Source organism: Corvus kubaryi, unplaced genomic scaffold (assembly GCF_017639235.1).
Source record: "Corvus kubaryi isolate FWS band 111438036 unplaced genomic scaffold, C.kubaryi_AGA036_p1.0 split1-37355, whole genome shotgun sequence".
Classification (NCBI taxonomy): domain Eukaryota; kingdom Metazoa; phylum Chordata; class Aves; order Passeriformes; family Corvidae; genus Corvus; species Corvus kubaryi.
Window position 1 is genome coordinate 664,396 of NW_024582078.1, and position 68,467 is coordinate 732,862.

At 55.7% G+C, this 68,467-nt stretch overlaps 2 protein-coding genes and 2 long non-coding RNA genes across 6 annotated transcripts; 2 read left to right on the plus strand and 2 right to left on the minus strand.

Annotated features, from left to right (window-relative positions):
* Window positions 1-855: 855 nt before the first annotated feature.
* On the minus strand, window positions 856-18,654 carry LOC121657512. The gene is made up of 2 exons (XR_006013656.1): window positions 7,202-18,654; window positions 856-2,871 (listed from the first exon to the last, which is right to left on the minus strand). It is a non-coding gene; the product is annotated as an uncharacterized LOC121657512 (long non-coding RNA).
* A 2,027-nt stretch (window positions 18,655-20,681) lies between these two features.
* Window positions 20,682-25,377, plus strand: LOC121657511. 2 transcript variants are annotated; one of them, XR_006013655.1, is made up of 3 exons: window positions 20,702-21,323; window positions 21,863-22,984; window positions 23,591-25,377. It is a non-coding gene; the product is annotated as an uncharacterized LOC121657511 (long non-coding RNA). The 2 variants fall into 2 exon arrangements; XR_006013654.1 differs by lacking the exon at window positions 21,863-22,984 and having other exon boundaries at window positions 20,682-21,323.
* MTCH1 (mitochondrial carrier 1) lies at window positions 25,329-37,232 on the minus strand. The gene is made up of 12 exons (XM_042013298.1): window positions 37,053-37,232; window positions 35,900-35,984; window positions 34,426-34,532; window positions 33,947-34,024; window positions 33,613-33,670; window positions 32,852-32,903; window positions 31,988-32,047; window positions 28,858-28,951; window positions 28,453-28,500; window positions 28,192-28,259; window positions 27,411-27,486; window positions 25,329-26,981 (listed from the first exon to the last, which is right to left on the minus strand). The coding sequence occupies exons 1-12, from the start codon at window positions 37,212-37,214 to the stop codon at window positions 26,907-26,909; spliced, it is 963 nt and encodes a 320-aa protein (XP_041869232.1). The 5' UTR covers window positions 37,215-37,232; the 3' UTR covers window positions 25,329-26,906.
* A 452-nt stretch (window positions 37,233-37,684) lies between these two features.
* FGD2 (FYVE, RhoGEF and PH domain containing 2) lies at window positions 37,685-46,173 on the plus strand. Of its 2 annotated transcripts, none has more exons than XM_042013560.1 (16): window positions 37,685-38,491; window positions 40,382-40,628; window positions 40,723-40,803; window positions 41,111-41,259; window positions 41,650-41,806; window positions 41,929-42,067; window positions 42,586-42,644; window positions 42,988-43,134; window positions 43,522-43,614; window positions 43,901-43,980; window positions 44,057-44,087; window positions 44,192-44,284; window positions 44,453-44,578; window positions 44,777-44,923; window positions 45,318-45,461; window positions 45,546-46,173. In XM_042013560.1, the coding sequence occupies exons 1-16, from the start codon at window positions 38,427-38,429 to the stop codon at window positions 45,780-45,782; spliced, it is 1,995 nt and encodes a 664-aa protein (XP_041869494.1). In that variant the 5' UTR covers window positions 37,685-38,426; the 3' UTR covers window positions 45,783-46,173. The 2 variants fall into 2 exon arrangements, with proteins under 2 accessions (XP_041869494.1, XP_041869495.1); XM_042013561.1 differs by having other exon boundaries at window positions 37,686-38,491; window positions 40,472-40,628.
* Window positions 46,174-68,467: the final 22,294 nt, after the last annotated feature.

A 68,467-nucleotide genomic window follows, 5' to 3' on the forward strand; every position in this document is an offset into this window, starting at 1 on the left:
GGTTGAGCGAGAGGAGGTTCCTTTGCTTCAGCTCCTCAATCTCCTGTGAATGCAGTGGGTCAGAAAGGATGGGGTGAGCACATACACCCTCCTGGGGGATTTGCTTCTGGGGGACTTGCGTTTGGGGTTATGCTGCTGGCAGGTCCATCCAGCTTCCAAGTATTCCCTCAAGAGTGTTGGGGCTGAAAGTGCTCTCCTTCCACAATGTCCTGTGGGGGCCTGGGAGGACCCACCTTTCTTGATCTTGCTTCCTGGCTGCTTTTTACTAAAAGAAGGTGCCCGTCCCTCCCTGCCATTGTGGTCAGGAATGATGTGGCTGCCCCAGAGCCGTGTGCTGTGGGATCCTGGCCAGTGAGTCAGGTGGGTGTCCATGGGTATAAGCTCAGCCTGCTCACCCTCCTCCTGGGCAAAGCTGCCCTTTCCTTTGTGCCAGGAAGCACTGGAGTAATTAAGTATTACCTGCCCTGGTTTCTTAGCCCTTGATGGGATTTATTTGGGTTAGCAGACCCTGGAAGTCCCTGTGTTCTCTTGCTGGTATCACCATTACAAACATGTTTATAGCAAGGACTATCCAGGGCAGAGGGAAGCCCCACCTGCAGCCCTTGAAGCTGATTGAGGGTGAGGAAGCAGGTTGGGCTTCATGTAGAATTTGTGGTGAAAATTTGTGTCAGGAAAGCACCTGCTGACAGCCAAAACAGATGGTCTCAGCTGCTTGGCCAACTCAGTCTGCCCCACATCCTCATCCTGTGGCTTCCCTCTCACGCCCAGGATCTTGGTCAGTCAGGAACAGTGGCCACCCCTCTCAAGGTTCCAGTTCACCAGCCAAGATCACTCCAGGGCAATAAAAAGACTCTGTTTTGAAAAAGTCAAATCAAGTTTATTTTCACAAGAGAATATCTCCAGTCATATTTTATTCATGGTTTCCAGCTCACACAGCTCCACTGCTTGAGATTCTCTGCAGGAGTATTGGTGCCATGCAGGGGGACTGAATGGATTCCATCTGGGACACATGGGATTAGCTCTTTTCCAGGGGACACCTCTCCAGATGAAGTGGATGTGCCGCCCTGTTCCCATGCTTGTGGTGCTATTTTGGTACCTTCCAAGCAATCTGCGGGTGGGAGCCCTGCCCCTGAGCAAGCAGCTGGAGGATGATAATGCAGCTCAGAGGACCAAGCTGTAGTTTTGCACAGCAAGTCGCCAGGACTGCTGAAAAGCCAGATTTATGGAGAGAGGGCTGCATTCCTTCGCTGCTTGGAACTGCAGCATCCCCACCCACCAGCTGTGTCCCAGCCTCGCTGCAGCTACGCCCTGTCCCAGCAGAGGAGCCTGAAATGAGCTGCTTCCTTCTGGGGACTCCCACGGCCCAAGCAGCCAGGTCTGGCTCTCCCTGTGCCTTTGCTCAGGGTGAAATTTGAGGGCTCCAATTTCTCTTTGCTCTCTCCCTCCTACTTCATCTGAGAAGGTGTCCTCTGCTTGCCCTCGCTCCCTGGTGTCTCGGATCTCACGTGTCTCCCCGGCAGTGAGATGGTCACGATAATGGCCTGAAATGTCCTTCCTGCTGCAGCCCTGATCATGTTACAGCTCCACTCGTGGTCTTGATCCTACTTACTTTGGAAAATGGCAGAGGGATAGCCCCATCTGCTCCCAAGAAAGAGAAGAATTAACAATTCCCTGTCCCTTGCCAAGGGCCAGAGCTCTGAAGCGTGACGACTTCTCGCATGTCTGTTGTCAGGTGACGGTGCCTGGGAGAACCCAGAAGGATTAGAACTTGTTCCCTTTTGGCTCATGGCTCTTCCCTACCTGTCTCCACTTTAGGACAAGCTTTCAGTCTGAATCATTGGCTCATCCTATGTAAATACCCAGGAGCCTTAAACTTCCCCGCCTGGGTTTGCATGTGAGGGAGTTCAGTTGATAGGGATTATCAGATTAGAAAGAACCACCCTCTAACTCTGTTCCATGGGACAGGCTGGGAACTTATCCAAAACAAAATGTGCTTCCTGAGCAGGGGCCAACCAGCCAAATCTGATCAGCTCCCAGGGCTCTGGGTCCACAGGCTAAGCTTGCCCTTGGGTCTGGTTCTGAACCCAAACTTCAGAACTGGGCACAAGAAAATCAAATCATGAGCTCAGATCTGTCCCATTTATACAAAAGTATCTGCTCCCCTCCAGACCTGAGGACAGACCAGAAAAGATCAACACACTTAAAACACTTTACAGCTTGAGCCCATCTCCTGCAAAAAAACCCCAGGATTGAACACTGGGAGCTGCTGTGCAGACTCATTTCCCTGGTTCTCTCGCACCTTAAAGAGAGGTGGGTTCTCTGGAAGCAGGTGGCTCCATGCTCCAGTGCCTGAGGCATGAAGCAATTCCTGGAAGAATGCAATTCTGGATGCTGTAAGAGAAACACCCACTGAGTTGTTTAACAATGCCTCGCTGCGTTTTTGGATCCTCAACAAAGGAAGCGATGCCTCGGGAGCTCCTCCGGTGGTTTTGCTGCTCTTTAAGGAAGGCAATAGACTGTATAGTTATCACCTGAAATGGGATCAAATCCCTCCCACCAAACTATACAACCTACTACCTCACCTCCACAGAGCACAACAGACGGATCACAGGCATGGATTTGCTTTACTTGCACCCCCTGCCCCCACACCTGGTGTAGAAGTGGATGAGGAGACCTGAAGACCTGACTGTCTCCTTAGGAAAGACAGTAGATTGTATAGTTAGCTCAGAGGGAGGACTGGACTCCACAACTATTCAATCTACTACCTCAGCCTCAAGGACAGCTTGGGACCATGGCAGCCTAAGGCACTGAGATGATCCTTATCCAGGCACTGGGATGAGCCTTATCCCAGCATCGGCTGCTCCACAGGTCCTGTGAAGAGAAATGCATGAAAAATCATCAGAATTCGTGATGTCAGGGGAGAGGAGTCATATCCAACCTTGTCCCGCAGCTCTTTCTCCTTCTTCAAACCTCCTTCAGTCCATTTGGACTATACCTTGTGCTTGGCAATCACACTGGCTGCAGACTTCATGCACCCAAGGGTGCAGAGAAGCAGCAGCCCTGCTCTTGGAACCTCGGGCTACACATGGAGATAGCAGAGCTCTCGGGAAGCTGCAGCAGTGCCAAGCACACCCAGCCAGGTTGACCTCACCTCCTGAACACACAGCGTATCTAGAACAAACCTGCCAGACCAGATAAGAGAATCCATCAATTTAGCTGCTGTGCACTCCAGGGAATTGAGCAGATTAGAAATAACTGAGTACAAGGAAGCTTTTAGGCTGCAAATGTAATGGTATCGAGTACATCAAGGCAGATCTTATTTCCTAAACAAATGAGTGCAACATGCAGCCGTGCTGTCCCTCTAATGCTCCAGCCCAGCCAGGCAGTATTAGCATGGATCCAAGACAGACTGGCTTCCCCCCAAGCCCTTGGCTCACCTTCTGAGGCTTCTTCATTCTCTGTACACCCAAATACAGAGGCGAGGTATTAATCTGCTAGTTTGAAAGAAATGTGTGAGGTTCTTTTGCAAGGAGAAAGAATTCCCCTTGGAGATTAAAGGAAGCCCTAACGACGAGGGAGCCACGCCAAGCAGGCTGCATGTGCAGCCCAGCACAGACCCAAAGGACAACTTCCCATGGGAGCTCAGCAGGAGATGTTCCCAACCTCTGCAAGCGTCTGCCGAGTGCTGTGGTGGGAGAGGAGGGGGCTCAGGCAGAAATCTCCAAAGGAATAAAAGCTGCCTAATGCTTTGTGCTTCTGCAGCTACCAGGCAACAGCCTAAATATTCCCAAAGCTTTGGTGAACTGCTGTAGTGGAATCCTTGTGAGAGTTTAGGATGGCCTCGGGTACAAGAGTATCTTTGCAGCAAGGTTTGGGAAGTGCCCTTTTCCAGAGCTCTCCACAGGCTCTCCTCACTGGCATTCAACACAGTCCAGGTAATTCTCTTAATTTCCTTTGACAAACTGATCCTTCACAGGGAATGACCCACTGTGCTGGACCATCTGGCCCAGGCCTCTCCTGGTGTGACAGGGTATGAACAACGTCAAAAACCCAACGTGGTGGGACTGGTTCCTACAGCATTGAAGTGCCCGGCCTATCCCCGGTGCCAAGTGCATCCCAAACAGCCTCCTGATGGGAAATGCCATTTTTATCAGCTTAGAAAGAGATGCACAGGGGTTGCACATCCCTTCTCAGCACATGCAACACCAGCCAGAGCTTCAGTGAGGTTACAGCCAGGCCCAAGGGTCCATCAGGTCTGTCACTGCTCAGCTCCTTGGGGACAGAAGGGTTAGTTTAGACTAAAGTGTTTCAGCTTCCCAAAAATTAAGCTGCTGCCACAAGCATCGAGCAGGAGGGTGGCAAGAAAGCCAGTGGATGCTGCACTAGTCAGGGACTGGGAGGGTGGTCCAGGTGATTCCTGAGTGATGCATAGAGGCAGAGGATGCTCATCTTCTCCAAAGAGACTTTTAGCAACTGACCTGGAGGAACAATTTTTCCTGATTCCCTATCTGGTGGCTTATATTACTTTAAGCACATAAACCAGATGTATCAGGCAGGCATGCAAAAGGTCACTTTTGATACCATTGCAGACAACAGGCATTTGGGCCAATCTCAAACTGTTGGTGGGAAATTACATTAAATAACTCTGAGTTCACATAGATGTAATTATACATGGAGAGAGAGAAAAAAAATCCCCTCTGACTTCTATAAGTAAACCTGAAAACAGAAGACTTAATTATAATAATTGTCTTAATGAGTAAAGGTATTGGGAATACCCAGCTGCTGACTCTGGAATCCTGATTTTAGCAGGATCTGTGAAGAAAGGAGTCAAACAGGAGGATTTATGGATCAAACAGGGTTTTTTTTTATGCCCAGTAAGGATGACTAAGAGCATCCTATCCTTAGTATCGCTGTCACACTTGTTTGTCCTACACAAATTGCAATGACAGGAATTCCCTCTCCTCATGGCCCGAGCTCTAAACCATCAAGATAAAAGATGAGGAAGGAAGGACATGTGCCCAAATTTGCCTGGATGTGATGTAGCTATGCAAAATTCTGGATAAAATATCCAACAGGGTCTGTAGGAGTCAGAGGCCCACACCCAAAGCCTCTCACTGCCTTCTGAGATTAAACCCAGTTTTGGAAGATTTTTGGATATTTGATTGCCAAGAACGGGACCTCTTCGAAAAACAGCATTTTCTGTGCAGGCCTTAAGGCAGTGGCCCTGTAATTTTCACTGTCCAGATTCATATGGATTCCCTCAAAATTGGTCAGATTTGATTTTTACAAAAACACTTGATTGGTTTCTGCAAGCACGAAGGTCCCTGTGCAGAGTGTGTCACTACATGGTCCCATTGTCTACAGGTGCTTGGAGGTGTGGGGAAAATTGGCAGATACAGAGTATGTTTTTTCACAGCAAGATCCTCCAGGCTGGAATAAAAATGGCATTTCCAGTCCAGCTTTCAGACTTGTTTTTGGGATCAAGAGGTGACCTAAACTGCTCCTCATTTAACAGGGCTCCGGGTGGCTTGTGATGACCCCAGCAGAAAACCCAAGATGATGCCCCCCAAATTTTGAAGCATCTTCACGCCAGAGATTCCTGAGCACAGCCAAGTATCTGCGTTTAAAAGGAGCCCACCTCGGAGAGGAGCTGGAAAGGCTCTGAAGCTTTGAGGAGCTGATCTGGTTTATTAAGGAGCACTGAATGAAATGGAGGAGGGGGGAGGAGGAAACCATAAAACAACAAAGTCTCTGCTTTAAAAGCAGACACCGCTTTCAGCCTTTGTGAAGCCGCGGTCCCGTGTCAGTGCCAAAACATGCCGGGGACATGGAGGGCTTCTCAATGGGAAATCAGGACCCTGAATCTCCAAGAGGATTTTCAGCCTCCTGGAGCTGGGGCAGAACCGGCCCCGACTCCCTGGAACAGCGGCACTGGCACAAAATGGCCGAGTGTGGCCATTTTGTTCCCTTGGCTTCATGTCCTCCCAACCTGGCAGGGATGGCAAAATAAAAACCAAACAGACCCAAAAAAATTGAAAAATCAAACCCAAAATAAGCCAAAAGAAGCGTGGAAGGTTTTCAATAATTCCCCAACATTGTGGGGACCCACAGCGCCGATTGGAGCTGCTTATCCTGGCAGCAGTGAGGAACCCGCTCACAAGAAAAGCAGAAAACAGACCAAAAACCCATCTTGGACACACCCTGTGCCATGGGAAAGCAATAAAAAATGACATTTGCCAAACTAGCCATGAAGACAAGTTGTTTGTAACTTCTCCCAGGCCAGGCAAACCTCTCAGCAAAGCAAGGCCAACCATCTTCCCAAACACCCCATCCTAAAGTCAATATTAAATAGCACACTTTGAAATAGTTAATCAAAGGTACCGTGAAGAGGGAAAGAGAAATGGAAGTAAAAATATTTACAGTTCAATCCTGCAACCGCCCCTGTCTCTCAGCAATGCTTTTACTCCACACACTTTTAATGACATAGGGAGCATTTCACATCAACTTTGTCATCACATTTATCATTAAACAATTAGCAGGTATCTTTATAAATAGCTGCTCATCACTTCGGGGTTGAGTCCTATCAGATGTTTCTAAACATCTGGATCATTATTAATGAATCTGATCCTGTCATCTACAGTGCAGGCATCTGTAACCTGCTTGTTATATCTTTTATTAACCCTTCCTAAACGCATTATTAGAGGTGGCCATAAAGGTCACGGTTTTTCTAAACGTTTGTGTATTTTCCTTATAAATTTGTATATAATTTACTGTCTCCTGAAGCAAAATTTTTTTCATAAAAGACAGGCGCTACTGATATTTCACAGTGCAATTTCACTAAATACTAAAAATAAGAGGTAAAAAATATCCTTCAGGCTTATTTTTACCTGTTCTGTACTCAATTCTATAGGTTAACTCAAAAATCTAAAGAAAGAAGATTTCTTTTTCTGTAACACTCTATAAAACTGTTCTATTAATACTGTTTTCCCTCTCAATGTTCAGTTCATAAGCTGCTCATGAAAGGTGTGCAGGTAATGTCTACCTCTAACATAGATTTTGACCAAATAATTAAATTTGCACCGTGAAGCACCCGCCCAGCGCCCGCCTGAGCAGCCCCGGCTCCGGGACCACCGTGGCCCTGCCACTCTCTCTATTGTCTGTTTGCAAACAAGCCAAGGGGATATGGAGGCAAATCAAATACCTTTCTGTGCAAGAAAAGCCATTTCACCTCTTTCTGCTCTCCTTCCCAGCTCCGCTCTGGAAGGGTCTGCTTCTCTCCACATGTCTGGAAAGCCACTCAAGGAACGGCAGGACGATCATTCCAACACCTTATCAGAGCCTGATCCTCCCCGTGCCACAGGGCAGGGATCTGCTCCTCAGAGTGTCCACGAACAAAGCGACGTGGCTACTAATGCCAAGACATCCAGGCTACTGAAGGAAACGCAGAATCACTTAAAAAAAAAAAAAAATCACTTTTATTTGGCGCATGTTCTGGTGTTTTTGCCCCGCTTCTGCGCAGAATTTTATGGTAACGCCACCAAGTTCCTTTAAACTTTCAAGGCGTGTTCCTGTTGATGGTGTTTCTGTTGTGTATCACACCTTAACGTGTGCAGGATACACACAGAGTGCAGTAAACAGCTTGTGAGCACAGCACAGCTCCAGCCTTGGGAGAAAAGCAAGGGCTTAAAAAGCCAAGAACAGCTATTGCTTTAAATATTTAAATTAAGATGTTTTTATTCCTGAGATGAAAACTTTCAAGGCAAGAAGGCAATAAACAAAAAATCCCTAAAAAAATATCCTCCGGATTACATCAGCTAAATCCAGGCAGTGCCAGCTCAGTGGAAAGGTCAGATCCCATATGCACCAAAAACAAGAGGACACACAACAGGTTAAAATGATACCGTCCGGCAACGACCGGCTCTGGTCATACCAAGCCGATGTGTAAAACCATCCGCCCGTCCGAAAACAAATTAAGACAACAGTGCTCTCTGGTACTTTATAAATCCAGAAGAAAGGAGGGCTGTTTTATTGAATATAGCGAACAAACCTTTCCATCCGGCTATTCCGTGCAGCCCCGCGGCTCTGCGTGCACCGAGTAGCCCTTACGCTGCTCATACAAAAGCTCAGTTTGGCAATTCCAGGCATTTTCAGTGCTCAACATACGCCAAAACTACCCACTCTCTGCCTCTGCCTTTGGTCTCGTTCCAAAATGTCCTTTTTTTTTTTTTTTTTTCTCTTTTTTTTCCCCTTTCTCTCTCTTGCTACAGCTGGTGCCACGTAGAGACGGGAGAGTTGGGCTCGGACATGGCCGCAGCCTCCAAAAAAGAGCCAAGTCCCAGCGTCCCGGCTTCCCCCTTCCAGACGGGAAACAAAATGGCCATGGAGCAGCCATTTTGTTTGCTGCGGGATGGGAGGGAGAAGGGAAGGGAGGGGAGACGCAGGCCAGGCGGGAAGGATGAGGGGGGAGAAGGGAGGGCGTCAATTCGGCAGGAGCCCAAAAGCTCTGCAGCCATGCCCGGGCGTGTCCTCTTTCCTCCTGCCGGCCCCGTCCAGTCCCACGGCAGGACTGAGCCGGAGGGATGAACACAGGGTTGGTTTTCCAGCCCTCCCAAGTCGGTCGAGCCTGAGTTGTCTGGCCTGACACGGGTTACACTTCCCTTCCTGGGCCTGGCTGGCACCTCCATCCCGCCCAGAGGGTCCGGCCCGGCTGCTGCCGGGCTCTGCGAGAGCTCCTGAAGGGAGCCGGGCAGGAGAGCGGAAACCAACCCAGTAACGTCAAACTCCTGAACTTCCCTGGGCAGGAAATGGTGTAAATAACACCCGCAGGGAGGGGGAGAGGAACCCGGCCTTGGGGACAGCGTGGCCTCTACAACACGGATCCCAACGGCACCCGCGGGAACAGTGGTGCGAGCTTTCCTTGCTCGCTCCCGTCAGGATGAGCCTGCCTCAGAAACAGGGGCTCTCTCCAGCAGGACCTTGTGCCCACAAAAAGCCTCGTGAGCTCCAAGACTTTTACCTTCCTGCCCTTCCACAGAGCAGCACCACAGCTGCCCATCCGAGCAACACACCCATGGCTTGAGGAATCGGAGATGCCTCTCACTGGACCCTCTTCTCCCAAAAGCACAGGGCTGAAGTCTCAGTTAGCATCCAACAAGACACAAAGATGAATCCCACCCTCCACCACAGATGTTATGTTCCTCCAAATCCTGACCAAAACCAATGAGAGGTTTTTAGAGCAAGGCAAACACCTGACAAACCTGTTTGGGAGTACCTGGCATGGGAAGACACTTAGGAGAACACAAATCAAACACCCCTGGGCTTTCTGCTTCTGTAGGTGGGACAAGCCATGAAAATCAGGAGTATTCCCAGGATTTAGGACTGGTAAGATCTCCCCATTACAAGTCCTATCCCTTAAGGATACAGGGAACTGGAAATGCCAAAAGGCAGCACAGCTTTGAAGCTGTTACAGGACCTGTAGGAAAATCCTGTAAGGAAGGTTGTCAATAGATGAGGCACTTTGTGCTGTATTCACATGGGATAAATTTAAGTACAGGCAGCTGGACCTGCTCAGCTTTCTCGAGTCAGTGGGGAGGGTAATTTCTCTGCAGAATAATTCAGAGCAGAATCATAATGGCAACACCTTGAATTATCCTGTGAAAAAGGTTAAATCTTTAAGATTTTTTTAACAACCCCTATTCCTCCCTACCTGATCCTCACCAATTTCTGGTAAAGTAACCTAAGATCTTCAGGTGAAAATGGTTATGGATTTATTAGTAATTTGCTGTGATTGATTAGGCTTATTAAAATGTCCCTGAAAATAAGCATCACCTGTAACAAACTCCACTGAGAGCCTGCTCAGGGTATCCTGATTTCTGGTATGGGTTTTATGTGGAGCCATGTGAGCCCACAGGTAGGTTTGTGCACTTTGATTTAAACTTAAAGCCTGGGAAATTTGAAGGTATTTGAGAGATCCAAGTCTGGTTTATTTTACTAGGCTTTGGGAAGACAAGGCTTGCTTGAAAATGTCTTTGCATGGAGAGAATAGTGACTTTCTTGTGTAATATTCTCCCAGGAAAACCAGCAAGACAGGTTGGAGAATGATGACCAAAGGGCTCTGGATGTATATAGGAACAGATCAGGAATGGCCACATGCAGCATGTCAGGCTGAAGCTAAAATTGAAACCAAATTTCAGCTGCTCTGGCACCAATAATCTCTTCTAGAAACCCCCTGACAACCTGGGGAACTCTCTTTTGACCCTTATTCCGAGTGAAAGTGAACACAGCAGGACAAGACACATTTACAAAACACATTTACAAGACACGCTTACAAAATGGGGTGTTTTGCCTTCCCCAGTAACAGGGCCCCTTGCATCAGCAGCACCTTCCTGGTGGTCCTGAGATGGAGAAATATGGAACTGGGGATATGCACAGGGCTGGGATTGCTGAATCTACCAGTAGCACACCCAAAATTGCACGTAGCACCTCGGCTCTAGCTGGTTATTCCATAAATCTTAGTCAAATGGGGGTGCATGGGGGAAAGATGGGAATACAGAGAATAAGCAAAGGGGGATGTTTGGGAAGCTTAGAGAGGGGAGGGTGTCTGACGTGTAAGCATGGGAATGAGACCAGGAATGCACAGGTTTTGTGGACCTGGGAGGGAGCTGAGATGGTTTGTGTCAGGAGAGGGAGGTGTGAACATGATTAAAATGCTGGAGCTTCACAAAGGACAAGGGAGGATTTGCTGAACAGGGATATTTTTGTAGCCTCCAATCTGGGCTGCTGTGGGCTCAGTAAACTGGTGGTAGATTAAACTGTGGTCGTGAAAGGAGTCCCTTCTACAGGACAGGCCACTTGCTTTGGTGCCTTCTGCTTCTGTGACCTCACCAGGTCCCTCATTCAAGGCTCTCCCTTGACATTCCAGTGTTGAGGAGGGCTGTGGCTGCCTGGGCTGGTTGGAAGCCAGCAGACTGATCAGGCACGTGGCCCCATAATTAAACCCCGTGAGATTCTCCTCCCCAGGGATGTATCCCTGCATGCAGGAGTTGGTTCTCATTCCTCTGCACACACATCCTTGCTGCTGAGAATTCTCATTTGAGAGTAGGTAGAGCATGGAACGCCTTCAGGTCAGAGCTGGGTGCAGAGAATAAGCCTCCCCTTTCTATTGGGGATCAGGGCTCGTGAGAAAGGGTCTGTGGTGCTGTCATGGGTCTTGCAAGCCAAAGAACTCTACCCTTGTGCTTCAGCTCAGGGTTTTTTCCAACCACGTAGCAAAGCTGTGGAAATCAGCTGCTCATCATCATGTGTTGGAGTTGAACAACTTCCTCAGCATCAGCGTTTCCCCTCTGGCTGTTCGTTTGAATCTCTTCAGGCCTTATCCTTCTGCTCTGATCACACCCCAGCGAGCCTGTACAAACACAGCCCCACTGTCATTCCTCGTGTGCTCTCTCCTCCCCACATTGGCCATTTGCTCATGAAATTCAGAGTAGATGAAAATGTGAGTGAAAAGCCAAGGTGGTGAGAAAAACTTTCCTTGAAAATAAGGAGAAGTGGTTTTGGTTTCACTCCTTGGTTGGTGCATGTGGGTGAAGCAAATTGCCTCCTCTGAGTATTGGGATGGATTCAGTTCTTCTCAGGTTTGTCCAGTGGTACCTTCCTTCACTGGCCTGAGCACTCCCTCGGGAGTTTTTAGGACTCCTCCATTTCTGTCTCAGGGAATTTATGTGCATAAGGCAACAGCAGCAACAACAAAATAATTTGGGATGGGAAAAAACAGACTTAACAGCTAAGCTCCTGCATCCAGTCTTAGTGAGTCACTTTGCCTCTGTTTCCTCCTTTGGGAGACAGATATTCCCTACCTGGGATGCTGAGAAGGTTATTAGTTAATGTACTAATTAACCGAATGTGCTTTGAGCAATGGAATTGCTTGAGGCAGTGGATCTCATGAAGTCTAAGTCTAATACTGGCTTTAACAAGACTGGGCTCCCAGTTCTTATCAGCTGGGACACCTTGCCCTCGGCCAGGGAGAGAAGAATTGAACTCCTATACATTATTCATACTGTTGGCACAGCACTTTCGAAGCACAACGGCCGGAGTCCACCCAAGCTCTTTCCTGCCCGATTCTCCCACCACAGATGAAGATGGAGCTGCCGATGGAGCTGCCGATGGAGCTCTGGGGCTCCTGACCAAGGAAACACAGAAAAACCCCAAGCCAGGGTTTTTGACAATATTGCTGATCTTTTCAGTATGTGCCCAGCAGTCTGTTTGTGACCCACATCCCACCCTGCTCTGGAGCTCTGCTCACACCCAGCGCAGTTTCTCCTCTCTCTTCCAGAATCTGGATGGTGGCAGAGAACTCTCTGTCCACTGAAGTGAGAGATGGCTTCACTTTCCATATCACTGGAACCCATCCCAGGCTGGATTTGGAGCTGCAGCTGCCATGAATCCTGCAAGCCAAACCACTTGAGACTTTGGCCAGTCCTGAGCTCATCCAAAAGCCATTTTGTCCAGCTTCAGGCACCTTATGTGTCTATTGAGGCAACTGAACAGGGATGTCAAAACCCATAGTGGAGATTTTAACCTACTGAAAGGTTCCAGTAGAGGCTGATGAAGGTTGTTTGCCTTGAATTCATGTTTGGTATGAATACAATCCTGCTCAACCCTGCACTGCATCAGGGTGCCAAAGTTACCCCTTGAGAATGACACTGTCCCCAGGCCTGGGGGGGGCTGAAGGAAGAGAAACTGAGACGGTTTAGATTACTCAGGGAACTGAGTTTGATTTCCAAACGTGGAACTAAATTCTCCTTCCACACCAGCTCTGCGAGCTCTGAAACCCTGCAGGTTTAGCTGGTTCCTCCCCAGCTGGAACAGAAAATGCCAGGCAATGTCACAGCTATTTCTTCTGCATCACATTTATACAATGCAAAGACTGAATTGTAAGAAGCTGAAAATCATAATTAGGCAGGCAAGAACCTACAGTCTGAAAAATTCATCCCTCTTTAGTCTAGTCTGAGGCATGTATTGTATGAGGTTCTTAAGAGCTGAGTTTTCAGAGCTGCATTTTCAGAACTGAACTGCTTCTGCAAGCAGGGCCCCTAAAATAAGCAAGATTAGCAAATGTTCCCACCTCCAGCAGTTCTGACGATGACACCAACAGACAGATTTTCATCACCCTTTTGGCTGAGCCCTTCTGGAACTGTGGACATATTTTCTACAGGCAGAATCCTTTCTAAAACTCCCCCTTTGCAACATAGAAACTGTACAGATCCCTAACTGCAGCCAAGTTCGACCACAGATCCAGCTCTCGGCCCTCTCTGTGGATGCAAAAATGTTTTGGAGAAACAATATCAATATGGCTTTGCTAATTGATGGTCTTGTGTTGGCTTTGACCCATCAGTTGATTGACCATCCTCAACTGTCATTTCCTAAAACCCAATTTTTTTTCTGCTTATCTTCCCCGGCCTTGTTTGCACACAGCCACCACCCAAAAAAACCTCTGTCCAGGGAGTGGGATTTATCACTCCTATTTCAGTAGCAGCAGAGCACGGAACAATGTAGGGCCTATGAAAACAGGTACTGCTGTTTTCTTTTGCTTTTCATTTATTCCTTATGGTAAATCAGTGCATTCCAAACCAAACAAAAATCAGAAGATTTAGAACGTGAAGAGCAGCCTGGAGCAATAAAACAGGGGCTGAGGACAGGTTGCATTTCGAAATGAAGCAACAAGTAGCCCTTGAAAGCAAATGAAATGTTTAACCTGTGCTGCATTCCTGACATTGTTCGTGGCTGTAGTGACACTTTGGCACTCGGCACATGGCAGGAGCTCAGGTGCCTGGATCCCTGAACGCTGCACACGGGGCAGGACTGGGCTGGGCACGTAAACTCCCCAAGGTAGGGACCATCTTTATGTGGACAGCACTTGGTGTGACAGGTCCCTCAGGACACTCCAGTGACCACCAGGAAGAGCTGTTTAAGTGGAGGTTGACACCCTTTGGGTGTACAGGACACCAGGACTGGGAATTGTAACCTGTAGTTTTGTCCCAACCCTGTCACCAAGCTCGACCTTTCAGAAGACCCTAAAGGACCACACACGCTTGAGCCACTGCACTACAAAAAAACATTGATCCACATACCAGCTCCTCTTTTGATTTCATTTCAGCCCAGGCTGGTGCATTACCTGATGTTTGTAGCCCACTGCAGGGCTGTCACATGTTTTTTGCACAGTCGGACAAAACTGCCAAGGAAAAGAAATTGAAATGAACCCTCAGAATCCTGCACCAGCACCTACCAACTTTACCAGTGTTCTTACGGAGCAGGACTGAGAGCCCAGTCCCTTCCCCGACCATAAGGGGACCGTGTGTCCTGGGCTCAGGATCCCACGGGATGAACAAGGCTTTAAAGCCAGGCAGCCAAACATAATCCACCTTTACCTGCTTGTGGTAAAGCTGAGCTGCGATGAGCAGGCAGAGTCTGGAAAGCTGAACTTATCTGTGTGTCACAGCGATCCCTTTGAACTGCTCAAAGCCCTTTGGAGAAGCCGCCCTCCCCCCAGAGCAGAGGCTTTTCCTGGGCTGGGTCCCGCTGTTTGCTGGGATCCTGTTGGCTGCAGCTCCCCCGGGACTGCCCCAGCCCGACCCAGGCTGCCGAGCCCGGCGGGGAGCGGAGCAGGCGCTGCCAGGCTCAGAGCGAGCCTTGTTCTCAGCGTGCCTGGAGTGGCCGTGGCAGACAGGGATGAAAACAGTGCCCGGGAGGCATCTGCCTGCAATGGGGCGTGCGCGGCTGATGCGCAAGGATGAACAGATGGGTTGATTACACAGGGAGAAATGGACACTAATCGTATCCAGATTCACCAACTGCAGGATTTCCTCCTGAGCCCTAAAGTACAGGAAGCCCTTACCTGCTTCGTTATCCTGTCTCTGTTCATTAGCCCCTTCCCCCGCCCTGGGAACCGCATCTCCGCTAATCCCCGGAGCAGGGGAGGGCCCGGACTGCAAAGCTGAGATCCAGATGGGAACTCCTACCGTGCTCAGGCACGGCTGGATCCAGCCGCAGGTCAGGGGCAGACCCTCGCTGCCAGCTCCAGCACAGCCAGGCTCCATCAGCTCAACTTTCCCTACTCTGTGAGGTTTTTTTGCCAGGCTCTTCTTTTGCTGCTGCCTCTCTGAAGAGCCAGGAAGATTTCAGGATTAGCAAGAGCAAGGTGAACAACAAAGACTGTCGGGGTTTGACACATCACTCTGTGTCTCCACATCTCTGCTGAGATGCAGCCGCTCCTGGGGTGGAGTTTGGTGTGTGTTCACAGCACGTGGCTGTTGGGGACAGGGAGAGAAGGAGGTTTTGTGGATTGAAAACAGCAGAGGCAATTCCCCAGCAGGCTGTAGGATGACTGGCCAGACTGAATTGGGAGGTGATTTTGGAAACCTCATCTGTATTCTTTTATCTGGGAGACTGAAACGTGCTGAGTGGTCGGGTTTCATCACCTGCTTGGATTTTCTGCAGTGCCACCTTGGAGAAAGGAGCAAAGCCCTTCTGGACACTTTAATCCATGTCCCCCTGCATTCATCCCAGCTCTCTTCAGAGGCACTGATGTGCTCCCAAAGCACAGCAGCTGGAGGGATGATCCCAGGCATCCTCCCTGTGGGGCTGCTCAGATCCAAGGGTCTGAGCCCAATCCTTCTCCCACAAACAGGAGTTCTGGGAGCAGATGTGCAGAAACTGAAGCTGTTGATCACGTTGGCATCAGCACCTGCCCTGACTTTTGGTGGAGTCTCTCTCTATGTGAGGAGTTTTCTGCTTGGAAAACTGTAACCCAAGTTGTTTCTCTGAGTTGGGCTTTTGGGACCTTCTCTCCTTGCATGCCCAGGGCGCCTCCACTGCCAGCCTGAGCTCACGTTTCTGTTGTCAAACTTGATGCAAGCAAATTAGCCTGCTCCCATCCTTGTGCCTGCTCCCATCCTGCTTCCTGCTCCCCATCCAGATTCGCTCTGGCTCCACATGCCAGGAGTGCTGCCCCTGCAACCTCTGTTCCCCTCATCAGAGCCGATGCCCAGTGCCAAGCAAACCAAGACTGAAGGATGGGAGAATCACTCCCTGAATTCTTGGTGTTACTCGCAGAACCTCCCAGGCCTTGCAAAGCCACTTCAGGTCTCCACGCCTGGCACTAAAACACCAGCATGGACCATCCTGTGAGTCCAAACCAGACCTGAAGATTGAGATGAAGGTGGCTGTGGCTGCCCTGCAGAGCCCTCAAGCTGCGGGGAGGAGGAAGAGGAGGAAGCACAATGTGTGTCATGGTCTTGCAGATGAGGAGAAACCTCCTGCCCAGTCCTGCATGAGCCTGGGATGCATGGCCACCTCCCTTGGGCTGGGCCTCCCAAGCCCAGCAGGATGATGATGTGCTGGCAGCAACCACAGAAGAGAAAAGCACTGGTGCGGGAAAGAGCAGGAGAGGTTCACGTGAAGCTACCACCCCACAGACCTCCCAGAACAGGGGGATATTTGGTTGCCTTCACCTCAACAACACAACCCCCTCCTTTCTGACTCCACAGATCTCACCTCACACAGCGTGTTGGTTGTGTCCTTTGCTGGGCTGCTTCTCTTACATTTTCTGTGGCCAGGACTATCTGGAGAGCAACCTTAGCATGCCAACCCTGCGTGTTTCATGGGCTTTCCAGCTGCAGAGCCAGACAGCACAGCTCAGTGCCCATGAGCAACCCTGCAATAACAAACTGGTCACCTCCTAGCTTTGTCCTCCCAGACCTCACCTTTCACAGCAGCCAATTATCACCAAAGTTAAACAGTAGCTACGAGCAACTCCAACATAAAAAACCAGTACCACAGAAAAAAGCTAGAGAGAAATTAGGGACTGAGAGAGGTGTCAGAGAGAGAAAAACACTGCAGGGAGAAAAATAAATGGTATTGATTCTTCTGAGGCCCAGCTGTGGGGTGGTACAGAGGGTGAATCAGATCTGGATGTGTTTGGACACCATCTTCCCCATGGTGCACGAGGCTGCCGGCATCAGCTCTCCCTTGGATGGGCTTCTACAAGGATCTCATGAAACTTGTACCCCCAAATTCCTTGGAACAATTAGTGGAAAGGCTGAGGGTGAAGCCCACAGAGGTCAAATTAGTCTCATTGCCTTTTACCCCTTCTTTCCCCACCAGAAGTGGTTGCTGGAGTGGTGAAGCTGCTTACATGGATGGTCCAGCATGGGGGAAGCTTCTCCCCTCAGGTCTGGCCCGTGGAGACACAGAGCTCATCATTTTCTGCAGCTGTAAATCAGGCAGTTCCCACAATGTAAATTTTGCTCTTAGTTCTAGGGCATTACAAAAGAAAAAAAAAAAAAAAAGAGGAAAAAGAAAAAAGGAAATCACAATTCAAACTCTGCCTTGGCCAAACTTGGTCCTTTTAAGGAAAGGAAATTTCCCAGAGCCACCCTCGACAAACCTGGGGGCCTGATCCTGCTGTGAGGAATGTCTGTGCAAATCCAGAGTGGCCCTGCTGCCTGCTGGGGGTTACAGCAGCTGAACGAGGCTCCAGCCTTGGAGCAAAGCTCCTGGTCTCCTGCCAGGAGATGGAGCAGAGCTCACACCAGAGCAGCCTGAGAGCAAACTGGGGATTCAGAGGCAATAAACAGCAGAAAGATTTGACTCCCCCTTTCAAGAATTCGCCCTTTCTGCTGAGCCATGTTCTGGAAGCACGAGCCCTGTTTTGCTGTGAGCTGCATGGAATAAAACAGCTGTGTCCCTTGGCTGGACGGCTCTTCCAGGGGTGCCAGATGTTTTGCTTAGGACACGTCAGAAGAGCCTTGCTTGAGGTTCAGACTTTTTTTCGTCTCAGGCTGCTTACAGGAGCTTCAGTGGGTTTTTGGAGGTTTTTTTACATTTGCTCTCCACCACATTTTTACAGGAAAGCAATAGGGATTGGGAGCAAATTGGGAAAGGTCTAGTTTCACCCCAGCCCCTCTTTGTACAAATAATCTGCAAGGGAAAAGCTGGACTGATGAGTGCTGCCTTTTCACTGGAATTAAGGGTCTGAATGTAACCTGCTGTGTCCACACACTGCTGAAGAGACCATCCTGGCACATTTTGGGGGTCAGACCCCACGAATGCCTGACTGCCCTGAGCTCCACAATATGGGAATTTCAGCTGCCAAACCAACCGTGGGGTGTTGTGGAAACGGCACAAGCAGCAAGATCCAGGACTGGACCCCAGGGTCCCAGCCACCAAACCAGGGTGCATGAGGCCACACAGCTCCCTGCAGGGTCAGGAAGATGTGAAATGCCGAGGCCAGCATCTCTGGGAGGCTGTCACCATCCTGGTGGGTAAGGCAATTTTGGGAATGTCCCCAGAGCACAGCTGATACAGCCAGTGCAGGCTGGTGGGTCTCGGAGGCAATCGAGGGCCGGGGCATGTGGGTGCTTTGTGGCCAGTTCGAAGGTTTTACTGTAGGGCCATGTGTCACTCACTGAAAAAGGGTTTTTTTCAGAGAAAGGAGGAGGAGCAGAGAGGCTGGGCAGGGGGGAAGAGGAGGAAAAATTTGGTGAAGGAGGAGGGGTGGCTTTCATGGCTCCGAGCGCCTGCGGAGTGCACGGCAGCCGGGAAGGAGGACCCTGCCCTGCAAACAAGCTGCTTTTGTTGTGTCCCAACCAGGCCTAAATTAAGTTTGACAGAAAGAGGGCAGATTCCCCCGCGCCAGGACAACCCCTGGGCTCGGGTAGGGCCGGGCCGCCCTGAGGACCTTCGGCTGTGCCAAACCTCGCCCCGGTGCGAGGCGCGAACCTGCACGAGGCCGGAGGAGCCGCACGGCCCGGGAATATCCCGAGCCTTCGCAGGGCTTCCTCCAGCAGCACCCGGGAATATCCCGAGCCTTCGCAGGGCTTCTCCAGCGGCCCCAAGGCCGCTGTGGCTCCTGGAAAAGCTGCCTCCTGAGCACCCCGTCCCGCCCTGCTGCTGGGCATCTCCCAGCCCCGCGCCCGCCCGGGCACGCCGTGCCAGTGTGGGGAACCAGCCAGCTTCTAAACAGTTAATGCTGACAAAACCAGGCGGCTTGAGTTCCCTCCTTCCCGGACCGCTCCTGGTGGAACTCACCCCCTTCAAATGAAATAAAATTATCCTCCTGCTCTGACCTCAGCCGGGTGTCCGTCCTCCCTGCTGTTCTCTCGTCCTCCCTGTCCGTCCATCCGCTCTTGCCGTGCCCCCACCCTGCGCTGGCGCGGCCGGGAGTGCCCGTGCCCAGCGTTCCCACCACATTTGCTCCGGCTGCCATGTTGAATTGCAAATCCGACATGATTCGACAGATTTTCCCCCGTCGGTGGTGCTCGGTGGGGAACTAAAGAGGCACCTGGGCGACAACGCCCAGCCCCAGGTGGCTCTTGGGGACGTCCCGGGTGCTGGGGCGAGGGCAGGGAGAGAAATCACCCTCCAGTTCTGCTCCAAACGCTGCACGTAAGGACCTGCCTATCTGCTATACATCCCTCTCTAGGAGACCGATTAAAGTCGGGTGTTTTAGCACCAAGGGCCGGAGGACTCGGCGGGAAGGGATTTCGGGGAGAAGGCAGGTTACAGCAACAACAAAGCAACGGAGCAACTGGAGGAACAAAACGTTATTTCAAATCAAAGGCAAAAAAACCCCAACCGCACGAGCAAAAAAAAAAAACAAAAAAAAAACCAACCAAAATTAAGAGTGAGGTTCGATTTCGTACCAAGGCAGCAAGAGAGACGCACCGTGGAAGAGAGTGGTTTTGTTGTTGAGTAGTGGCTGGATTTAGCTCCGCTTATCCGGACAATCATCGGGGAAGGATCCTTTTCCGAGAAAGGCCAGTTTGAGTGAGACAGCTTTTTTTTTCCCTTCTCTCGCTCGCTCTCTCCCCTTTCCTTCTCCTCGCAGCTCAACGCCAAGAAATGGGCGGTGCCTGGATGCCAGGCTCCATCTGAACGAGACACCCAAGGCCAACGGAGGCTGGCACAAAGGCGAGCTGGCAGGAATTCCTGCACTCGGAGCCGCGCGCCTGCGGGACGAGCCCGCCGCCTCCCAAAAAATCAACCTCCGACACCGCCCGCTCCGGAAAGTTGCCCCATCAGGCTCGAAAACACACTCAAGCACAGGGCAAAAAAAAAGGACAAGGGGAGGAAAACCCCCCCCAAGACCTCTCTTTGCATCGACACAGGTTAAACAAAAGGCCTGGGGAGGTGGATTATTTCTTCCACCCTCCCCATGCTCCTTTTCCCGCCTTCCCATCCCTCTCCTCCCTCCTCTTGTCCTCCATCGTTGTCTCCCTCGCCCGCCGCCCCGGCGTCCAGGCAGAAATGAGCCCTTGGCTCCCTCCTTCCTGGTTTTAGCACAACAGGAGGTGGTGGGTCCTTGAATAGGAACACACACACCCAACATGAGAGGGACCCGATGAGGGGAAAAAAAAAAAGAGGACAAAAAATATATATACACACACAAACAACAACCCACCCGCCATGGAGGACGGTTGGGAGCAGTTGCTGCCGAGGGTGGCAGATTGGGGGTGGTTTGGGTGCCAGGAGGTATTTTTGGCCTTATTTTGTTGCTGCCCGAGCACCTGGGTCATGCCGATTGTAAAAGGGAGTCGCAGCGGGTTGGGGAAGGGAGCGGAGGGGGGGGCAGCTGGGGTTGGTAGCGCTGCTGGGGAGATGCCAAAAAACCAAAACAAAACACGTTTTCATTTTGTCTGCACCAGCCTGGGCGCAGGCGAGCGCGGGAGAGAGGGAGGGAGAGGGAGGCGCACGCCAACAGAAAGCTGCCGTGCTCAGACGCGGGCCTGCGGCCACGTCCCTCCGCAGCCGCCCCAGCAGCCGTTCCCGCTCCCTCGTCCCCCTCTCCCTGCCCACCCGGCTTCGCCTGCCAAGTCCGAGTTGGCACGGCTCCCCCGGCTGCGCCGAACAAAGCCGTCACCCATCCCCGAGCCGGCGCTGACAGTAAGCAAAGTGACAGGCGCATCTTCCGCATGTTAATCCAAACGGCGAGAAGGCGAGCGAGCGGCAGAGGCCCCCCCGTGCCATGCACACACACCCCCCCCCACCGAGCCACGCACCCCACCCTTGGCACCCGACAGCCCCGGTGGCCTCGTGCGGGGATGGCGAGGCCCCCGCCGGCGGGAGCACTGAAGCCTCCTCGTCGGCGAGGTTTAAATTGAGCCGAAGCCCTGCTCGGCGGGCAAACGAGGCCACTCGGCATCTGCTGTACCTGTTCCCGCTGCCTTCATCTCGCCTTGGAACCGTGACAAGAGCGCACTCGCCTCTGGTGGGCTCTCAAAGCCGCGGGTCTGTAACCCTTTGCAGGAAGTTGGCACCGATCCCAGGTAGGACTTTACTCCCCGGCTCTCGCTCTCTCCCCCCACCTCCGCCTCCCGCTCCCTCCCCTCCGCTCCCCCACCCATCCTGTCCCTTGGGCCCCTCTTGCGTCCCCCAAAACACCACCCGGCCCCCGCTCCCCCTCCGCTGCTCACCCGCCTCGTTGGCCGGGGGTAGCGCGGGGGGCGGCCAACGGCTGCTGGGCGCCCACCGAGCCCTCGTGCCCACCGCCCTTGCACACATACCCTGGAAGGATGACCTGGGCAAGACAGAGAACAACAACTTCCTGCTCCGGCTCCCTAAAACGCCTGTTTCCACGCAGGGGTTAGGCAGCGCGGCGAGACGGGGGGAGCTGGGAGGAGGTTTGGGGGTTTGTCGTCATTGAACCAGGCTTTTTTTCTTTTCCTTTTTTTTGGGCTTTTTTCTTCTCTTTTTTTGCCCTTTTTCCTTTTTTTTTAGCCTTTTTTCTATTTTTTCCTGCCTTTTTTCCTTTTTTTTAATGCCTTTTTTTTTTTTTTTTTTTGAAACATATATTTTTGCCCGGCAGTCCAAACCCAACGCGAAGTGAAAGGAGGGGAAGAGAAATCAAATGGGAAGAGAATAGCTCCAAGTCGGCAGGACAATGCACGGGAAACGGAGAGATTAGCGTAGCTCTCGAAATCCATCACGCCCGCCCCGTTTCTGAACCGTTCGCCCCCGCGCCTCGTCTTTTTTAATTCTCCGAGCTCCTGAATTATTCCAGTCCACGAGCGGGAGGGGAGCGCACAGTCCGGAGTCCCTCAGAGCTGCCAAGAGCATTGCAACAGGAAAGAAAGGAAGCGGGAGAGGGAGAGCCAGGCAGAGCTCTCACAATCGAGCAGCGAGAAGAGCAAGGAAAAATTAACATCCAATTAGTGCCGTGTTTAACGAGGGAGACAGAGGCGGCTGTTGTTTTATTGCCCTGTTCTTTTCAGGCGCATCTGACAGGCAGCAGGGAAGGCACCCCTGCTCCGAGTGACGTCATCATTTTTTATTTTTTAATTATTTCCCCCCCCCTTCCTCCCCCGTCTTTCCTCCTCTAAGTTTCGCACAGACGATCTCGGCAACTCGGCCAGGGAAATTCGGGACTTTCTCGCATTCAAGCCACCGGCTCCCCCCCTCCACATCCAGCCTCCCCCCATCCACCAACACCAACCCCGGAAAAACAACAGCGCCAACCCACCCCAAAGTCTTTGTTCTTCCAAAAAAAAGAAAAAAAAGGAGGAAAGAAAAAAAAATCAACGTTGGGATGAGAGCTGGAGGGAGCCTGGAGGAGGTTTCTCCGCGTGCGCGTCCGAGCGTGTGCGTGCGGCGGTCGGTCCCTCTCCCGTCCCTCTCCCCAAACGCTTGCTTGCCTTGTAAAACTTTGCTGCATGTGACGCTGCTCCGGCCTCCTCTGGCAGCCTGACAAGAGCCGCCCGGCCGCAGAGCGCAGGCGGCTTTTCAGGGAGAAACTCCATTCCGAGGGATGAGAGCATTCCCATGTTTGCAGCAAGGGCCGGCGGTACCTCGAGCCAGGGCCGCAGCGATGCCGGCCCTCGCCACGCCGGCCTGACCCTGGGGTCACAGCAGGGGGAGAGGAGCTGAGTTTAAAGCTGGGGAGACTTTTCCCCCTCCTGTTTCTCCCCTGGGATGGGGGGCCCAGCATGGTGTAAGTGCTGAGGGAGGTGTGCAGGGGTCACGGTGGCCGCAGGGAAAGGAGTCTCGGCTGACCTCATGCTGCCACCTCTTCCCCAAAAGACCCAGATCCCTTCAGGGTGGGATGAAACACCACCAGCTCCCCCCGCGAGCACTGCCCAGGAAGGAACAGGGCAGCTCAAGTTTAGGGGGATTTGAGGGAGTTTACCCTAAAAAAAAAGCCCCCAGCAGGCAAGCAGGAGCATGGAAAGCAGCTTCCCCACACTCTTCCCATCCTCTTACCAGCCGTGAGTGATGGACGGAGCTGTCACTGTCAGTGCGGCAGGTCAGGCCACTGTGCTGAGCTTTGCCACCGTGCTCTTTTTGGCCTCTTCTCCTGGTTTCCAGACAGGATTTCCCTTGTCCAGGGGGGAATCCATGAGGACCTGGCTCCTCCATAATCCATTTCGGGTGAAGGCCGTCCCAGGGGACGGGGATGTGTGAAGACAGGGACAGGTCCAGGGTCACTGTGCTTCTGGTGCCTGAGCATTTCCTGGCACCAGCCGGTCCCACCAGCCCGGCAGCGGGATCTCCTCTGTGAGGGTTATTATTTTTACATATATATGTATTTTTTTTTAAGGAATTATTTGCCTACGTGGAGCTCGGCGCTGCGGGAGAACAGAGCAAACAGCCTTATCGAGGGCAGCTGTGCCACAGGGCACTTCCTCATGTGTGGCTGCAAGATGGGGCCCTCCATGGCTGCGGGGGGGCTGGCAGCCCCTAGCCTTCCCACTGACCAGACACCAGGGACACACCAGGCACTGTCCAGGCATCAGGAGAGCTCTCTGGGATGTTTCCCTCCCGGTTCCACGGCGGGAGAGCAGCACAGCCACGAGGGGGTTTGGACTGGACTGAAAGGTCTTCAGCAGGCCGATTTGCAGGGGAAACAGTCGCTCTGAGCTCAGCTGCACCTCCCTGGGCACAAAGGCTCATCTCGTTGCTTCCCAGATCCTGCCAGACTCAAGTGTCCAAGCCCGGCGGAGAGACAGACCAGCCTTGACCTGAGATTCCCTCTCCTGGCTGCTGCCGCTGCCTCCCTTCTCCCCCGGGCAGCTGGGAGCAGATGAGGCCAAAGTCCCAGCAATCTCAGTTTTCCACTGGAGGCTGATAAACGGCACGGGCACGGAACGGCAGCGATCCCCACCCAACCTGGCTTTGTGCAGGAGAGTCAATATTTAAACCAGAGTTTGTTTCCTGGGCAGACAGGGGAGCGCCAGTGGGAGAAATCCCCGGCTCCATCCTGGGCGCCAGACCCAAACCTCCTCCTCCACCCCTTCATTTGTTCTCCCGACCACGTTCCACCCTGGATCCCCTCTCCTGTGGGAATGGGGCCCCATCCCCTTCAGCTGGGTTACCTGAGCACTGACTAATGGGCAGCAATTTAAGGGAGAGGGATGCCCAGCCAGGGTTTGGGTTGTCTCCTTGCCTGCTCCTGGTGGAGATAATTTGTCCCCTCAAACGAAGCATGGGACAACAATCAAGGATAGAAATAGGAGGTGAGGAAATATTCAATCATGCTAAGAATGGCAGCCCCTGCTTCAAAGTAAGGCAGTGCACTGAAAGCTTTGAAACCTGGTTTTCATTTAAATTGAGCAAAAACTATAGTCAACTGTTGAGTTTTCAGCCAAGTTTGTGGGCCCTGATGAAATGGGCAGAAATTACTGGCAGGATGCATGCACTGGTGCAGCTTTAGGTAAATTCCTTAGGCAAATTCCTCAAAGGACAGGAAATAGCACCTTTCCGTGCAGTAGCTGCAGTCAGGCAGTGCAGAGGCTGCATGAGGTTTCACAGGCATGTGACCAGCAGAAGGTGGCTTTAATTTGGAGGATAAAGGTCCATGCTCCTGAGCAGGTGCTGTGTGACCTGGGAGATGCAATGCCCTGTGTTGGAGCAGGTCATAAAACAAGGTGATAAAAGGCCGGTGGGGAAGGATGGAGCTGTCAGGGGGAAGATGGAATGGCTGAGCCCACATGACGGGTCTGGCAGCAGCAAAGGGTCTCCATCACCCCTTCCAGAAGACCTGAGGGTCAATTTTAACTCCAGAAACCTAATTTCACATACATTGTTTGAAGCAGCCAGGCCCTCTGCTGCCTCCCCGCTCACTCCAGGTGCACCCACTGCAGTTTGCTCAGCCTAAATATGCCCACCTTCCATGGAGGTGGGGAAAATCAGGGGGGAAATGAGTTTCAAACAGCTGGTTTAGCCCATGCTTTGGGGAAAAAACCAAAAGAAGTGCCTGTCTTAAACTTTCTGTGAGTGAGGAAGCACATTATGCAAAAAAATCAAAAAAAAAAAAAAAAAAAGGAAAGATCCAATAATTGTTTTATAGCTGTATTTTGGAGCATAATTAAATCCTCTTTGAAATCATCTCTGGTGTTAGGGAACAGGTCCATGCATTATTTAACTGTAACACAAACTGGGAGGGAGGGAGGACAAACAGGACCAATTTCACAACACCGAAGGGAGCTGGGTGGGGGCTGCCAGTCCCAGCACATACCACCACCGTCCTGCAAGCCTGGCTGGGGGTGTGCATCGACCCTGCCTGCTGGAGAAAAAACCCCCTGTGATGGCAGGACCCCAGAGGACCGGGATGAGATGTGACCCCAGCTGCTGCTGCTGCAGCACATGGGAACCTGCTCAAGGAACCCTAAACCTCTTCCCAGGGAGTGCAGCATCACCTCTGTGCAAAAGACTGCTTCATGGGGAACTGAAATGGGGGAAATCTGCCTGGCTGCCATCACAGCACAGACTGGTGCAAAAAAACTCTTGTCTGGCAGCTCAGCATCAATCAAACCTCTGCCACTGGTGAGCTCTGCTACACACACAGAGCCAGCCGTGCTCCACTGAGCACCAGGAGGCCTTGACCCTGATGCCTCGCCAGCCTTTGGCCAGCTCAAGGTTTATCCCTTTAGTGCAGACAGCCCTGGATGGCTGCCCCTGCTGCAGGAGAGCCCTTTGTGTGCAGCTCTCCGATCCCGGCGGCTCCGTTTCCCTCAGCAATGGGAGCAGGAGCCCAGCAGGGCTTGTGCTGCTGCTGGCTGGGAGATGCCCCTCAGCGCAGCCAGGCCAGTCCAACCCAGCACCCACCTCCCCTGAGAGTGTGCAGGCTGCCTGCCCAGCCCACAGCTCTGCTGGGTGCATCCTAAGCACAGCCCATTCCACGACTGAAATCCTGCCCAAAGCAGCACCGGTGGCAGCGCGTGTCCCTTCCCAAGGGCTCTCTCCGTGTCCACGGCCCAACGCTGCCCTGAGCTGGGCCAGACCCGTCTCTTTGGGACTCTGCTGTTCTCTGTAGTGGGAATCTGTTTCCCTTCCCTGTTTTGATCCTATAATTTCTTTTTCACACCCATGGGAGGTGGGGTGCTCCCGGGTGTTCAGGTACCCTCAAACCTTAAATATGGATGCCAGGTTGATCTTGCCCAGGATGAGCTACCTGCCAGGCAAAGGTGCTCTCTCCAGAAAGGATGAGGCACGAGGCTGTCACCTGGTATAACCTTCCCAGTGAGATGACCTTGGATCTCCTGCTGCTTCTCAGCTCAGGCAGAACAAAGCAGTCTTTTGTCCCCGCAGCTCAGGGCTGGCTCTTTTAGTACCTGGGCATTTTCTGGATTCCTGGACTTCCCCAGCAACTCCAGAGCTTACAGCCTGGACCAAAGGGACAATGCCTTTCTGCTCTCTCTGCTACACATCCCAGTCAAGACAGCCATGAGGATGGAGCTTTGGTCCAGCTGGAACCTGAAGCCAGATGTCCAGAAGTCTGTTGCTGGCCTTGCTGGAGAGGAGGTGTCAGTTCTGGCACCATGGACTTTGGATCAGAAAATAGAAATATACAGATATCGAAACAAGCTTGGGGTTTCTTGAGGAGTCCAAGTTGATGAGCTCTCCCTGCCGAGGAGTCAGTCAATGGGGAAGGAGGCGGCTGGGATGGGCGCCCTGCGGAACAGCAGGCTGGAGCCACGGAACAGCTGCCCCTGAGGAGGAGAGCACGGGGTCAGGGCAACCTGAGACCTGGCCAGGGAACTAAAGCTGCTTTAGCAGGGCCCGACTCCGTGCCCATGGCAGGGCTGCAAGGCCTGGGCACCCTGGGCTGCTCTGCAGGAGAAAGTGGGGATCCAGCCCCGTGGGTGCTGGAGCTGGGCATTTCCCCCAGAGGTGACAGATGGAGAGGGGCACAGACTCTGCTGTGTGCAATGCACAGGCTGAAAGCTCGCGGGGTGCGAGCTTGGGGTGTGCAATGGGCAGAGCAGCACTGCCATGCTGGTACCAGTGCCACAACTGGAGGGATAGAAGCAGGCTACAGGGCACGGCAAGGATGCAGCACAGGCACATTTGGGGAATGCTGGAGACTTGGGGAAGGACCAGAGGGAGCCCAAAGCCCAGTGTGTGCGCAGCTCCCTCACCTGCGCACTGAGATGCCTCCAGCAGTGGATCCAGGATGCAAAGGCAGGTGCGTAGGGAGGGAGGCCGGCGCGCAACCTGCACGGCAACAGGGAACAGCTGAGGTGGATGTGTCACCTTACCCACACAGGTAACACAAAAGCAGCAGGAAGTGCCAGTGAGGACACGGCAGGAGGGGGGGGGGCCGTGTCCACACCGGGCCGGTGGCCAAGTGACAGCTCGTTATTTACAATGCAGCAGATCTGTAATTTAATTACCCCTGGAGTGCACGAACGAGGAGCGTTACCTGGAGACGTTGAGAGTCCAGGACTGTATCTACACCTTCAAAAGCCAGCAGACACTGAGAAAACACTACACCAGACTCAGATCCCACCCCGTTCCCATGAGCACAAATGCAGAAGACTTGCAGCAGTGGGACTGGGAAGGCAAGTTGGTCCTGCTCCTGTCTGCTCCCATTGCTGCCGTAAGAGCTTTGCTTCCCTCGTGCTGCTCCCTGGAGCCAGCACGGTCCCTTTGATCCCTCTGCCTCCAGCCTAGCTCAGATCGGACCACACCACCACAACTCTCCCTATTCCTCACCACCTGAGCTTTTCTGCTGCTCGTGTCTGTGCCCTCTGATCTAAAATTATAAGCAACCTGGGACAGGAAACGAGCCAGCTCTGCGAGGTGCCACAGAGTTTACAGGGCTGTAAGAAAGCTTTACGGTCGTTAGCAGCCCATTCAGACAACGAGGGGCTGCAAGAAAGGAAGGGAAAGCTTTAGATCTCAGTGTGAAGGACATACCCACAGTTGTTCACTGCCATGAGATCTCCCACGAGAAGGAATGGGTACGTCAGCATGCTCACAGCGATCTGAAAGCACAGAAAACCAGCAGCCTCTCTAATGCTCCCAGTGTCAAAAACGCTGTTTCCAGCTTTTGCATGTTAGCAGAGTTATCCTTGGGTAAAGGATGTAAAGTACAGAGCAGCCTGTACCCCCAGAGCACGAGCTCTCAGCCCAGAGGTAGCAGGAGGAGGGGAAAGGACACGGCAGCTGCCTACATACCCCCATCACGAACTTCGTGTAGCTCCGGATCACCGATGCCTGGCTGAACTGCAGAGAGAAACCAAAGGCGTTGTGGAGCAGGGGGATGACACCAGGCTGGCACAGTCATTTTGTGACACTCCCTGAGCCTGAGGCGAAGGGCTCGGGGCAGGGGACAAGGCAGAAAGCAATTTAGAGCGGGCTGCATCCCACCTGAGAGTCTGGGAAGGCATTTGCTGTCAAATGTGATCCCCTAAAGTGCAGGTGAAGCACAGCCCCGAGCAGACACAGCACCTCCAGCACTCTAACAGGGATGCCCCCAAAGCCCGGGGTCTGTATTAAATCAGCCCCTGCTCCCCAGTAACTCCTTCCCACTGCAGGTGGTTGGTCCAAACCCCAAACCGTCCCTCAGGCACTTCCACTCACGTTGTCATCCACCGCGTAGGTGTTGATGAAGTGAGCCAGGAGGTTGCAGCACCAGAGGAAGATGACATCCCCCAGGATGTGAGGGACTAACCCACTGCAAGGGCAAAAGGAGGGGTGTGAGGTGCAGGAGGGTCCCGGTGCCACCTCCCAAGGTGCCCAGCCCTCCTTCCCTCCACCAGCACACAGAAACTCCACTCCCACAAAATGAAACTTTTACTTTGGCAGGAGCTGAAAGGAAGATTTCAGGGAAGAGCTCTCCCAGCCTTCAAACTTGGTACTACATGTGCTGCTCTGGCTGGGAAGTTTTTGGGATCTGTTTTTTGGGCATGACTCAAGTCCCCTTGTTCTATCCCAAATCCCTCCCTGGCCCAGCTCCTGCTGAGAAACCCAAGTGAGACACAGATGAAGTGGTTTCCATTTTTGCAGATGCTCTTTTGGATGCAGAAGGAGAAGTTCATCTCTTTGTGGAATCTCCCTTCTTTTAGAAATCAAAATGACAGGGGTTGTTCCTGCACAACCTACTCTACTGAGAAGTGGGAGTAACTGGGGGCAACACTCATGTCCCTCTGATTTTTCCCAGTCCCTGCTGCCCCCAGGAGCACAGTTCTTTGGTTAATGCCTCCCACTGACACACTGGAACTCCCAGCAGCACCAGCACCCCCAGCTTTTGCAGATAATGGCACTAAAACTTTTAACAAGATGTTCCAGAGGGTTTCTCCAGTTTGTTGGTGCTTCTGCAGCATCTCCTGCACCAGTGCAGGGTCTCCTGCTTTTGCAGGGGTTGTTCCACTGCAAAAGGATCCAGGTGGGTGTCAAACCTGTGTTTCAGCAGCAGATGTGGTCAGTTCTGAAAAGGAGCCTGTCAAGAGCCGCATGAGTATTTGCTGAGCTGGGAGAGCCACCTCCAAGCACATTAATCTGAGTCATTTGTTTTTTCCCAAACACGACACTGCCTCCTCAGAGAAGGGACCAGTTTGCTTCCTGCTGTGGTTGCTGCAGCAGCAGAGCAGCAACTGGGACTGTTTTTGGGAACAACCTGTGTATTGTTAAGGCCCCAGCAGCCCTGGGGCTGCAGCTGAGGTCTCAGGGGCCAGGCACAGCAGAAACCTTCAACAGAAGATCCACTGGCTTCAAAGATGTGATACATGAGAGCAACAGACAGGACAAAGAAATCAAAGCTCTTTGGCCCCAAAGAGATGTTCTGCTTTGTGTTTGGCTTTCAGCCTTTGTAAAAAAACATCCTTTCTCTAACTCAAAGTCAAGTCTGAAGCTCCTGTGCTGCTGCAGATACAACGGGGGCTTAATAAAGTCCAGAAGCAAAGGGCTGGGCAAGGGCAGCCCCATAAGGAAAACCTCACCCAACTGTTGATAGAAGTCAGATTGTTTATTCCACTTCCAGTAAGGATCCCATCCCTCTCTCCCCTCCAAAGTAACAACAGCTGCTGGCCCTGAGCTGGATAACTGGAAATCAGGGATCTGAGAGCTGCAGAAAGGAACTAAAAAAACCCAACAAGCCAAAGGCATCAGGCCTGAAAAACCCCTCCTGGAATTCCAGAGCTACTATTGACATAGTAAAGAGAGTGCTACAATTCTCACACCTGCTGAGATGTCAAAGATCTGAACTGGGAGTGTTTTTGGAAGATGATGAAAAGCTGGAACAGCAGGCGGCAGAGAGGAAGCCTGAATGATGTACAGTGATGTGACCCAACAGAAGAAATCCCAGTGCAAGGGCCCTGGGGCCAGCCACCCTCGAAATGACCATGCCCAGCAGTTTTGGGGCTCAGGGAACACCTTTCTGGGCTGGCAGGAGCCTGCTGCAGATATGAGGGGAAGGGAGATACATCCATTCTTGAAAAGTCTTTGTCTCTAGCCAGGCACACACCCAGAGAGTGCGTGCCACTGTTATTGCTGGGGGGGGTTGTAAGGCCATGAGACACAAGTGCACTGCCATGATTTTAGGGGAGTGGATGTGCTGGGATTGCACCAGGAGGGCTGAGAGGAGAAAACCAGCAGTTTGGTTCTTCAGATGCAGTTTGTGCTCCCCTCACAGCAGTGGGATTTCCTAACAGGGTTATAGAGCATGTAGAACTTCAGAGCCCTCCTGAGACAATCTGGGTTGTGTTAAAGCCTTTCCTGTGAACTACTAAGTTTCATTAGGCTACCAGCAGTGTTTATGTGGATGGAAGGGAATGTGGCAGCTTCTTTCAGATCACTTCCCTGGCAGGTGGAGGGTTGTGAGCAGCCTGCTCCAGCCATGCCCCACTCACAGGGACCATCCCAAAGGATCCTATATTTAATGGAGCAGATTTGGAGCTGCACAGCTCAGCTGAGAAACTGTGGGCTGCCAAAGGAAGAAGCAGTGACACACAATAGGTGGGGTCTCTGCAGACCCTGGCCATTTTCCCTTGGGGAAGGACAGGGCATGACCCCCCTGTGATTGTTTCCCTCTTCCTGATGCACTCAGGTTTCATCTGGAGGCCCGTATTTTGTGACTGCAGAGCCAAAGGCATCCTGAAAAGCCCTCCTGAAATTCCAGAGCTGCCTTTATTATTATTGACATCATAAAGTGAGTTATCTCCCCACCACGAGCGGGGACAGCAGGTGGTTCTTCTTTTATGCAAGAAAGAAAGGCAGGAAGCATTAATTACGGGTTCAAGCAAAAAGGTGTCCACTAAACTTCCATTTCAGTGATGCACCAATTTGCCTCTCTCTGTAAGCAGCTGGAAACACCTTTCAGCTCCTCCTGGTCCCCGCTCCAATCACACAGGTAAACCTGCTCGTTACAAGCACCCAGGCCCTGGCTTTCATGTCAGCAAAGGATCTTATTGTGGCACTTGATCTTGGTGCTTGTTGCAAAACAAATGCTTTAAATGGCCTGTCACTGAAACACAAAGAAGCATCAAGGGAAAAAGAAAGATAAGAAAAAATAAAGCTTCCTCTGTGCTCTGAAGGTTTGACTGAAGGTAAGATCTGGGGCAAACTTAATGGTCAAACATCACGGGAGCGATGTGGGAGTCCCTTGGTCAGACAAGGTTTCAGCTCAGTGTGACTCCAGCTGGGGTTGGCAGAGCAGCCGGGCTTCGGTGCCTTCGGGCTATGGGAGAAAGTATTTAAATAACAACTCACGTACACAAAGAATCCCAGGATCCCTTCTTCCTTAAATATCCTGCCAATGGCACTGAACACACCGCTGCCAAGAAAGGAAAAGAGCTGTGAGTGTGCACCGTTGTTCCACCTCTGTCCTGTGCAACCACACACGAATCCTGCAGCCCCCAGCCATGGCAGTGCCTCCCCAGCCATCATTCCAGCAGAAGGCAGCTTGTTCTGCTTATTCTCCTCAGACCAGGAAGGTCTGAGGGAAGGAAGGTCGTGTCTGTACTCTGCCAGTCTGCAGTAACACCCGGGAGAACACCCAACCTGCACACAACTGTTCAATGCTGAAGGTACAAGAGCTCTGTGAGGCTTTTGTGAGTGGGTACAGATGCTGTGTGATATGGTTTCATTTGGCTGATTCTAAAGCCCAAGAACCCTGTCCCACCTTTGGGGACTCGAGTTGGCTGTCGTGGGCTGGCTGTAATCTTGTCTAGCGTGCCTCCATGTTGCTGCACAGGCAGTTTTGTCCTGCAGAGAGGCAGCTGGTACTGCAAAAGGCTTGGAAAAATTTTACAGACTAAGCAGGGCTGCAGCAAAGCTTTGTGTTATCTACTCTGCCTCCCAGCTGCCTTCCCTTTCCATTACTAGCCAAAGGAAAAAGGCAGGAGACTTGCTGTGTGATCAGCAAGGGGTGATACAGCCCCAAATCCCCACGGGCACAAGGTAGAACAGAAGCATGTCAGGGACAGAGCCCAGCTTTCCCACATCCCTTCAACCCCAGTCACTCACCCTCTAACCACAGCTCAGATTCACTTTTCAGTCTCTCAAACCTCCTGGATAAGCCTATTCCCCATGGCACGGGAGCACCTGGCACCCCTGACCCCCAGCTGCAGCCACTCACCTGTATTTGACTTCCCGGCCTACAAACTGGACCATGCAGCGCATGGAGATCACTGGGAGGAAAGAAACACAGGGCTGCTAGAGAAACAAATCCAGTTTGGGTTGCAATGGATGTGAAAGAAAATGAAACGTGACCCTTCTGCTCTCCCTCAGCTCACAGCATCTCCAGCTCCTCTCAGTGGTCCTCAGCACTGCAAGACTCATTAGAAACTGGGGTCTTTCCTGAGCCTGTAAGTGGGGGGAAGGATTTCAGAGGATCACAGAGAGGTTTGGGTTGGAAGGGACCTGACAGATCATCTTTTTCCAAACCTCCTGCCATGGGCAGGGACACCTTCCACTATCCCAGGGTGCTCCAAGCCCTGTCCAACCTGGCCTTGGACACTTCCAGGGATGGAGCAGGCACAGCTTCTCTGGGCACCCTGTGCCAGGGCCTGCCCACCCTCACGGGGAGCAATTCCTTCCCAATATCCCATCCAACCCTGCCCTCTGGCAATGGGAAGCCATTCCGCCCTTGTCCAAAGTCCCTCTCCAGCTCTCCTGGAGCCCCTTTAGGCACTGGAAGGCTGCTACTGGCCCTAACCCCAATGGGATCTCTAGGACAAGGTCCTGGATGAATGGGAAGAGAGAAGCTCATTACTCAGCATCACCCCAGCATCAGCCTCCTATGATAGAGAAGTACGGTAAGCATCATCCCCCGACTGAGCAGGGTTCTGGGGTGATCCCCAGTCTGGAGGGGGCTGCCAGCCAGGGGACAGGACTCACCGTGCAGTGGGTGCGAGACAACCCGGGACACACACTGCATCATCATCTCATGGGATGTCTGGGAAGGGAGGAGAAAACACCTGTATGAAAAGCTGTGCTGCTCCTCCTGCACAGCCCAGGCCCTTTCCCTTAGTGTGGGGAAAGCCATTTTGGGTCCCTCTTTTGAAATCTGTTCTTGTGGCAAACCTCTATTCCTGTGAGTTATTTCATGGATGGACACAGAATGGCTACTAAACACCACAAACTTCCCACCGCAGTTTCTCTCCAAGTCACCTCACCCACATCCCCAGGGACCTCCGTGATCACTCATTAATGGGCAATAGCCACTCCTCACCTCTTTGACCACTTTCCTAAGCGAAGTTTTCACATCATCCTTGTTAGACACGTGCTCCATGTCTTCCAGTGGAAAAGCCTGAGTGGAGAGGGAAGAAACATGGTCAGAACTGCTGGAGATGCTGAGCCACAGTGTCTGAGGACAGGGGGAAACCACAAAAAGCCATACTCTAAATGCAAGGACAAGACAAACAGGCAAGAAGGAACACAGGAAAAGAAAGGATGGAAAGTAAAATAGAGGAATAGAGGAGTCACAAAACTGCTGACAAAGGATACAAGGCAAGGGGACGCCAAATAAAATTAAAATGGTTTATAAATAAAAAACCGCTTTGGGGCTAAGGGCACTGGAGGACTATTCCCTTAGGAGGTAGAGAGGGATGGGTGCATCAGCCCTCCTGTGCAGCCCTGGCTGGCTGCAGGCACTTGCTGCAGTAGCACTGACCCTGCAGGTGATTAATGGAGAGAGAATCTGACCTTTACCTTCTTCACACTCCCCCTGGTGATGGTTGATAAAGTGCTTGAGATGAGGCGAGGAGTCAGGCCACGGAAGAGGCCTCTTTTCCCATCCACTTCCATGATGTGTCTGGCTGGGTAGGACAAAACAAGGCTGCTGTCAGTCGGGAACGGGACAATGCATGGAGAGCACCCCAAACAGCTCCGGGGTTCAGCCGAAACCACGCCAGGCTTGGCTCGGCACGGCACAGTCCCACAGCACGTGATTTATTCTAACAGTCCTAAATAAGCTTCATACTGGATGCCAAGAATTCTTACTCTCTGTCATCTGTCTAATCTGGAAGGACAGCTGCAGTATTCTGGACTATTTTCTGTCTGTTGATAGTTTTGCTCACCTGAAAGGGCTCCAAAGCAGTTTGGACTGAACCAGGTCAGGGGGGATCATCCCATGTGCTGTGTGGTGTCACCAGGGATCATCCCATGTGCTCTGTGCTGTCACCTCCTCCCTCCACCCCAAAAAGGTCAGACTTAGGGTTAATATGGATCTCACAAACCCATGTTCAGTTCCTGGCCCACCACCTTCTCCCAGGCAAAATTCCTCAGGTCTCCAGTCTCAAAAAAAGCCAAGAGATCCCATTTCTCCCACATATAACAAGGTGGGATAGAACCCACTATGTGCTGGTGGGTCCTGACTGCTCCTGGTCCCTGTCCTGTGCTGTCCAAGAGAAGCCAAGCGGGCTCTGCACCCCTCCATCACCCAACACTGCCCATCTGTTTGGAAATTGCATCTTCCAAAGGGCAGCACCGGAGCATTTCCAGCCCTTGGTGTCCCAGGATGGGACAGTGCTCTCACACCACTCCTGTGCTGCTTCCACCCCATGGATACCATGGCTGATTGCAGGATTGGCCCAGCTCGGCTTTCAGGACTGTGCATTCCCCTTCCCCATGCAAACCCGCTGTGACAGCAGGTCACAAAGTATTCACCCACCTCTCCCATGCTAATCCGCCCACAAAAAGAGGAAAACACGACTTTTTTAACTTCTAAATGTATTACCTGCCCTTTTCTTGGTATTTCTGTCTCTTTAGGGCTCCATCTACAATACAAATGAGCAGGGCAGGGGGCAGGTTATTGCAGGGCTGTTTTGGAGCAGAAGAAAAGTACTTTGCAATCTCCAAAACACACAAAACCCTCCTGCAACAAACCTCCATCACCTAAAACCCCCCCAAACCCCTCCAGCACGGTGCAAACCCAGAGCAATGTGCCAGGGGAACAGGGTGCAGCACCAGCACTGTGGCCACCAGCGCCCTCTCCCCAGCAACAGGTACCTGAACCTGACAGCCTTGCAAGGAGCTGTAGTGGCTTATGCCTCACTGCAGCCTCGGGATGATCCCAAGGGGATGTGGGAGTGCTGCTGCAGGTCAGCTCAGGCTGCCTGGCAGCTCCCAGGCCTGATTCCCCTAGGGCTGGACCTCATGCTGGCAGGGAGGGACAGTCACTCACCGTAGGTGAAGAAGCCGGGCAGGTACAGGACCTTCCTCCCCAGCACATTTCTTCCAATGGTTGGAGGTAGTGGCTCATGCCCAACCTGAGAGAGAAACCTTGTGAGCAGGTCTCTGTCCTGGTGCTCCCAAAGTCCCTGGGATGAACAGCCTTGATCCCATCATCCCCCCATCACTCTCAAGACAGGCATGCCTTTCCTCATTTTATAGGGTCCCTAGATTACAGGGGGTCCTCCACCCTTCCATTTTAGGAGGTCCCTGTTACTGAGAGGATCTTGGGATTCCTATCATAAAGGGGTTTCCCATCCCTCCTCAAATGGGAGGCCCCATTGCAGAGGGGTAATTTTATAAGGGTTCCCAGATTACAGGGTGTCCCCATTCCCTGTCATAGGAGAGGTCTCAACGCCCCACTACAAAGCACCTCCGCTGTACAGGGGGCCTCACCCCTCCATTATACGGTGTTCCCTATTCTCTATGTAGGGTGTCCCCACTGTAGAATGCATCCTCATCCTTCTATTATTGGGACTCCAGTTTTATATAGGGACTACCAGTGTATATGGGACCCCATCCTATTACATATGGGGAACTCCATTAGCCGGATGTCCCTCATTCTACCAGTGCTCAGGGGGTCCCGTTACAATGGGGGGGGGGGGGGGGCTGCAAACACAGTGATCCCAGTGCATGGAGGCCTCCATAGGGGCACTAAACAGGAATCCACTTCCACCTGTTATACAGGTATCCCGATCCCCTGTCATACACAGGGACTCCATCCTGCTACATATGGGGGTCCCACTGTAACAGGGGGGCTGTATACACTGTATATGGGGGTCTCCATAGGGACACTATGCAGGAATCCCCCTCCGGGGGACCCCTACTGGGGTCCCGATCCCCCATTATCCACTGGGACCCCATCCCGTTACACACGAGGGTCCTCATTACACAGGGGTCCCCCATCCTAGACGTGCCCCCATCACACAGGGGGCCCCGTTATAAGGAGGAGCGTTGTACGTACAATCACCCCCAGCGCACGGAGGCCTCCATGGGGGCATCATTCAAAAACCCTCCCGTTATCCTGGAGTCGCGACCCCTGTTACACACGGGATTCCCACCCCACCGTCGCGCCGCTCTCCCCCCCGCTCCCGCCCCGAGCGGACCTGCACGAGCAGCTTGACGTAGAGCAGGGGGTGGCTGGCGGCGGCGAGCCCCGCGCCCAGCAGCACGAACAGGCCCTCGGCGCCCTCAGGCCCCGCCGCGGCCCCCGCGCCCCCGCCAGGCGGCGACAGCGGCCCCGGGGGCAGCGCCGCCATGGCCGCCATGGCCCCGCGTCACCGCGCCGCGCGTCGGCCGCCACCACCGCGGGACGGGGGGAGCGCGGGAGGAACCACGGCGGGAGGAACCATTCCGGGAGGAACCATCATTCCCGGGAGGGGCGGTCCGGCGTGAGGGGCGGGAATGGCGGCGCTGGGAGGCGGGCGGGAGAGGCGGAGGGGTTTTAGGGATTTGCAGAGTTGGGTGTTAGTGCCTGACGGGGTTTGTGAGCACGCGTCAGAAGGTTTTGGGGAAAGGGGTGGGGAAGGGGAGAGGGAAAAGAGGACGTGAGTTAAAAGAGGGAGAGAGAAGAAAGGAAGGAAAGGAAAAGAAAGATGGAAAAAGGGAGGGGAGGGAAGGAAGGAATTCGAAAGGAAAGGAAAGGAAAGGAAAGAAGGAAGGAAGGGAGGGAGGAATTCGGAAGGGAGGAAGGAAGGAAGGAATTCGGAAGGAAGGAGAAAATAATTTTATAAAAGGAAATAGAAGGAAAAGAGGAAAAAGGAAAGGAGGTCTCCAGTCCTGGTTCTGGCGTTGGTCCAGCTGGTGTCCAGGGTCCTGGGGCACAAGCTCTGGGATGGGTTTCTCACTTCCCATGCAAATTGGTTCTCATGCACAGTGCACTCTCAGACCTTTCTGGAAAAGTGTTGCCCCTTCTCCAGCCACATCTTGTTCTTTCTCATGGTTTTTACCAACAATCCGTGGTTGGCCCCACAGCCATCCAGCTGCTGGTGTTTGAGACAGACACATCAGTCCTATCTGGGCACCAGGGTCTTGCCAGCCTGTTCCTGGCCCCTCTGGCCATCAGGACTGTCCTGCCTCCCACCCTGGTGGGACACAGCCCACCCCACCTGGGCTGCACAGCCAGGGGATGTACCAGGTCACACCTCCTGCCCTGCACCACCCCTGCTGCTGCTCTGGCCTTGGCTGTGCCACCGCTTCGATCCCTCCCAAACTGAAACAATTCCCAGTGTTTTCTCAGCGTTTCTCCTACCCACAAACTGCTGTGCTTCCTCTTTCCTTTTGAGGCCAACAGAGACAAGCTCTGCTACCACAGAAAGGGCAGCGGGCGGGCTTTGCCTCGTGCAAATCCTTGTTCCCAAACTGCAGCCTGGGTGCCAGAAACACCTTGGAGCAGAGAGGGGAACAGAGGAAGGAGCTGCAGCCCCCAGCACCAGCTCCTGCAGCTCCTGGACACCCAGGACCTGCTCCCAGCCTGTGCCATGGAGGGAAAAGCAGATAATCAGCAGAGTGTGGTGAAGCTGGTGGCTGCGTTTGAAGAGCACTGGTAAGGAGGGAGGGCTCTGGGTGCTGAGGGTGTGTTAGGGCTCCACGTGGAGTGGGTTTGGGAAGGAATGAAACCCGCTGTGGAGGTGGTTTGGAGCCTGTGGAGAAGCTGACAAGGTGATTTGCAATTCTTCACCACTCGGGTCTGCCTCAGTGTCTTCCTCCAGCTGCGGGTCATGAGCAGAAATCTGAAAACCTCAGTGGGGTGTGAGTGGTTCTGCCTGGCTCAGGGTTAGGCTGTGGCAGCCCATTTCCCCCCCTCCACTCAGCATCTTCACACTCAGCCTGGCTGGTGCATCCTGCTGCTGCTGCTGGGAAAGAAATTGAGGTTTGCAAATATGTCAGCAGGGGTTTCCACTGGGAATTAACTGCCTGGGTGTCTGGGAGGGTCCCAGCCTCAGACTATCCAGTTGTTTGCAGAGATGTGGCTCCTAGGAAAGGAAACATAAAGCATTATGTTAAGGGAGAGAGAGAATTCCTTTCATGAAACAGTTCCTTCCCTCGGAGTGTGAGCTGGGACCCTCAGACAGCATGTGCCGGGGTCTGAGCAAGGGGTTCTGCCCCGGCTCTGGTGTAAAAGTAATTTTGAGGCTTTGGGCAAGTTATTGTCAGGGCTGTGCCTCAGTTTCTCCATCTGTTGAATCAAGATGTGGAATCCTGCCATTCCTTGTACCCATGAGATGCTCTCAGTGAGCCTTAGAGAGGCTGGGTGGTTGGGCAGGTGAGTTTTGCCCCAATTCCTGAAGATGCTCAGGCTCGAGATTTCCTTTCATTCCAGGAACTCCTGTGTCTCTGCTGTGTGCTTTTCCCCAGGCTTTGTGGTTGTCCCCATCATCCCACAGGGATGTTGTGTTGGGAGCACTGCAGTGTTTCATCTGCCCCCATGTCACTGCTGCAGTGTTGTGTGTTGTTTGCAGTGGAGAGAAAGTTTGTTTTAGAGGAAATAAAAGTAACTTGGGACTTTCAGAGGAAGCTGGGGAGCCTGGGAATGAGCAGACAATGGAACAGACAATGGTTTGGCCTAAGTCAGCGTAAATAGAAAGAGAGAAGTTCCCTGTCAGGACTCAGGAGTGGCTTTAGGCTGACACAGGTCTGGGAGGCACCAGGAGAGATGGAAAAAGCCTCTTTGTCTCTGAAGGGTTCTGCCAGCCCCCCTGGACAGAAGGGGATTTGTGCATGGCTGGGGATGCACTCCCGAGCTCACAGACATCCTGAGCATGGGATGGACCTGACATCCTCTTCACATGAGTCTCTGCCCCTCAAGTCACCTCCTGTCCTCAGCTTTGGAGTTTGATGTCAAATTCCTTCATGTCTTTCCCATCCTATCCATTCCACTCCTATCCCCAGGCCAACAGTGGATGTCTTCCCAGTGTCTGCCCAGAGCAGTTTCCTGCAGGGACCAGCTCTTGGATGACAGACAAGTCGCTTGATATCACCTTCACAGCCTGGCTTCTCCCTCATGCCTGCTCTGGACCTGCTTGCTTTGTCTTTGCCAGAAAAGGGAAGAGAGAACACCACCAAAACACAACCTGTCTGCAAAACCACCTACACATGGCCTGCTCTTGGCTCAAACTCTTGGCTATTGGGCTTCTCCCTGCTTTTCTCTGTGGTGGCAGCAGGCAGAAAGCCAGAGCTGTGGGTGGGATAAACGGCAAGATCCTGCTTTTCTAGAGCAGGAGAGGGACTGGCCCCAGCAGCAGGAGGCACTGGGAGAAGAGAGGCTGGATCCTGGCCCCGTGGAGGATGCTGAGGATGTTTGTAGTGCAGGGCTGCAGCAGAGCAGAGCAGTGCCAGCTCTGGGGAGCTGCTGCTCCTGTCCCTTTTGGTGGCTTTAAGCTGGGCCTGGGGGCTGTGCTGGGGGAATGGCTGAGCTGATCACATTCCTCTGTAGCAGGGACAGCAAATCTGCCCAGAGGGGCAAGCAGGCTCTGACCAGTGCTGCAGCCAGCCAGCCCCAACAGTTTCCAATATTCCCCGCCAGCCGGAGCTGCTCCCTGGCCGGAGAAGAGAATAAGGGGGAGAAGGATCAGCAAGGTCGGCGCGGACTCAGCTTCAAATGCCTCCATTCTCTGCGATACAAAATCCGTGAGGACAACTGGAGGAGGCCACAGGGCCCAGGCCTGGAGCCTGGCAGCCAGGTGAGCTCCAGAGGCTGCTAGGTGCCCACACTCAGGCAGGGCTGGCTTGGGGTCTCATCTCTGCCCACGAGACTGAGCCCTGCTCCCCATGCAGGAACCAGAGGAAAAGAAAATAGCACTGGAGCTGCTGGAGACAGAGCAGGCTTATGTCAACCGCCTCCACCTCCTCGACCAGGTGAGCTGGGGAGTGGAGGTACCAGTGCAAGGGGATTTTGGAGAGAGTGAAGCTGTTAAAATGAGAGACACGAGGGCTACTGGTCTTTACAGCCAGAGATTGGGTCTGGCCTTTGCCTTTCCTACACCGCACACCTCTGGGAAGCACCCTTGTCCCAGCAAAGCCTTCCATTCCCCTCTCCTCTTGGGGCCTGGGATTTCCCTCCTGTGCAGCCAGGCCTTTCACTGGGTGATGTGCCAGTCTCAGAGGGGGAATGGGATCCTCAAGTATCTTCCTGGCCCTTTTTATTCACCCTTCTTTCTTCCAGGTATTCTATAAAGAGCTGATGAAAGAAGCCAAAACTGGGAAGACGATCCCAGAGGAGGTGGTGAAAATGATCTTTTCCAACATCTCCTCCATCTACCAGTTCCATGCTGAGTTCTTCCTGCCAGAGCTGCGGAAGCGCATGGAGGATTGGTGAGCTGTGGGAGGGGAGAGCAGGACACCTGGGTGGCTTGGCCAGAATGGTGGAGCAGCGCTGAGTTCGGGCTCCCACCAGGACCAGAGCTCAGCCTGTGTTACTCCAAATGTCTTGTGCTGGAAAGCACTTCCTTAAAACACTCAGATCAGAGTGTGGAGAGGAGGGTGACATCTCAGGTGGTTTGAGGGTGTGCCTGGGTATGAACAGCCCAGGCTGGCTGCAAGGTGGGGACATTGCTGTTCTAGAGAGCAGGAAATGGTGTGGGGATGTAGCAGGTTGCAGCAGGCAAAACCTCAGTCCTCCACCATGATCCTTCACTTCCATCCCTCGCTGTCTGTCCGCCCCACGGACTGAGGAAGTGGCCGGTTTGCGGTTCCCTCCTGCAGGAACCGCAACCCCCGCATTGGGGATGTGATCCAGAAGCTCGCACCCTTCCTCAAGATGTATGGGGAGTACGTGAAGAACTTCGACAAGGCCGTGGAGCTCATCACTGCCTGGTCAGAGAAATCACCCCCCTTCCAGGAGCTCATTGCTGACATCCAGGTAAGGGCAGGGCAGGGGAATCTCAGCAGAGCTCCCAAAATCTCCTGGGAACGGGGAAACAGCAGAGGGTGGGAGCTGCCTTGGTCACTGTTCCTCTCTCCGTGCCTGGTGTCCCTGCCCAGAAGAGGAAGGTCTGTGCTAACCTGACGCTGCAGCACCACATGCTGGAGCCTGTGCAGAGGATCCCGCGCTATGAGCTCCTCCTGAAGGATTATGTCCGGAAACTCCCGCCCCAGTCCCCCGACAGGGGCGATGCCGAGAGTAAGGGCTCTGGCTCTCCACGGTGGGGAGGGCAGGGTGGGTGTGTAGGGAAATAACAACTCCCGTTGGTTTTCCCCATGGGATTCACTCACCAGCTGCCCTGTGCCCTTGGATAAACTTCTCAGTCTGATCCTCTTCTAGCAGGGAGAGGGATTAATCTGTCTTTTTAGGGGCTGGGGAGCGGAAGGATGGTGTGTCAGGGTAAGGGTGGTCCCTCCACAGTATCCCCTTAAGAGATCTGTAACAGCTGAGGGAGCTTTCAGACCGCTGTGGAACAGAGTTCCCAGTCGTGCTGGGATGGAGGGATACAGGAGCGGGCTGTCTGTCCCCCCAGGACCCCTCCATGTGCAGTCCAGCCATACCCCGATTCCTGCACAGTGTTTCAGGGCCACTTGGGGTGTGTTCATGGAATGGCAGCAGCTGCTACACATGGGAATTCACAAGGGGCAGAGCCAGGAGCTTCCTCCCACAGCTCCAGAGCAGGTGTTTCACCTCCAGCCTGTCTGTTCTCATTGCAGAGGCCCTGGAGATGATTTTTATGGTGGCCAAGCACTCGAATGCAGCTATTGCTGAGATGGTGAGTCCCTGTCCCAGCTGGAAATGCTTTGCAGCTCATGGCACAGTGATCCTGAAGGGGACAGGAACCCTGTGGGTTCAGCTGAGCAGCTTAGACCCTGCTCTTAATGCCCAACCCCACCACCCCAAGCCTGGGGAAGTCACATCTGTAACATCAGCTGGAATGTGACCGGCTGGTCAAGGCTTGGGAGCTGCTCCCAAAGATCAGTCTGGGCTGAGAGAACTGTGCCACCTCTCCCAGTACTCAGCAACTGGCCTGGGAGGTGGGGATGGAGGGGACCCAGCAGTGACAAGGTTGTGGCTGCTCAGCATCCCACAAAAATAGGTCCCTCTGCCTCACCCAGGAACGGCTGCAGAATCTCTGGGTGGTCTATCAGAGGCTGGGCCTCGAGGATGACATCGTGGATCCCTCCAACGAGCTGATCAAGGAGGGACCAATCCAAAAAATCTCCACCCGCAACAACAGCACATCGGAGAAGTACCTGTTCCTGGTGGGAGCTGGGATGCCCAGGGCAAGGGGAGGGAGCAGATGAGATGGGGATGGGGAGAGGGGCAGCACAGCCTGGCCAGGGTGTTGCTGGGTCACCTTGACACAGAAGGGATGAATTTAGAGCTGGGAGGGTTTGACCCCACTCAGTGCAGGGCACCCTGTGTAGGACACGGTTGGGAATCTGCTGATCCCTGGGCATGGCAGCCCTGGGAGATGCTTCACTTTTGCAGGGTGGGAGGGGGCTGGGGCAGAAGCAGTCACGTTTTGGGTGGGATTCTTCCCAAGGACCAGCTCAGCCCTGGGTAGTGAAGGACCCCAGATCCCAGGGAAGCCCCCAGCTCGGAGCAGGCAGTGCTGGGCTCCAACCCACCCTCTTCCCCCCTCCCAGTTCAACAACATGCTGCTGTACTGTGTGCCCAAGGTCATCCAGGTGGGCGCCGAGTTCCAGGTCCACCTCCGCATGGATGTGGAGGGCATGAAGGTCAGACAGGCACCTTGTCTTTGTGCTTCCCCCAGCCCCTGACTCCTCCAAAAGCCCCTGCTCTGGGGTATGGCTGCTGCCCGAACTTCCTCGGGAAGGAGGGAGGAGCTGGAGCCAGGGGTGGCTTCGTGGGGTGGGTGGGGTTGATACTCTGATCATGTGAAATGCCAGTAAAATCTTGTGCATGTGGGATCTGAGGGACATCCCTGTGCCCCACGTCATGGAGAAAGGTCCAGGTGTGCTGGAAATGGGTTCAGCTCCACATCCCTTCTCTGGTCTCCCTCAGGTGCGGGAGCTGAAGGACATTGAGTTCCCTCACACCTTCCTGGTCTCGGGAAAGCAGCGGACGCTGGAGCTCCAAGCCAGGTACGGGGAAGGGTGACATCATGCAGACTCTCAGGGAGGAGGGACAACAGCTCATCCACCTCCTTTTTGTACCCAGGTCTGGGGAGGAGATGAACGCCTGGATCAAGGTACCACCAAGTGCTGGGAGAGGGGGCACAGCCTCCCCATCCCAGCTGCATGCCCTGGCTCAGGGCAGCCCCCAGTGCCCCTCCAGCCCTGCCTTCCCCTCTAGGCCTTCCAAGATGCCATTGACAGGAAGGAGAAGAGGAGTGAGACCTTTAAGACAGCAGTCCATGGACTGGAGACAGACACCCCTGCAGTGAAGGTAACCCTCCTGCTCTCCCTGTGCCCCACCTGCCTCCAGCTGCTTGGGAGAACACACCTTGCTGTGCCTCAGTTTCCCAAGCTAAACTGATCTGGGGGGAGGCTGAGGAGGGGAAGGGGTGAGGCCAGAGGGGCTGGGACCACCCAGACTATGGTCTCCCACCCCCAGACAGAGGAGCTGGGCCGCCGAGCCCCGCAGTGGGTGCGGGACAATCTGGTGACCATGTGCATGCGCTGCAAGGAGCCCTTCAACGCCATCACCCGCCGGAGGCACCACTGCCGAGCCTGTGGATACGTGAGTCACCCCCTGCCCCCTTCCCTCCCTCCTGGCCTGCTCAGGTGGCTGCTGGGGCAGGAGTGCACCTCTCCTACACCTTGTACCCCTCTACCAGGCTTAGGGCTGCTACTGCCTCTCATCTCCTCATGGAGCTGTCCCTGGGTCCCCCAGCCCTGCCCCAGTGTCACCAGTGTCCCTGTCTGGTGGCTGCTGCAGGTGGTGTGTGCTCGCTGCTCTGACTACAAGGCCGAGCTGCAGTATGATGGGAACCGCCCAAACCGCGTCTGCCAGGAGTGTTACATCTTCCTGACCGGCCACATGGTGCTCGAGGACCGTGAGGGGAAGCACAAAGGCATTCTGGAGGTGAGCTCTGCCACTCTCTGCCCGGCCTCCCCATGCCCTCTGAGCATTGCCACCCACCCTGCTCTCCTGTCCAGCCACCACTTCTGGCTCTTGCTGTCCCAGTCTGGCCCTGCACCTGGAGCAGGAGGGGTGGGAGTCATTCCCACAGCAGTCAGAGGGTGCATGTGTTTGTTGATCTCTCTCCCTCCTGCTCCAAGCCTTGGGACCAGGCATTCAGGGTTCCCCTCACCACAGGATGTCAGCAACACCATCATAGCCAGGACAGCCCCTCACTTGCTTCTGCTTTGGGGGGTTTTCTGGAGTGGGCAGGGAATTCCCCAGGAAATGACCTCAGCTCAATGCCCTTTCTACCATCTGCTCTGGATGTTGAGGGATTTGTTGGGTTTTTTGGCAGAAAGGAGCTGCAGAGGTATCAAGCAGGAGTTTGCTCTGCAGTTCCCTGCAGCTGCTGGACAAGAATGGCAAGGGGAGCACGCGGGGCTGGTTCGTGATCCCGCAGGACGATCCCCTCGTGCTCTACATCTACGCAGCCCCCCAGGTGAGGCCTGGCTAGGATCCACCCCCGAGGGACATCCCGCTGTGCCCATCCCCTGCCTCCCACCACTGTCTCTGTTCTTGGCAGGACGTCCGAGCCCACACCTCCATCCCCCTGCTGGGCTACCAGGTGCGGGACATGCCCCAGAGCGAGTCCCGGCACCTCTTCCAGCTGGCACAGTCCCGGCAGGTGTTCACCTTCGTAGCTGACACTGAGGAGCTGAAACGGCGCTGGATGAGGGCCATGGCGCGCTCTGCTGCGGGGATCACGCACCCGGAGGAGGAGGAGGAGGAGGATGCAGGCCCCTGTGATGAAGCAGAATGAGGCCATTCCCACGCAGGGGCTGCCTGGGGTGTCCCAGCTCCCCTGCCTGCCCTCACCACTGGCTTTGGGCAGACCCCTGACATCTCTGCATTCTGGTTTTCCATCGTGATAGGGGCAAGATGGGGGCACGTTTGCCACCACAAGGACAAGCTGGATTCCCCTTCTCCTCCCTCCTCTCTTTCCGCGCTGGGCAGAGGCGCTGGGAGTGGAGGGCGCGGGGATTTTGGGGAACCCCCGGCCCGCAGCCCCCGGCCCCGGGCGCTGTGCGGTGCCGCCGGCGGCCACGCGAGGGCAGCACTGCCCCGCCCTTCGCAGCCGGCGCGGGGATAACCCGAGTCGGGAGCGTCTGTGGAACTGGGACTGCTGAGATAAATCCCGCCTGCGACCCCTCTCTGCACTCCGTGCAGCCTTTTTTGGGCGTGTATTTTCCAGAGGGCGCCGTGGGATTGTCCCCGTGGCTCCACATTGCCGTGTATGTCACAATTACGTCAGACACCCAGCAGGGACCCAGCTTGTAGCTCAGCCTCACAGCTCAGGGACCCCCGTGCTGGATTCAGGATGTCCCTTTTCCAGCTTGTCACCACTCCTGGCCTCACACTGCAGTCCCATGGTGTGGGGGTTAACCACCCTTAACCACAGACAGCCCTCACCTGCCTCACTGAGCCAGCCTTCATTCCTGCCCATCCCAGACTTGCCCTGCAGTCCCTCCTGCCCACAAGCACCTTCCACCCTTGTACCTCCCTCAGTTACATTTCCTGCAGGAAAACACTCTGGGACAAGGTCGTGTCCACACAGGTGCTGCTGCGATGCTGGGGAGACACGGGGGATCCCCTTCTCCATTATCGGCAGAACGAGCACCCCTGTTCATAACACAGTGCTTTAGGCTGCAGCACCACATTTTTCTCTCTGCATCCTCTTTAGCGCCCCAAAAATGTTGCCCAGGCAGAAGTTGGCGCTTCCTGAAATGGGATGCAGGAGCCTGGTGCACAGAGCTGGAGGAGCCCACGATCCCTGGCAGGCAGGGGTTGCTGCCTGTACCTGGGCCATGCAGCAGCTCCAGCACAGCAGCCTTGGGTAGAGCCCGGGGGTGCCACAGGCTGAACAGATCGGTGCGGGAAGGGAAGGGAAGGGAAGGGAAGGGAAGGGAAGGGAAGCAGGATACTGCAAATGGGGACAACGTTTGGGGAAAGGATGGGGAGTAAAGATGAACCACAGCTGTCACCACTCGGGGGGGCTTTGGGGAGACAGGAAAAAGCTGTGGGCAATGTCCTTCCTCAGTCTACTCAACTCAGCTCATCCCGGGAAAGGGCAAACTGTGGTGGTTTTATCCCATCAGGGAAGGGGGAGAGGAGCTGGATGTCAGGGCGGGAGAGCTCTGCCAAAGCAATTGCCCCTCAGGGTGCCACAGAGCACGGGGCTGAGCCCAGATGCAAACAGCACAAACAGGGCTTTCCAGAAACACCCCAAAACAGCCCTCACCTCCCACCATCACCTCGTGGGAAGGGGAAACCCCAGCAGCCCTGGAAAAGCCGAGGAGTGCAGGGTGCTGCTGGGAGGAAAGAGTGAGCAAGGGGAAGCCCGCGGGGCTGGAAGGTTCTGCGTGGTGGCCCTGCCACCTCGGCGTCACCCCTGTGTCAGCGAGGAACAAAACAAGCCCGGAGCAGGGAGCTGCCCTCAGCCCTCGGCTCGTGAATGGCCTAAGAATAGATTTCCTGTTTACCCAGTGAGGAATCGCTCCCGGGGCAGAGGGCACCTGGGGCTATTTTTACCAGCTCCTGCTCTCCTCCTTCCTGACCCCCAGCACCCTCAGGAGCACTGCCCCACTGCAGCACCCATGTGTGCCTCGGGAAGGGGGCTGCCACGGAGGAGAGGTGGCCCAGGGATGGAGGGGGTGGCAGGGCACTAGGGCAGGTCACTGCCGTGGCTTTGGCATCGTGCCATCCTCAAAGACAGGGAGACAGCATCACTGCCCTGAGCATACCCCATACAGGAGGCTGGGAGATGGAACTTTAAGGAGTTTTCATGATTCCCCAACTCTGCTTTCCGACAGAAAAAAAAAAAAAAAAAAGAGATTTTTGCACGTGCAGAGAACACACTGATGAATTTTCTCTGCCCATCCTGTCTCAATCCCCAGGCAGTGGTCAAACACAGCAGTCTGGCCTCTTGCCTCCAGAGCAGAAAGTGAAACCCCCGTGCAGAAGTCACAGTTTCCTATTCTTGAGAATGGGGAAGGCTCGCAGGCCGTTTACTGACATCCCCCCCGCAGGCCCCCCCACACCTCTTCTCGTAAGCACTGACCAAAATACGCTGTGAAACCCACACTGCCTGTGCTGGGGCCGGGACACCCATCACAGACAGCACCCAGCCCGGGCCAAGGGGAACGTGTGTCCCTGCAGCTGCTGCCCTGCAGAGGCTCCACTGTCCCGTGCTCATCCCAAACCCAGGCTGGGTTCCACACCTCCATCCACGCTGCGGGAGGGGGTAGCAGAGGGGTTCAAGGGCATGAGCGAGCAGAGCGGGCTGGCAGGGACACAGTTGTGGTCCCCCCTTGCAGGGTCTGTGCGGTGCAATCTCCCCCTGCTCCCAGGAAGGGGCTCAGCAGGGCCTGGGCTGCTGCCCCTCCAGGTGTGGGGTGGGATCAGGACCATATGGGCCTATAGGACCCCACACCCCCAGCCTGCAGGGCTGCTCTGGGAGCTGCTCTGTGAGGGGAGCTGCTCTGTGGGGTCTGGGCTCTGATCCATGGGGACAGGCTCTATAGGGGAGTTCTCTACATGGTTGGCACTCGCTCTCTATGGGTACTGTTCCGCTGGGCATATTCTCTTGCTCGCTAACTGCAGGTCCCTCTGCACTACATGGGATGGGTTTCATGCTCTGTAGGGACCGTTCTTTAGGGGTCTGCTTTGCTGAGGTGGCAGTTTTTGCTCTATAACCCCTGGGCTTTGGTTGTATGGGAGCTGGGCTCCATAGGGCCCAGCCCCACACGGTGGGGGCTGTTGCTTGTAGGTGTTGAGTTCCATAGGGTTATTCCCAGTAGGGCCTGTGACCCACACAGTCCCTGCTTGGTGACAGAGCATCCTTCACTGTGGGGCCATGAGGCAGCTCCCCCTCGCTGTGGGATTTTGGGCAGCACGGTTCTCGCCGCAGCGCCGCGGTGCCGGAGCTGCAGCAGCTCAGCCTCTCCCACCATGCAGCCTCTGCAGCCCACCGGGGCTTCCGCTGCTCCCGCCAAGCACTTTAAATAATAAATAAATCGAGTTCAGAGGCAGCCACAGCAGAGCCCTGCCCCGGGGCATCGCTCCCCGCTGTGCCAGGCAGAACCATGTGTCCCCTGAGGCTGGGGGCACCCCCTGCATGCAGGGATTTAAGGATGGGAGATGATACGAAATGATGTAAAATATCTGTGATATTCCCTCACCTCCCCAAAAAAACCCCCCACAGCCAGGATTGTGTAACCTTAGGACTGGGGTACCCCATCCTGTTCTTCACCCCCCCACGTCCCTCAGGGAGCAACTCAGATCGGGAGGGGGACCCCAGGATCCACCCATCTGCACCGCATCTTTGCAATGCACTGGCAGGACCTCGCTGTGGGGGTGTCCCCATGTTTGGGGGAGCGTTTTCTGGGGGGGAAAGCTTCCACCTGCTTTTCGGTGGCACCCGCAGCTGCCGGCAAAGGGTATTTCGTGCAGTTGAGAAGCAGGTCGTGCATCCCGGCGTCTGGCGAGGCGGGAGGTGTTTCCCGGTGGCGCAGGAATTTGCTGTTTGTGCCTGTGTTGTTGCAGGAGGTTGGGGGAAGGAAGCAGGGGCGGAGGTGGGGGGGGAAGCTGGCAGTTGTTGTTATTTAATTTTATTTTCCTGCCTCCATCCAGGAATCTCTGCAATGTGCCGGCTGGCCGTGAGTCACTGCTGCCGCTGGAACGTGACTCAGTCCTGCTGCTCTCCCGGCAGGACATGACCAGACTGCCAAAACCCGGGAGAAGCCCCAGCTCCGACTCCCGCCCGCGCCGGCGGGCGAGGACACGCGAAATCCCCTCGGGAAGCTCAGCCTCCCACTTCCCAGGGAGACGGCAGCCCCTTGCCATGGGGCAGAGCTCAGCATGGGGGACAGAATGGGCTTATTTATTTGTTTGTTTATTTATTTTATTTTTCTCTCTTTTTTTTTTTCCCTCAGCGGGGAAAACGCTCTCCACGCACTCTGGCTCACCCATCCGTGCGTTGCCGTGGGGCTGGGGGGAGTCCCTGGGGTTTTGCTTCTCCATCTTCCAGGCCCTGTGGGTGAGCAGGGAAAGCTTCTGGCGCGGTTCCTGCCCCAGTTCCCGTGCCTCAGTTTCCCCATCCGGTGGGGAGTGGAGATTTCCCCATCGGGGAGTGGGACGGGGGTTACTTCAGGTTGTGCTTTGAGGTCAGTGAATAGCAGCTGCAGGGGGTTATTATTAATATTAATTAATAGCCAGGCTCGGTCAGGGCTCAGGTGGCAGGGAGGGACGGGAGGACGTGAAGCAGCCCTGAGTCACAGGGCAGGAGTAGGGGATGGCCCAGCCCTGCGCTGAACCCCGACACACTCACTGCACGCCAGAGTGGGACAGCTGGGGGCTGGGTGATGCCAGCCATGAGCCCTCCTCATCCTCAAACTCCTGCTGCATGTGGGAACGGGCTTGTGGAGCAGGAGAGCAGCACAGTGGCCACGGGGCAGTGCTGAGCACTGGGATGCTCTCCCCGCCTCAGGCCCGCCATGCCCCGTGGCCGCAGCTGCCTCTGTCAGCCGTGATTGAAAGCCAAGCCGGGCTGGCAGGCCTTCTCTGTGATCTTGTTAATTAAGAAATACATTTAATTAGCAGCACCCCAGCTGTGACTCAGCTAATCATCGTGATCGAAACAAGAGCCGGACTCCAGCGCTGGAGCACGGAACCACCAAGGCCCCGCACCTGCCGTGAGCCCCTGGCTCTGCCGGGGGACCCCATCACCCGCCAGGCACATCCCGGTGCCCTCCTGGGGTTTTGGGGTGGGTTTTCCCCTGGGCTGGAGGCAGGTTGGGTGTGAGACCGTCCCCGTGCAGCACCTCACACACGCTGGTGTGGTCCCCACCCAGGGCAATTACCCATTGCCACACTGCAAATAATCGTATTAATAACGCATTTACCAGGCTATAAATAGCCTTGATAATAACACCCTGGGTTTTCCAGGAACAGATTGTCAAAAGTGTGGGGAAAGCCATTCCCTGTCGCCTGGGTTGCGGATGGGGAAACTGAGGCAGGGCTGGTTTCGGGCATGACTCTCACCCACTGCACCGAGTGTCTGCCAGGCAGCTGTGGAATTTGCTCCCGAATAAACCGTCATGTAAATGAACCCTTATGTATATTTATAGGAACCATCCTGCCAGCTGGAATCTAATAGGGGAGAAAATAAACTGGGAAACTGCCTGGAACAGGAGGGCGGCGCTTCACACATTGGCCCCATGCCCTGCTGGCACTGCCAGGGGTGAGTGTCTGTCTGTCCCTGTCCCCAGGATGTCTGTCCCTGGTCCTGGGAATCCTCCCCTGCACATTGGGGTGCCCAGCTCTGGTCCCGGATGCTGAGCCCTGTTTCTGGGTGCCCAGCCCTGCACCCTGGGATGCCCAGCCCTGGTCCTGCGTGCTCAGATCCCCATGTGCCCAGATCCTGTGTACCCACACCGAGTGCTCTGCAGCTGCTGTAGGCTGTAATGGGCTTTGGGGTGTGGGAAATGGGGGTAAGAGGATCACAGGAGAATAAAACTGCAGAACGTTTGGGGGAGGGGGCTGACACAAGGGGTCCCTCCCTGCTCAGCAAGGCCTGGGTGGCACCTCTGTCCCCAGAGCTCATGGTGGGTGCTCTTTCCCTGCCAGGGATGCACACGGGTGTGTGTGTACATGTGTGCCCGTGTGTGTGTGTGGCAGTGCCACGTGGGTGCTGCAGAGCACCCACCCATGGGGACCGAGGTGGCCACGGCAGAGGGGCGGGCAGCAGCACCCACTGCAGGAACAGAGCCGTGCACCCGGGGGTCCCTGGCCCGGCTTTCCCGCAGCGCTGGGAGTGGCAGCGGGCGGCAGCGGCGGAGCGAGGCCGATTAGGGATGCAGACAGTGCTGCTCTCTAATGTCTTCCTGTCTCGAGCAGACAGCAGCAGCCTGCACAGCTCCTCCGCAGCCGCTCTCGGTGCGTGCCCCATCCCAGTCTGCAGCTCCTGCTTTTGGAGCACATGGGCAGAGGGTGGCACAGGGACCCGGTCCCTTGGGTCCCAGCAGGCCACGAAGGGATGCGACGGTGCCGAGCCCAGGCGTGACCCCGCAGCCATCCTGGAGCGGGGTTCCTCCCTGGAAAGGGTTTTTGGAGCAGGGATGCTGGCAGGGCTTCGTGCTGCAGCACCTTTCCCTCCCTGCCTCCCTTCTGCTGCTCCCGAGCCCTCGCCGCCGTGACTCCCTGCAGTGGGCTAAAAATATCCCCGGGAGCTGCCGCCGCACACCGGCACTTGGAGCTGGTTATAAATAACCCGGGGGGAAGCTCACACTGGCCCTTCCCGGTTGCTGCAGGCAGAGGTCAGAGCCCCCGTCCTCGCTGTGCCCCTGGAGGGGTGGATGGACACATGGAGGCACACAGGGAAACAGGGATGGAGCAGCCTCTGCCCCTTGGCTGCACAGGGAAACTGAGGCACAGGTGGGGCTCTGCTGGCGGGGCGAGGGGAGATGATGGACCTGTTTGCCTGCAACGCCGGGGGGGAGAGGGGATCAGCCCAGGGCTGATGGCAGGGCTGGGGGGGATACACAAAGCCCTGCACTTGTGTCACTCTGAGTCACATCCCTCTGCATCAGAGCCATCCCTTTGCAGCAGCTCCATCCCCTGCAGCAGAACCAGCCACCCGCATCCGATCCATCCCTCTGTGCTGGATCTGTCCCCTTGCAGCAGCTGCATCGTTTTGCTTTGGCTCCTTTGCTTTGCACCAGATCCACCCTGCTGCCGGGCATCCATCTTCTCCATCGGATCCAGCCCCAGACCCACACCACCCTCCTCAGGGTGTGGGACAAGCTCTGGGGACCCGCTCGGGGATCTGCCCCCTTCTCTCCCACCTCTGCATCCCATGGGACCCCATTCCTGCCTCTCATCCGTGGAGCGACCTGGGCAGTTCTCATGCCCATGTACCTCGGGCAGCTCCACATCATGACTGGCTTTCACCAAAGCCACGGAGAACAGGCTGCAGGAGGGGGGTCCCATTCAGGAGGAGGGTCCCAGTTCAGTCCCATCACCCTGCTGGGGCCAAGCATCCTAGGGGAGCCCCTTCCTGCCGTCCCTCCCTGCTCGCTCCCATTCCTGCCACGTCCCAGCCCACCCCGGCGGAGCTGCCAAAGCACAGGGCAAACGGGGACAAGCCGGCAGAGAGAGAGTGATTTTTGTGAGCGCTTATTTTCCTCCATCAAAACCCACCAGCCGGAGAGAGCAGCGGGAGGGGGAGGATGGGGAAACCCATCGGGGTTCACGGGCCACGCTGCCGCCCCCTGCGCCGTGTTTGTCCCCCCTCCCTGTACCACATTTCAAGTCGGCCCCGTAGCGAGGCTGAGTAACAAATATCAGTTGCTGGGAAGCGGTGAATCACCGCCCGCTCCGGCGCTGCTGCTGACACACCGCGGCCGCGGCACTCGGCGCTTCTGTCCCCAGCCTGGCCCCCCGCCAGTCCGCGGAGCCCTCGCTGTGCCGGCCCCACGCCGCAGCCAGGCCACCGGGCACTTTCGGCCACGGCACAAACACGTTTGGCCGCGTTCTCCTGGCTCCCGTCTCTTACCAGTGCCAGGAATCAGCTCCAAAAATCCGTGGGGTTTGGGAAGGCACCCGCTAGGCAGTAACATTTCGCCAGCTGAAGGGAGGCTGGGGGAGATCTGGGGGTGCTCCTGCCTCCCTGAATGCTGCGGGTGATCCTGTGCCAGACCCCATGGTCGTTCTCCCCCTCCCCAGTGTGTCTAACTGGTTCCAGTGGGCCATCCAACCCTCATTTTCCAGCACCTCCCCCAAACACCCCTGACACCCACCAGCTCCAGGTCCTGCCACCTCCCTGCTGCCTGCACCCATCCTGCAGCCTTTGGCCCCAGCCAGCCAGTCCCCATGGGATGGAGGGCGACCTGAAGCCGGCTCTAGCAGCTTCCCTCCCTTCCAGGTCAGCATGTCCCCAGCTGAAGAGCGGAAGTGACTCAGCTGTAAAGTGCAACCTCTGGCAGGATGCCCTGGGCTCAGGGGGCACCTCCTGCCAGCCCCCCGGCACTGAACCCCCTCCAAAGCAGCTCCCCAGGGACCCCAAACACACCCCAGGCCCCAATCACAGCCTGAAACCCACTGCTGCAAGGGGCCCAGCACATCTGGGAGGCACATCTGGAGCCGTGCATCCCCCCAGCCCAGTGTCACACTGGTGAGTGACACAAGTGCCACCATGGAAGCCGCGTGGTCCCGGGGAATTGGAATTCAAAGTCCCCCAGAGCGCCTGATCCCCTCCACAAGTTACAGAAGGTCCTTGGACCTCGTGAGCAGCTGGTGTGAAGCTGTAATTACCTTAATTAGCTCTGGGATTGCATTCCCTCCCCGTGCTAATTTCGTTTCTACAGTAACCAGCCCAAGAGGTGTGCGTGCGCTCAGAGCGAGATGGAGACAGGAGCCTCAGCAGCCACACCAGGCACCCCGAAACCAGCCCGAAACCAGGGGCCACCTCCAAATCCCCACACCCCAGGGGCTCAGCCAGCCCTGTGCTCCTCGTGCACAAGGTCCACAAGAGTCCTCCTTGTTTCCCAACATCTCAAGGGAGTAATTTGTTGCTGGGAGCGTCCACCCGACTCTGGGGGAAGGGACTGGCTGGGGGGAGAGGTACCGGAGGCTGGTGGTCCCCAAATGCACCAGCAGATTCAGGAAGAGCAAAGCCTGGGCTCGTTCCTTGCTGCTGGTATTTGCTGTAACCCAATATGCCCCTGATGTAAGAGCCATTTGGGAGGAAACCATAAAAGCTTCAGGAAATGGGTATTAATTCACCTCGTGGCAATAAAAGGGAAGGAGGGCTCCCGGGCAGTGTGGCCACCTCGGGGGAGTGAAGGCGAGTGGGGCTGGGATCACTGCCCTGGGCAACATCCAGACAATCTTGGAGCCATCCCCCCTTAATTGGGAATTAACCCTCCCGGAGTGTTTTCAGATGGAAAGGGGGCGGCTGCAAGGTGGGAGCACTGAGGTCTCACCCGGGTGAATCATCGCCGGCCCCTGGAGCCGAGCATTTGTTTGGAGCTGGAGCGTGACTTGGGGCGATTTTCTCACCCTGGAAATTTGGAGCTGGTCCAGCTCTTCCCTTGCAAACACCAAGCCCTCCTCTGGCTGCATCCCTCCCTCCCCGATGCCAACCAGCCTTGGCATGGAGAGGGCAACCTCTGAGCATGGGCAGAGCCTGGGGCTGCTCCTGACCCACAGACTGAGCAGGGGGCAGTGAGAGTGGGGCAGCCCCACGCTCCCACCCTGCCCAAGGGCACGGAGCAGGCGATTCCGCTGCCACGCTGCTCCGGTCCCTGCACCGCGGCCACCGCTGCAGTGAGCACCATCCTGACATAAAAATGTCCCTGGGCCACGCAGAATCCATTCTGCTGCCCGTGGAGGGAGCAGGGAGATGCTTTGGGGAGCCCCGGGGGGTGCATGCGGGGTGCCCCGGGCTCACCACGCACGTGGGGCTATAAATAGCGCTGGGAAGCAGGTTGCGGTGCTCCCATGGCTCTGTGGAAGATTCGTCAGCCCAAAAAGCCAGCGGGGCCCGGGGAGGGAGCCTGGAGGGTGTGGAGCAGGGCTCACACTCCTACCCCGTTCCAGGCATCCCAGAGCAGCGTTTCCCGGGACGGATTTCTCCCCAGCGGCGGGCAGCAGCAGCAGCAGGATGAGCAGTGGAGGCAAATTTCGCTGAGTGGTTGTTTTTTAAAAATAACTTTGCCTTTGTCAGCAGGTCAGGGTTGCTCCAGATTGAATAATCGCAGCCGCCCAGCCCTCCCCTGCTCCCGGGCGCTCGCTGGCAGCCCCAGCCCGGGATGTGCCGGGTGGATGCTGGACCACGACGCCTTGGACAGCATCGCTGTCCCCGGGGGCTGAACGTCTCACAAGGGACACGATGCACTGCATCCCCCACCCTGTTTCCCCCAAAAGCTGCTGCTGCTGCTGGGGGTGCCCTGAGCTCACATCCCCAGGGTTGGGGGGGTGGAGGGGGGGCAGTGGGGGGAGCTGCAGGAGGAATGGGAGCGCACAGGGACGGAGCCATCGGGTGTTTGCCAAAACGGCTGAGTCACGCAGCAATTACTCCTTAAATGTGAGCACGTTCGTGCAGGGATGAAAGATGCTCACATGAGCAGAGGCAGCGAGCTCGCCTGCTCTCCCCTCGCTGAAGGGAACGAACAGATCCAGCCGCCTTTTGTCGGGAGCAGGGAACATGCCCCAGCTTTGGATGGACAGGAGGGAGCATGGGGGCGATGGGAGAAACCTGGGGCAGAACAGAAAAGCAGCAGGGGCAGGAGAGTGAAACCCTGCAGAGCAAACCCTGATGGCAAAGAGTGGTGCCTTCAGGTGAAGCAGCAATGCCGGCAATGCTTGGACCAGGCGCGGCATGGGGACACCTGCATGGCACAGTCTGAGGGCTGAGCTGACTTCCAGGGGGGCAAATTTTGGAAAGAGATGAAGCAATTCAGCAGTGCTGGCCTTGCTGGGAACCTACAGCACTGGGAGGGAGAATAAAGCACGTGGGAAGGATGCTGTGCTACCTTAGGCTGCACCACACCCAGAGGATGCTGAGAAAAATGGGGAGGAGGGGACTGAAACCCCCAGACACCTCCCCTGGCCTGTCCCAGGCAGGAAGGGGACGAGGGGATGGGCCACTTGCAGAGAGCAAACTGCCTCTGGATACCCAAGGGCTCCCAGAGAGCCCCTGTCCCCATCCCAGTCTCTCTTCGGGGCAGCTTGGGGGCAATGCTGGTGTTGCACAGACAAACCCTGGTCTGGGAAGGGAGCGGGTGCAGTGCAGCAGCTGGCGGTGCCTTATTGCCCCCTACAAACACCTGCAGGGCCCTGGCGGGTGGGGAGACACCTGCTCGGCTGGAGCTCCATCAGCGGGACTTGGGAGGGTGGGAAACAGGAGAAACACAACCGAGAAGGAGTTCAGGCTGCCAGGAGCTGCCGTTCAGGCTCCCCCGGGCTGTTTTTCCCCACAGCAAGAGGTGCGGCACGTTCAGCATCCTCTCGCAGACGTCCTCGCGCGCCCTTTGCCGGACCGGCGGGGACACAAGGTCTCCCCGTCGCGACGCTGTCACCGGAGCGAATGCCAACAGCGAGGGCCAGAGCTTGCAGAGAAGCCCTCAGCCTTGTTCAGGTCTGATTTACACCCCGGAGACGCCGCCGCGCTCGGAGGAGCCGGCGCTGATTGATGGCAGCGTGACAGGACCCACCCCGCGCCATCTGCACCCTCCCCCGGCTCCCGGGGACAGCCCCGCGCCCCCCGCAGCCCCATCTGCCCGCCACGGCATCGCCCCACGGAGCCTTCCCCACCTCCGGGGTGTAGGGAGGGTGCTCGCCAGCACCCTGAGGCACCCCTGGCTGCCTCCGTCCCCGTGGGATTGCAGTGGGACTGTGCATCCCGAACCAATCTCTGCCTGCGGGAAGCATCACCAGGGTCCCTCAGCCCTCCTGCTGCGGTGTCTGGTGGGTACCAGCTCTGCCAGAGGCTGATCCAGCCACTGGGGTCTTTCCACATCCCCATCGTTCATCTGCAGTCACACCCTCCCTCATGGCAAAACGCCTCCCTGATCCCTTCCCGTCAAAATCAAACCCTTTGGTGTGTTTGGGTTTGGGGTCAGTGTTGGGGTTGGGGTGATTCTGGCCTCCCACCCTCCTCCTCAACCCCCCAGGCCATTTCAGAGGTGAGAAAGGAAATCGAAGCCTCGGTTTTCTTCCTTTTTTTTCCCTAATAAAGGGAGCAATTTGGGATTGTGCTGCTGGCGGCGCGCCGGCGCTCTCCGGGCTGATGGGGGAAAACGGGGAGGGGGGATATAAAAGGTTTCATGCGGTGAGCCGGGCACTCAGGGAAGAGGCTGAAAGGGGGTGGTGAGTGCTTTGTATTTCATGCTTGAAGGCACTGAGGCTTTTACCAGCCTTCCTGCAATGATTTAAGACCAGCTCTGCAGTTCAGGAGGGGATCAGAGCTATGTTTGGCAGCTCTGTGGGACCCCCCAGGTGTGCCCAGGATTTGTCTGTCCTGACTCAGAAATGCTCCATTATGGGCAGGGACAGACCAGGGGCGTTCATGGGGCAGCTACAGAGTCATTGGGGGCATCTCCAGGACATGAGCCTGGTTCAGGCACCTGCCCTGGGTTATGCTTTATGGCAGCGATGACAAGCCCCGGTCCCTGCTGTCCCTCTGTCCCCCACCTGCTCAGCGCCTTGTCTGCAGCAAGAGGGGTCTCATCCATCTCTGCCCACGGAGCTCATTCCTTCTCAGGGTGTTAATCCTATAGGGGATGGTGGACATGGGCTGTGGGTTCCTCTGTCACCCCCAGATCCTCCTGAGCTGGGACCTCAAATTAACCTGCCCCCCAAAGCAGGTTATTGCCTCCCCAGGCTGTGCAGAGGGGCAGGGAGTGTTTGCAGCCAGGTGCTCCCTGGCACGGGGATCTGGGGTCAGTCAGCCACAGCCCCCAGGCCCGTTTGCTCTGGAGCATGGGGTGCAGCCCACGTGTTGGGGAGCTCAGTCTCAGGGTTCAGCCATTTGGGACTGAGGGGTTTTGCTGTTCTCACTGGTCAGCCCAGCAGTGTGGGCTCCATCAGGTGGGTCCATGCCCTGGGACCGGCTCCCTTGGGACCCCCAAGTGCATGCCAGGGCAGGAAGATCTCCTCTGGCCCCCCTATTCCCCACAGTCCATCTCAGCCACCCCCTCCTGCAGGTCCCACAGCCTTGTCCCATCCCATCTCTCCAGCCGACCTGAATCCAGCCTGATCCCCCTCTTTCCACCCACTCAGGTCTGTATAACCCCTGAGCAGCCCCAGCTGATTTTCTCCTCTATGGATTTTGGTTTTTTTCTCTTTTTAAATTTTTTTTTCTTAAATTCTGCCTTAAGCCAGGCCTGTGGATGCTGTTCTCCTGTGCCAAGGCTCTTGTGCTTCATCCTGGGCAAGATGTGGTTGGGAAAAGGATGAAGAATGCTGCAGGGTCAGGTCAGATCACGGCAAGTAAATGGTGTGAGCAGCAGTGCAAGCTCCTGCCCTGGTGACGTGCGTGGCTGGGTGATGTCGGGGTGAGAGAGAAAAGAGGCTGCAGGTCTGTCTGCAGCTCTGGGGGAACTGGGAAGGAGAAGTGAAGGTGTGAGGGATGGTCATGCAAGGCCTGAGGTCTCCTGGGGAATGGAGGGGAAGAGTGAGCTCCGAATCCAGATTTGAGGGTGAGAGTGGCCAAGGATGGGGCTGAGCAGGGATACAGGTGGGAGCATTGGCCTGAGGGTGCAGGGAAGCATCAAGGGAGCACCTTGGCTTGGGATGCACCAGGACTGGGAGTGGGAACAGTTCAGCACCATGGGGAAAAGCCCCTTGGGATCCCCCCAGCACTGCTGGCTCCTGGCAACCTGGAACACGGGGGCTTCAGTGCACCCCAGCTTTGGGGCCCGGCCACGGCCGTGCCTGGGGTGATGCTGGAGTGGAAGGAGCCCTGTTTGCCACAGCCATGCCCAGGGCTTTATTGAGGAAGTCCCAGGGGAATTAAATGCCAGGCTGCTCCTGGCCAGCAGCTCAGCAAGTGGGAGACCCCCCCTCCACCTCAGCCCCCTGGGTGGCTCTGCAGGGTGGGGACACAGGGACCCTCTCCGGGTGGGAATGGAGCCTGGGCAGGGGACAGGCAGAGCTGATAACCCCTGGCTGCCCTTCCTGAGCAGAGGGAGCTGCAGATAAAAGCTCTGCAGGCAGAGCAGGGCTCAGCTCCAAGCCTGGCTTGGGCTGATACCAGCCCCAAAGGGCGACCTCTCCCTTGGGCTCAGCTCTGCCCCACAGACCGGCCAGCTCGCCCTCTTCACCCCAAATTCCCCCTGATTAGCAGCTTGTATCACTCTGATGGAGCCGGGCGATACCCCAGGCATGCCCTGCCCTGCTCCTGTTCAGGTTTGACCATACTTTGGGCAGGAAAAAATCTTGTTTATTATAAAACTGCAGCAATGCCCAGATCTGCTTGCAAACCCCTGCTAAAGCCTCCGGCACCGCAGGTTGGGAGGAGCTGGAGTGGGGGGAGCAGCTGCTTTGGGGATTATTAATGAGCAGCAAGTGATGGGAAAGGCGAGGATCAATTGAAACAAAGGAGTTCAATGGTAAAAAGAAACGTTTGCGGAGTAATGGGAGTCCATTTCTCCAGCCGACTGTCGGAAACGCATCCTGTTAAACATCCATCAATTATCCCAGCTTGCAAATGCATTAGAGTAATGAGGAATTATCCATCAAATACACTTAAAGGCAGTGCCCCCCTCTGCCAGCCGCCCTGCAAAGAGCCACTTCAGTAAGGAAAAATAGCCTGAAGGTGGGTGGAAATTCAGGGGGGGCAGTGAGGAGGCTCCCAGGCTGCATCCTCTGGAGTCTGATCCAGTCCAGAAGATGCTTTCCCAGCTCCAGGGGCAATTCCTGGCCTTGCTGGCTCCTTCAGTACCTGTGTTTTCTTCAGAGAGCTGTGATGACATCACGGGCAGCCCAGGTACCTGCTCTGTGCCTCAGTTTCCCCATCCTGCCTGTAGTGCTGTCTGTGGCCACCCATGGGTGCTGCTCATGTCCCTGTCACCTCTCTTCCCAGGAACAGAAGTAGTGGTGAGCGTGGTGTGTGGTCTGGTAGCTAAATTCCCAGAAACTCATGGTCTGCCACTGCCTCCCCCTGCACCCCGGATGGCCCTGGCTCAGCAGAAGGAGGGTGTGGGGAGGCAAAGGACCTTGCAGCCCCTTGAGATGCCAATCTCTGGGCTGGGCTGGATGCACCAAGCAGAAAATAACAGGGTCTGGAGGCAGGATCCTGCTCGGCCATCCGGGGAAGAGAAGGAATCGTAGCCCCCATTGCCCCAGCGGGGTCTGAGGGGCTGCGGGTCCGGTCCCTGTGTGCTGGGATGAGGGTTTGGGAAGTGGCTGGAGTGCTGCAGGATGTGAGCAAACAGGAATATGAGGGATGTGACTCAAGACAGGAGGGTCTGGGGTTGGTGGTCCTGGGTAACTCAAAGGGTTTGATCCCTTTGGTGATGGATTCAGGACTGATCCAGGAATTTTCCAACCTTGGTGATGCAACCTTGCAGCACCTCCTGATCTGAGGTTTCAGTGCTGTGATCCGAGGGCACACGTCCTCCTCCCCAGGAACGGGGCTGGATTTATCAGGGCGTTCCCCTGGCAGCAGGATTTGGGGAGTTGGGATGGCTGTGTGGTGTTTAGGTGTGGATTCTCTGATGTCTGGCGCTGTGGTTATGGGCAGGTCCTGCCTCTCCCATCGTGTTGGGAGAGGATTGAGGAGCAACAGTTGGAGTTTCTCCTGTCTGTACACCTGCCTGGTTCTTCTTGGCTCTGCATGCACCTTTGGGTGGGGAATAGAAGTGGTCAGCAGGTTCAAAAGTCCCTGGGAGGAGACAAAAGGACACCCAGCACAACACAGCCTGCATTTCTGTAAGGAATGGGGTGAAGAAACAGCTCCTGGGCTTGTCTTTCCCAGGGCTGATATTTTCATCTCCCAAACCCCTCTGGCAGCCCTGTCCAGGCCCAGCAGTACCAGCCTGGACTGGGAACAGAGCATTCCTTGACCTGCAACTCCACGGTGAGATGAGCCTTCCTGGGAGAGCGCCGTGTCTGATAACAGCAACTGCCATTAGGTGTCACAAGAGCATCAGGTCTTTGCTCTTCCTGGGAGGATGAGCAGCGGTGTGGGACAGGAGGGATGGGGTGTTGAGGTGGCCCTTGGGGTGGCACCTTGGGGACAGAGATGACCCAGACAGGGGAGATGAGCTCCGGCGCCTGGGAGGGCACCACGTGTCGTTTATGATACCACAGCCTTCCCTGGAAGTCATCATCCTTCTGCCCCGAGCTGATCACCCTGTCACCTCCTGGGTGTCCTGTCCTGGTGCTGGGGACAGGCAGGAGGTGGCACCAGGTTCCTTCTGTGGCACACTTGTCCCTTTCAATAACCTGCTGTGTTTTATTGCATGGAAGCAAAGGCAGCGGCTGCTCTCGAGGAAGGTGCTGGTGCCTCGCTCAGCATCGCAGCTCCCACTGCAGCCAGAGTCCTCCAGTATCGTCCCAGTGCCCCGGAGAAGCCCAGGGCTGAGACATCTTTGAAAGCACAGCACGTTCCTCCCCGTTCAGGATGTATCCAGCTGTGGAGGCTGTGAGGGCACAGCTGGGCAGGCTCTGGGTGTTCACCTACAGAAGGGATGGATCCTCTGGGATTTGTCTCCTCCTGGGATTCCCACTCCTGGCCCTATGCCACCTCCCACTGCCCCACACCAGGCACAGGTGCCATGCTCAGATAACCTTCCAGGAATTTGCAATTCTTCCCCGAAATGCCGTTTGCCTCTTTAATTTTGCAACATGACCAGAAACAAAGCAGCGTCCGAGGCTCAGCGCCTTGATAAGGCGCCGCTGGGAAAAGCCTCTCTCTCCTCTGCAACGCCGGGCACGAGTCTGCGGTGAGCTGATAAAGTCGAAAACACCGGCTCCCCTGGGGGAAGGACCGGAGCAGGAGCCGCCTCCGGGATCCCCCTCCCCTCCCGCTGGCCGGAGGGGACGGAGGTGGCCGAGCAGGAGAGCCCTGAGCGCTGGGCTGGGACGGCGTCCCGGCCCCGGGTGACCTCCCAGCATCACGTCACCTCTTCCCTCTTGGAGAAGCTGAGTTCATGTCTGGCCTGCCCGGGGCTGGGGATCGCTCCTGGCCTGCCTGCCCTGTCCCTGCCCGTGTGCCGGGGTGACGGCCACCACCGCAGCGCCCGGATCGCGGCGAGGTTCAGCCGCTGGGTGGGCACTGCCTGTGCCCCGGGCTCCTCTGCGGGGTGTAGCGGGGTGTAACGGGGTGTCCCGGACACTGCGCACCCCACAGCTCGAGGTGCCGGGCTCGCAGCCTCCGGTCGCCAGCGGCACGGAGGCACGGCGAGGGGCCGGCGGCGTGGGGATGCCTTCCCGGTGACTCACGGCATTCCTCGCAGGTCAGCGGCGGCCGCAGGACACCCCGACAGCCCTCGCCGCCCCTGGCCGCTGCCTGAACTCCGTTGGCAAAGCAAATTTCCCCCGCGCCAGATGCCGGGGTTCCTCGGCCCCGCAGCTGCGGGGGCAGGGGGAGGCAGTGGGGTCCCCCCGGGTGGCCCCCGACAGGATGGGGACAGGGGACAGAGCTCACGTGAGTATCTGCGCTGGCAAAGTGACCTCTCTGTGGCCTGGGTGCTTTCTTCTCTGCCAGTTCTGCAGAACCCAGAAGAGGAACGAGCTCCCCACAAACACCCCCGGTGCAGCCCCGACTCCGAGCACTCCCCGAGCACTGCCCAGCTCTGTGACTCAGTTTCCCTTTGTTGGGGTGAGGAGAAGCAGTGCTTACCCCTCTGATGCACAGAGATGAGAGGGTTCCCCACTGCTTCTCCCCAACAACTCTTTTTGGAAACATCCCAGCCCATCTACTGCTTGGATTTCCCCTCACCCAAAGAATTTCCCGTTATCTTTTCAACTTGAGCCCTTTGAATCTGCTCTTGGGGACCCTCAGGGTGTTTTCCCAGCACAATTCTGCATCTTTCTGCATCCCACCACGCTCATCCATCCTGTTCTGTTGCCATCCATGTTTCATGAGTGGATCAGTTCTCTCAGTCCCAGCTGGGAGCGGGACCAGGACCGGGGCAGGATGAGTGCGGAGGAGCAGAGCTGGCGGCAGCCAAGTGGCCCCGAGGCACGTGAGCCCCCGGCGTGGCCGTGGCCGTGGCCCGCCCGCTGCCCGGTGCTCAGCACACAGGAATGCCGTGAGTTTGCAAAGTGGTTTCAGCGAGACGTTATCTAATGGAGGAGGAGGAGGAGGGTGGGTTAAGCCAAACCCACAGCACCGGCTTTCAATTAAACCAAGTGAATTTACGGCTTCTCCGGACACAGTAAACACAAGCTGACGGGGTCCTGACCCGGCATTTCCCCTCCGTGCCCTTGGCAGGCAAAGAGAGCAGCCTCCCGCGGGTGCTCGTCCTGTGGCATCGAGGAACCCTCCGGGCTCTGCATTATTCATCACCACGGAGAGGGCAGGGAAATGTGGGTAATGCTGCGGTGGGCGATGCGCCCCAAAGCTGTCCTTGCTACAGCCTGCAGGGATGGGGAAGGGATGGGGGGAGTGATGGAAACCTGGGAGAAGAAACAGCCCTGCAGCGTCCACTGGCTGGGAGTGATGCAGCCCTGGGGCTCTGGGTAAAACAGCAGCACCCTGGGACCGAGGATGCTGTGGTCCTGTGGGTGGGTGATGCTCGGTGACTTTCCCTCAGCAGCTTCACTTCATGTCCCTGCATCAATCCTGCCATCCCCGTGCCTCAGTTTCCCCCTGGGAGCAGGGAAGGCTGCTGGGTGTGCCGGCAGAAGGGTGAGCTGGGCAAGCTGGATGAGCCAAGACAGGATCTCGCAAACGGGGCCGGGAGCATCCCGGTGGCGCTGCAGACCAGGGCTGGGTGCAAGGTGCTCCCACAGTGTGCCAGGGCATGCCTGGCATCTTCTGCCAGCCACTTCTGCTGCCTGAGCCAGGGCAGTCAGCAGCAGCCCCTCACCCCTGACCCACTGCAAAGGGGTCCAGCGAGGCCAGGGGCCCCCCAGCCCAGCACTGCTGGGCACCTGAAGATCCCCAGCCCTTTTGGCTATGTCAGAGGAGCCCTGGGCATCTGCTGGTCCCTGGCTGTGGGAGATGAGGCTGTGGGTCAGTGACACTTTGAGCAGCGCTGCCTCCCACCCCCACTGGGCCACAGCAGCACCCCGGATGCAGGCACCTGGCCAGGAGCGTGACGGAGGAGCCCAGCAGGGCTGCTGGGGTGACGTCCTGGCACCGCTGCTGACGTCTAACAGAGGGAAAAGCTCTCCCTAGAGCAAATAAGCATCGGGGCTGTGCAAACCCAGCTTGGCGGTGTCCCTGGGCAGGTATCTGGGTCCCATCTGGTCACTGTTTACCTGCCCGCTGGAATTCACCCTGCAAACTTCCTCCTTGGACGGGCCAGATAAGGCCAAGGAGCCAAGCTCGGCCATGCACCGGCCTCTCAGGGGGGACCCTGGAACCCCAGACCCCAATGGTGATCCTTTGCCCCTACACAGGGTAGTGCAGAGTGGATCCTGATGGGGTTTGGGAGGATTTGAGCACCAGCTCCTGCCAGGTTTCCAAGCCCACAGCCAAACCCTGTCAGTACCAGCCTGGCTCCATGCAGCCCCCAGAGCTGCAAACCAGCGTCCAGGGAGCAGGCAGGGCTGCTGGGTCCCTTTCCAGAAGCGTGCAGGCAAGTCACAGCATTCTCACCACTGCCTCAGTTTCCCCCTCAGCCTGTCCCTCCCTGACCCGTGGCCGTGGCTTCTGTGGCATGCAGGGCCCTGCCCCCTTGCAGGGAGGGGACAATGCCAGGTACACCTGACTGAGGCAGGGCCCTGCCTGCCATTCCCCTTCAAAGGCAGCCGTGATTTCTCAGCCCCTCAGTGCACACAGGAGCCACTGGCTGCTCTGCCCCAGGCACAGGGGGACCAAGAACCCCCCAACTCACTCCTGTCCCATCCTGCACCTTGCACTGAGTTCCTCCCAGGGAACAGGAGGACCAGAGAGTGCACGGCCACAAGTGCAGCTCCATGGTTCAGCATCGCTGAGCCCATGAGCCCTTTCCTGGGTGCTTCCAAGGCGGTGAAGGACCCCCTGCTTCTCCTCACTCCCCAAGTCCAAGTGCTGCAAAGGGCATTTCCAGTTTCCAGCACAGCCCTCGCTACTCGGATGGATGGGTGGATGGATGGATGGGTGGATGGGTGGATGGATGGGTGGATGGGTGGATGGATGGATGGACGGAGAGCTGAGGCCCAACACATTTCATTACACCCTGCAGCAAAACATATCCACGCTCTCACTCTTGCAGTGCTCAGGGCTGTGTTCACACCTCTGGAAAGGGAGGAAACTGAGGCAAAGAAGGCAGGTGATGGAAGCTGAGCAGTTAGGATGGTGACAGAGCAAGGAGTGAGCCTGGCCCTGGCCCTGCACTCGTGTTGTGAAAGCAGCTGGTTATCAAGCGTGGGCGTCACACTCAGAGCGAGCGGCTTCCAGGAAAGGAAGGAAGTGTGGGGTCACCCAGCCCTGCTGCCGCCCTTTTCCAGCAAACAGCCCAGGCCTGCTGATAATGGGGCCGTGCCACTGGCCACCCAGGAATTCAGAGCCAATGGCCACACACAGTGCCCTAAATGCTGGATTTTCCCCCGTTTCCTCTCCCACAAAAGCAAGAGATCGAACGAAGGGCAGCAGCGGATCGTGCTGATGCCACCTGACTCCTGTGCAGGGTACAGAGCAGCATCATGTCAGCAGGACCCCACTTCCAGCCCAGTGACTTACTGGTAGGAACTGGGAGTCAGCGGGCTGGGTTTGCTCCTGTGCCATGCCAGGCGTGTGGAAAGGTGCTCTGGGATGTGTTTCCTGCTGGACTGCCCCGGCACAAGGTGGATAACCTCAGTGCAAGGCTGGATGGGGATGTGGGGTGTGATGGGGAGCTGCTACTCCCACATGCCTGGTCCTCTCCCAACACCTCCTGCTGGACACTGAACTGGAGCCCATAAACCAGTAGGACCCTGGGCAGCCCCACCAAAATAATGGGGCCCTGCAGCAGCAGCAAGGCAGGATCCAACCCCCTGGCACCATCCTGCCATGCAAAGTGGCCCAGGAGGAAGCAGGAGCCTGGAGCCTGCTCCTCCCCGATACCGGGAATAATTACATGATTATGCGATTGGGAAGCAAAGCGCAGATTAATCTCTGATCTTGTTAGTCCGTGTTTTACCATCTGCTTTGTGCAGGGAGGAGAAGCCCTCGTCGCACGCTGGGGAAAGGCAGTGGGAACCCCTGGGGAGAGATGAGTCCCACAGAGCAGTGGGTGCTTTAGGAAACGGGTGGATCGGGACCCGAGCACATCAGGACAAGCGGATGCCACCCAAGGCACCAGCTGTCACCCACAGCCGCCCGCCCCAGCCCCGATTCCTGGAAGCCAGGCTGGATCCGGCTCGACACGCACGGGGCTGGGCTGCGCTGGGACTCCTCCTTTGGCCAACAAGGGCAGGCGACAGCGATGACTGTGATGGCCCGGGGGGGGCTGCTGGGAGGGAGATGGCAGAGTTCAAACCGCAGGGAGAGGTTTGTTATAGTCCAGGTGGGATTCAGAGATAGAGAGGAGGGACAGAATGCAGCGGGGCTGTGGCAGAAGACGGGATGGCCCCGCATGCCCCGGGCTCCTTGGAGGCTCCCCCCTACTCCTCCACTCAGGAGGTTTTTGCCAAACAGGGAGGGCAAGATCTGCCTTTTATTGTGCTTGTGCCAGGAGATTTTCTCCTGCCCCAGCAGCCCAGGGGCAGAATGAAGCCCAGCCTTTGCAGCAGCATCAGGACTTGTGGAGATGGGAATGGGTTTCTGCTCCGATCTCTCCAGGATGGGGCAGCACCAGTTCGAGTCCCTCTGGCACTCAGAGCTCTCTGGGGTGACACCGGGACAATGACCTGTACCCAGGAACCTCCGTGTCACCAACTGGGCTGAGCCACCAGCCCTGAGAGCTGGTACCTGTGTGTCACGGGCACTGTGGGGTGTGGGGGTGCCCCTTTGCCCCACTGCCCTCGCATGTGGTGGGTCCCAGTGACCCGCTGAGCTGCACAAGGGGACGAGAGCCAAACCTAATTGCCCATCGCCCATCCTGGGGGTCACCGCAGTGACCTGGCCAGCCCATCTCCACACCATCCACCTCATGCGGCGATTCAGCCTCCTCCAGCTTGGAAACAGCATCCGTCCCTGCAGGAGCCTCCCGGGAGCCTCCTCTTTTCCAGCGGCAGACAAAACCCTTTCTCGCTCGCCCCACGCGCTCCCCGGCCGCGTGTCGGCGAAGGCCCGGGAGAAGATGAAAGGGATTTCCCGGCTGACCTCCTCACCCCGCACTATTTGCACCTCCTTTCCCGCACGCAGACAGGCATTTTTCCCATGCTCAGGGGGTCAGGACCCTCCCTGCACTCCAGGACGGAGCAATGCCAGGAATGCACCTGGGAATAGGCAGGGTTTTGCAGGGTGGAGGGGGAAGAGCAGAGCTGAGCACCCTCCTGGCCACAGTTAGCCACCGACATTTGTTTTATAACCTTTAAAAGGTGCTTTTCTTGTGTAAATGATCTGCAGGAAGAAACCTGTTAAGAGGGGCAGGTGGGGCTGCACTCAGCCTGAGCCTCGAGCATCGATGTTATTTGTGCCCCGCAAGTGGTGCCAGTCCACGGTGCAGTCGCTGGGCCAGGTCCATGTCCCCAGGCACGGTCAGGGGTCTCACCTGGGCACGAGGCCTCACCAGAGTGGCCAACAGTGCAGGTGCACCAGCTCAGCCTCCTCCAAACAGCGCTCAGCCGATTCCAGCCACGTCTTCCCCTTGCCCTTTCATCCCTTTATGAGATGGAATAAGTCCATTTCCCCACTCCAGCCTCACA

Coding starts and splice junctions, on each gene's coding strand:
- MTCH1 (XM_042013298.1), bottom strand. CDS start 37,214: ATGGCGGCCATGGCGGCGCTGCCCCCGGGGCCGCTGTCGCCGCCTGGC. Junction 28,952..31,987: donor GGGATCCTGGGATTCTTTGT/GTACGTGAGTTG, acceptor TTGCCCTTGCAG/TGGGTTAGTCCCTCACATCC. Junction 27,487..28,191: donor ATGGCAGTGAACAACTGTGG/GTATGTCCTTCA, acceptor GTTGCCGTGCAG/GTTGCGCGCCGGCCTCCCTC.
- FGD2 (XM_042013560.1), top strand. CDS start 38,427: ATGGAGGGAAAAGCAGATAATCAGCAGAGTGTGGTGAAGCTGGTGGCT. Junction 40,629..40,722: donor GCCTGGAGCCTGGCAGCCAG/GTGAGCTCCAGA, acceptor CTCCCCATGCAG/GAACCAGAGGAAAAGAAAAT. Junction 41,260..41,649: donor CGGAAGCGCATGGAGGATTG/GTGAGCTGTGGG, acceptor TCCCTCCTGCAG/GAACCGCAACCCCCGCATTG.